Consider the following 72,089-nt stretch of genomic DNA (forward strand, 5'->3'; position numbering starts at 1 on the left):
CCTCGTTTCTCATCATTTTGGACCATGGGCTATAGCCCATATCGTACGGCATACTATAGCGCGCCGTTTTTCATCATTTTTGAGGATTTGAAAAAATGACGAAATGACAAAAACGATGGGTTATAGCCCATGTTTTTTGAAATTTTGAAAAAAAAAGTTAGCCTCGTTTCTCATCATTTTGGACCGTGGGCTATAGCCCATATCGTACGGCATACTATAGCGCGCCGTTTTTCATCATTTTTGAGGATTTGAAAAAATGACGAAATGACAAAAACGATGGGTTATAGCCCATGTTTTTTGAAATTTAGAAAAAAAAAGTTAGCCTCGTTTCTCATCATTTTGGACCGTGGGCTATAGCCCATATCGTACGGCATACTATAGCGCGCCGTTTTTCATCATTTTTGAGGATTTGGAAAAAATTATGAAATGACAAAAACGATGGGTTATAGCCCATGTTTTTTGAAATTTTGAAAAAAAAAGTTAGCCTCGTTTCTCATCATTTTGGACCGTGGGCTATAGCCCATATCGTACGGCATACTATAGCGCGCCGTTTTTCATCATTTTTGAGGATTTGAAAAAATGACGAAATGACAAAAACGATGGGTTATAGCCCATGTTTTTTGAAATTTTGAAAAAAAAAGTTAGACTCGTTTCTCATCATTTTGGACCGTGGGCTATAGCCCATATCGTACGGCATACTATAGCGCGCAGTTTTTCATCATTTTTGAAGATTTTAAAAAAATGACGAAATGACAAAAACGATGGGTTATAGCCCATGTTTTTTGAAATTTTGAAAAAAAAAGTTAGCCTCGTTTCTCATCATTTTGGACCATGGGCTATAGCCCATATCGTACGGCATACTATAGCGCGCCGTTTTTCATCATTTTTGAGGAAAAAAATGAAATTTTTTCGCAATTTCCATTTCCGCAATTTCCGCAATTCCGCAATTTAATTCCGCAAGGCGGATGTGTAAACGCACGTCACCCAGGCGAGGTCGTGTCTTACTGGTAAATCCTCTTAGCAGACTTTGTATTGAACTGTACTTTCCTGTGCTTTTTTTTGCAAACTGTTAATAAAGTATTCAATCAATTTCCAGTAAGCGGAGAAACATTTATTCATTATATATTATAGTCAGGCCAGTTCAGTTGTACTTCTCCACTGAAGGAGGATACCCCATACACTACAACTCGTATTTGTTTTGCTCACACAAAAAATTTACCGGCGGTATAGGCTTATGTGACTTCCATTTGTTGAGCTCTTTGTAGACTTAGACATTTCTTCAGCACCTTCTGTGAAACATGGTATTCCAGAATTGACCACAAGTTTAAAATCATTTAGGAAAAACATGTCTCTTGTCATCTCATTTTGAATAAACTTTATTTGAAAAATAACTTTGAATATTAATGCAATATGCATACTGAAATATACAACCGATAACGGTGTTTTAAGTCACATAGCAAACTCCCATCTTGAAAAGCAACTGTATCTTGCATACAAACAGTTCTTATTGCCTATACAAATAAAACATATATTCTTTCAACTTTTAATTGAATATTCAGAGGTAAAAAATTAAGTATATTACAATGAAAGAACATTGTTATTTATACTTTAGGGATACAATATAATAACATGCTATGAAATACCCCTTGGTATTGTACTGTATGTATACTTTTCATACTAACAATGTAATTTAGCTAAAGTATGACCAGTTCAAACTGGTTTCAGTATTGCCAATACAAATATATTTTTTTACACTGGTTTGGAATTAGTGTCTTGTAAACAAAGAGCTTCTTGTCTTATAAATATACTGTAGCACAGCTGCTGTTCATATGTTGCCATAATATGTCTTGCACCTTCCTATCTCTACGATTGTTTGCCTAGATATGTCCCTAACTGCCCCCTCAGGTCCTCCACTGCTGGCCTGCTCGGGGGAAAAAAATGGCGAGGCAGCCATTTATGGGCCAACGGCCTGGAATAAACTGCCACTACAGCTCAGACAGTCACCCTCTATAGACATTTTTAAGACAGCTTAAAACTCATCTCTTCACTCTTGCTTTTAGTCGAGTTTAAAATCTCTGTTCTTATTTTTGTACTGATCTGCCACTGTTTTATGCTCTTCGCTATTGTCCTATTGTTTTAACTGCCTGCCTGTTTTAATGTTGTTCTTGTTTATGTTTTTATTATTTTTATTCTGCTCTGTAAAGCACTTTGGGCTGCATTTATGTATGAAAGGTGCTATATAAATAAAGTTTATTATAATAGTCGCTGTTACTGAAACCTTGTCTGCATGGAACGATTAATCTTCTAATTATTGGATCTCAGTGGAGAAAAGATCCTCTAATTTCAATGGAGTTCATCATTTGCTATTCATTCCATCCTCATCTCTCTTAGACACTGTAACTCATTCTGCATCTCGTCAGCAATCCGATAAGGGAATCTCAATGACGTAACATTGGCGTACAAAATGCTAAATCACAGTACTTAAGGTGTCACTGAAAAAGTTGGTCATGACATATACCTTGTATCATGGGGTCAGTGTTTCTGAGCAGCCACTTATCATCAGCGTTTATGGGGAGATTATTTGACAGTTGAGGCTACGGCAGCCGACTGATCAATGGAAGATTATTCTTCATCTGGAAAACCAAAACCAAAAGTATCTTATGTTATGTAAGATTAGATTTTAGCTATCAAAGTTTCTCTCACAGTATATGTCTTTAACTTATATAGTTGCTGTCAGGCAGATAATCTTGTCCAAAACCGTTACTTTTCAGGAAATGGGGAAAAAAGAGCCTGTGTTCCATTAGATCCAATGTAGATATTATTTAGTCACAAGCTCTTGATAATACTTTTTAGGTTAAATATAAACCCCACAGACAGACTCAACCATTTTCAACCTGAGCTCCCCTATTTGGTCATGTCAGAAGTCATGTCATATACGACGTTGATCTTGTTACGTAAGATCAGATGCTAGCCATCATAGAGAAGTGTTTTTTTAAATGATCTTACATGATCTTTAACACATAATATGCTTTCTTTATAGACATAGGAATGTACATAGCACATAACCCACACAGAGCACTGGTTCTCAACATGGAGTCCAGGGACCTCCATGGGTCCTTAACAGGGTTTGATGGGGGCCTCCAGTTAAATGGTTTATAGTTAGGAACCAAATGGACAGTTATGGTTCTGTAACTTGAGGTAAGGTGTATTCACACCTAAAGATATTTGACTTTGCTCGAACAAAATAAATATCTCTAGGTCTCGAAACTTTTACTTTCATTCCCTTTCCTTGCTCTTAAGCTATTACTGTACAAGGCTACACACTAAGACACACCGCCGTCTATCATTTGTGTATTATACAGTATATACACATGATACTGTATGACCACGTACGGTGAGACAAAATTATATGACATGTATTGTGTTTCACATTACATTTTTGTCTACACTTGCAGCATTCTTATTGTATTGTAGTGTATGCGCATGTGCTAAGTAAAGTGACAATGAATTGCCTTGTTCTGAATTTGAAACAGAATTCTTACAAGGCCTGATTACTTTTTACAGGTGAATGAATGTTAACACAGCTTAAAGCACAATTAGAGTTGCCAATAACTATCTCACAATGACTGAGATGTTTGTACTATACCATCCAGTAGCAAACAGCTGTTTGTTACTCTTTTGACAAAGAATGGATAAAGAAAATGCATCACTTCCAAAAGTTGATTATGAACATCACTGAAAAAAACTGTATGAACTTGTATGAACACAGCAATATACCTTTACATGCAAGACCATCAATCCATCATTCTAGAACCATAACATTAACCCTTATCTTGTCTTTTCTTGGTGCTCTCCTTTTCTTGTCTATGATCCATCATAGTTCATCCTTTCAGCCCTCCCTCCATTCCTGCCTCTCTTTTCCAATCTTGAATCTCTGTCCAACATCATGGAGTCCTTCTGCTCTTCAGGGAAGCCTCTTCTTACCCAGCCCCATCTGGATCGTATATCTGTGTAGAAGACAGAGGTGCTCATTGTGGGCAGTGTGTAGAAGAGTGTTTGAATAAATCCAGCAGATACAGTATATGTGGACACTGAATGTTATTGTTTCAGTGAGGCGCTCCCCAGTCCCCACCATAGGAGGATATGCCCATAGAAAGAATAAAGATTTGTATATGTGCATGCACGCGCACGTGCACGTGCACACAATAACGAAAATAGACTATCTACAAATTCGATATATATCTACAATGATTTGTTTTGATTTAGTAGATATAAGCCAAGGCAGACAAAATATATAAGGGTTTAAGTGGTTAAACCGTGCACGTGTGAATAGACGCCTTAACATTCCATGACCGGGCTTTTGCCGCTCGGTTGTTTTGTTTTTTTAACTATTTAATAGCCATTTGTACATACATTCTTGTTATTGTTTTGTGTGCCATTTTCATTTTGTTATTGTGTGTCGTTTCTTGCCGTTTTTAATCTTGCTCTGTGCGGCACTTTGGAACTATGTTTTGAAAAGCGCTATACAAATAAAGTTCATATCATATCATATCATAACAGACAACGTCACACTGATAAGCAACAGCATGCGCGCGCATAGTGGCAGCACAAGAACCCTTCCTCTCATAAGATGCAATGGAAAAGTTCTAACTGCACTCAATATAAAAAAATGCACCATCAAACTTTCAGATGCTGTTTTTCTCCCAGTGTGGAGGAAGAATGATTAGGATTTTTATTGTGATCTCTCGCCCTTGAAATATATAATCCTTGGTTTCTGTTGTGTTTGAACAATAATATCAATTCAAATCAGTTGTCCTCAAAACCATACCTCCAGTCGCTGTCATAAGAACGGGAGGTGTGCTCATGAAGAGCCTGTTTGTCCATGGCTGCACGCGCACCTGCAACCCATCAAGTATAATTTATGCTTCGTCCCGCGATGGTGTCGCGCATGCAGACCTCTAAGCTCACAACAGTCGCATCCGCGATGCGATGAGAGCTTGTATCAGATCAGCTGTTCTCTGTGCGCAATACTGTTGTGCTTTGAAGTATAAATGTCTCCTAGGTTGCATCTCTCACTAGCCAACACACAAGGAGGTTGAATGAACTTAAACCAGTGCTCCCCAAAACAACAGGTTTGGAGATCTGTTGGGAATTGATTACATGAAACAGTCACCCGTGCGCCCAGTCCCAATGTTGGTAAACAAATAATTGGTCTATAAAGACTATTGTGATTAGAATCAAAATGATTTTGATTAACTTTTGGACAGTTTTGGTCCATGTCAGCTTAATATTCACTTTGACGTAGTCCTATCCCCACCTTCAATCTAAATTGAAAGTATCTCTTTTGAGTATTTAAAAAAATACATTATAATATTTAAAGTAAACTATACAGTGTTGACGTGTGCCTCAGTTTTGTATGCCGTCCAACAGTATATGATACAAGGTCAGCACCATAGTGTGAAAAGAGCACTTGTGCACTGTACCTGCATGGTTACTGGAGCCAGGGGAAATCGAGTTTGTGCTGATGGCCCAAGGCAATCATGGAGTTCCGGTTTCTTCCAGGGAGCTCGACTGTTCCCAAATCAGGTCTGTGGGGGAAAAGACACAGGCTTTGATCACTGAGAGACACTGGCATTCTACAGTGTCTCTGATAGACATTTGGGCCACTTCAGTTCACAATGAAGCAGAACGACCTTTAGAGAAGACAATTTGAGAGAAATTTGTTGCCATTTCCACTCAACCTGACATACAGTATATACAGCAACAATGGTGTCGTTCTAAATTCACTGCTATTAGATGGCACTAAACAAAGAGAGCTCTGGGAATATTGAAGTATTCATTCATTGACATAATATAAGGACTATAAAATAAGCCGTGATTTGGAGACAGTCCCAGGTGCAGTTCTGTCGGAGAGTGGCGTCTTTTAATGAATGCTGGATGAGAGCCATATCTTGAGACCACTGTTAAAATCCATGGGGGAATTCTCCTACTCCTCCAGGCATACCTCACGGCTGACACTCCAACCCCCAGCTCTATTAGTCTGGGTCACGGCCAAGCTCTTGGAGACAAGTGCCCTGCTCAGGCTCGGGGAATAGGTTGAAAGGCCAGAGAAAGAACTGTTCTTTCCTGCAGCCCTCCGACTCCCACCAGATTCCAATGTTCTAGAACAACTCAAACAAAGGAATACCACACAACCGCTCTACTGACGATGCACCCATCTTACATATGAAAATGTCAAGAACAATGCAGTTAACTTCTCAGACTCAAGGCCATTTTATGCCTTAAATAACCCATTAGTCATTTTTCTCCCTTTTTGCTATGATTTCTCTGGTTGGGTTTTTGAGAGTCAATCTGTTAAAGTGAGGGAGGTGAGTAGAGTGGTTCAGTGGTTTTGGGCTGTTATCATTTCAGAACCAAAAAAGCAATTAAGAAGTCCTTCCTTCTGGTAGTTGAAAAAGATAATGGCATGTATTGTTTTTTAATTTTTAAATTAGTGTTCATATGTTGGCTACTGTATATAGATTTATTATTCCCTCATAATTTATGTTCACGGTGTAACTAAATTAGTGTCTACTTGTTTTTCTTCACAATGGCCTATTTATATTCTGCATGATGACAACCTGTAATGTCATTTAACCCTTAATCCACCGGGATTAATTCATAACATACCAGGATATCGCCCCGTTCAACCCTTATTTTGAAGATCTAAAACACTGCGACCGGATGTTGTGTCATCTTAATGGTGTGTGTCGGATCGATTGTTATTGTTTCACAAGCCGAGGAGAAGCATTATGCCGGCAGCATTACTGCGACCGCCAGGCTCGGTGCAATAAGTGTTATTTTGACCAGAAATGCCGCCTGGGAGGGGGATTTGGAGACTAAAGCGATGCGTGCACGTGCACAATCAAGATGGCGCAGTCCAGTGTCTAAGCTAACAACAGATAGCCATCCATTGCTGTGAGTAGCCTTTCCACTAGATCGGATGAAACACATTTATACTACTGAATAAACGTAGGCTACGTATTTTGGCAGCGTCGCTTCCCGACAAATAACGCAGGCTACGTTTTTTGGCGGGGAAACTTGATACAGATATACAGTGCCCCACACACACACACACACACACACACACACACACAATCTGTGAGGAATCTCTTTTACATAATGAAGAAATTGGATATTTGGAAACAAAACATGGAGACATGGCAAACTGCCACAGGCATCACACTAATCTTTCTGTGAAAAGCCACTGTGGTTCTCTGGCAGGGTTTCACAATGTGAAATGTGAGGTAAAGATGTATGCTGCAAAAAGTATTTATTTAACTCTCAGAATTAAATTAAAGGGGGTTCCCCAGATAAAGGATTTACAGTTAAGACCCGTATGTGCCTGTAACATTGAGCGTGTACAAGTTGGTTCCATTTGTACACTCTAAGAGTTAAATAAACACTCACAATCTTACAGTTCAGTAAAAGCCAGGCATGCCAAAGGTGATGAAATAATTGATAGTTCTGTGGTTGTGCAGTGGATCTGTGAAATACCCTTTGAAAGCCCATACATTGAAACTATTGATATTGTAAATTACTACCAAAACCAGAACAACGTACAGAGAAGTGACAAAAGGAACAGATTGGAAACTACAGATTCACAATACATGAGCTCTCTCTTAGTCAAAGACTAAACATCCACCTGTGTCGTGTACTGTACTTTCACTCTATTGTATTGTACATCTTTTTTGTATACCCGTTTAATTATATGACGTCACAGACATTCCGTGCTTGGACAGACAGACAGATAGACATACACACAAAGCTGTGCATTTGAGCAGCTGCACTGCTCAAAAAAAAAGAAATAAACAGAATAAATATACACGGGGCGATGTATCCTCACCTGTAAAGCTGTGGACAGGACATCTTCAGAGATGGTGAAGTAAGTCCTAGCCTGCTTTGGTTCCTCAGCTTTGTCCTCTTCACCAGGTCTTTAACTCTGCCCCATGTGTAGTTCTCACTCAGCTGCGCACAAAGATGGGGTCGCCAAAATCAGTAAGGTTCATCCTCCAGGGAGCATGAATGCACTCAAGATATCTCCAAATATAATTGGTTGCCTAGGAATTTGTTGAGTGCAATTATACATTTTTAATTCATGATGGAGCTAGAGGGAAATGGCCATGGGGTCACCAAAACCGCTATTGGCCATCCTATGCGGAGCGTGAAGGTGAAAATCAGATCGACAATCTAGCCTGTAGCTTTTTAGATATCTTGTCTGGGAGAAACAGACTGACACACTGACATAGTCATAGAGCCCTGCCCTAGTGGGGCTAAAAAATATCTAATAGCACTTGCTACAATCATACCATCTCACCAAAGTAGACAAACCCTGACCTCCAAGTGACACACAAATGAGAAACAGGGAAAACAAACAACCTCTATATCTGATGTAACTGTGTAAAGCTGCTGAAAATGTTCTTATTCTGCTGAAAACTGTTCTTTTGAAATTGAAAGGCGTTTGTAAAGCTTGCAATTTTCTTCTTGTAGACAAGCGACATCGTTGTTCTACAGAATAGGATTTATTCCGAGGAATGTCAGATAGATGAAGGAACATCCCACGACCAAACGCAGAAAAGCTACCAGCGATACGCACATTCCTTTATAGATGTAATGTACAGCTTTTATCATCCAACAACCTAAATATTGAATTACAGTACATCAACTATCACTTCCTGCCATTCCCAGAGGTTGAGACTCTCACAGAGGGAGGCTCTCTAGAGTTAAGAAAGGTTTAGGAAAGAAAGTTTATCTATGAAAGTTTATCATTCCACGTGTCAACACTCTGGGCACACTCTGCTGAGAATAGCAGATCTACAAGCTCACACCGCGTCATACCATCTGCTATTTTTGCCTTTTGACTCAGTCATGCGGTGTGAGTCAGAGGGGTGGGTGTTCAGTGTGACTCACTCTTCGGTGGGGGATGGAGAGACCCTCTGTGCTGTCAGAGAGGAAGTGTGTCTCTCCCTCCGTGTAGCTCCTTCGGTTCTGACCCCTCCTCCACAGCGGTGCAGCTCCCAAAAGCTGGCATGAACCGTCACTGGCCAGTTCTGCACCAACGACATGGAGAGCAGATACGATGTCTTGTTTATTTTACATTCTCAGGGAAGGTGAAAGCTCTTTTTTATTCTTTTGAACAGGACACTGACCCGGGTTGAGCTGCTGATAAAGTGAGAGGGTATTTGTGTGTGTGTGTGTGTGTGTGTGTGTGTGTGTGTGTGTGTGTGTGTGTGTGTGTGTGTGTGTGTGTGTGTGTGTGTGTGTGTGTACAGTTTTCATGCACACAAAGAAGGGAGTGAGGTCTATTATGACAAATGGTGATGGGAATCAGAGGTCCCAGAGGAGTTCTGCCTGTCTGTCCGTCCGTCCGCCCCCCCCGCCACACACACACACACACACACGCACACACACACACACACACACACACACACACACACACACGGGATTTGACTGTGTATGGAAAGACAATCCACTCCCCCTCGCTGCCTCTCAACCGGAGGGCCCCCATCAGCTGGGGCCCCCCCATCACCCGTTGCACCCATCAGCCGGGGCCCCCCATCTCTCCTGACTCTTCAACCTCTTCTCCAGATCCAATTTCCCACCCATCAGAGGAAGGAGCACAGAATTCCTGAGTCTGCGGGATATTATATGTTCCGTTCGTAAGCAGAATGCCTGGAATTCTGCCTGTGTTCCATACAAGTCGTAATTTCACCTTTCTCGTGGGACCACCGAACTGTCAGCCACCACCACCTCCTCAGGCAAAGTGGACCGCTCAAACACAACAGTAATAACATTTAAGGGGGCCAACCCTGCCGATCAAATGACCTCCATTGGCTAGAATGGTGTAGTGATGATGACGTGGTAAAGGTCATCACTGAAAAACACAACTGGGGTCGCTTTACGGTCGAGTTGTGAAATGTAAGGCCCTGCAAAAGCTGTTTTAATAAACAAACCCAGCCAGATTCATTTCAGTTTAACGCTGGGCAAACACTGTCCCTAAAAACGTTAGTGGTTGTGTGTGTGTGTGTGTGTGTGTGTGTGTGTGTGTGTGTGTGTGTGTGTGTGTGTGTGTGTGTGTGTGTGTGTGTGTGGAGGGGGTGCATGCATGTTCCACTGGAGCAGGTTATGAGGTGCTAATGAAATTGTAATGTTGTAATGGGATCGACCGTGGGTGGCATGATGTCATAGTGGTTCTATGACCTCATACCATACTCGCTTGCTCGCAGGACAATTCCTTCTGATACAGTAGATACAATAGAGGCCACAGGATTTATATTATATAATAATAATGTCTGCCGGCAGACAATGAGTCCAACGTACTATCCATTGTGCTACAAGGACACATGATGAGGAAGAGAGACTGCCTGGTAAACCCGGAAAAGAAAGATTATATTTTTAAGTATAAACCAGGATTCAACCTACCGAACCTTGCTGGCAACAATGCTGAATATGAGAGCACACTTATGCAACCCTAAATCAGCCAAAATTGCTTGCTGGCGGAAATTATGATTAAATATGTAGACTTCAAGGAACACTTTTGAAACTTTACACTGTTATTATGAACACCTTTCTTCTACCACACCCATCACCTCAAATGGAAAGCAGACACTGTGCATATTTAACTGTATAGAGATATATGCTTGATGCAATGGCATCAGCGGCTTACACTACTAACTAACTAATAATAAGTGGTACTAACACTGCTATTACGACCCCCCCAGATATAATGTCCCACCAGTTACAACACACCTCTTGTCCTTGACATAAGTGGATGTCGTGTGACCTCAGGAATGGTGGACAGGTCAGAGAGGGTACCGCTGGGTGAGAGACATTCACTCCTGGATTGTCTTTTGTGAACGTCCTGGAAGGCCAGGCAGGCTGCGCCACAGCTACAGTGCTGCTGGAAGAAGTCCTGTACAGAATGACAAAGCAAACAGATCAGTACTGTGTGAAAGGCATTCTGGGCCTGCATGAGAGGCTCACCTCGGTTGACCGTGCAGTCTTCTTTTGGGACACAGGTCTGTTGATATAAATTCTTAAGGCCTCTAAAAGAGATCTGCATGAGAAACAGATGTTGAATTCGGTCAAGATACAGCTATTCACAAAAATCGGCAGTTGGTGAGTTGAATATTGGCTGAAGCACCGTCTCACTCTGGGTGTTTTCACACTGTCGAAATTGAAATTCTGTCCAAGTTAGCAATTCATTGCCCTTACAGGTCAATTTTTACACTCAACTTAAAACCGTATGGCTGCAGCTCAACCTTGTTAAATGAAAATGCCCTGCAGTAAGTTTTCACTTTGTTTTGTTTCTTGCTCACGGGTCAAAAAGGATCCTCCGATGTTACATACTTGGCCGAGGAAGCAAGCATCTGGTAAAAATTCAGAAGCAATGTATTATGGGCCGCCATGCACTTGCATTTCTAGCATACAATTACAATTTACAATTTAGGCATTTAGCAGACGCTCTTAATCCAGAGCGACTTACATTAAGCAAGAACAAAAAGGCATGGGAATACATCACATATATAAAATGCATTTATCAAGAAACATGTGTATTTGTGTAAGCTAAGAACGTAACTAGAACATACAGTATCTATATAATGACACTATACATATAAACTATACATATATACTATACTATGCTATGTACTATGACGTGCTATGACTACATACAATGCAATTATTGTGCTGTCTACATGACATGCTATAAGTCTGTTTCAAATGCTATCTAAGTCTAAAAAGTGGTATCTAAGGGGGTATAGGGTAAGTGCTATTGGCCATGATGGAGTCTGAATAGGTGGGTTTTCAGACTACGGCATAAGAGCGCCGGTTTAGTTTTTTAAAGACCCTGTGATATTTGAGCTTTGCTTTACCGTTTTAAACTTAATTTTGTTTATTATTTTCTTACATGTTTTGTTATTGCAAGTGCTGGGCTTGTGTTGTGTTGTAACATACTGTATTGTAATTATAAACTGGTATAAAATACAGTAATTGTGAGTTTATGTGTGTGTGTGTGTGTGTGTGTGTGTGTGTGTGTGTGTGTGTGTGTGTGTGTGTGTGTGTGTGTGTGTGTGTGCGTGTGCGTACATGCGTCTGACTATTTTCCTACTCTTCTCTTAAGATTAGAGTAGGCCTACTCTTAGAATACTCTTTGAAGTAAAAACCAAAATAACAATAGGATTAACTGAGTCACTTTAGTGCAAAGATGGGTGTGATTAAAGTTCACATCTGTGAATTCTGACTCAAAGGGAACTAAGCATGTCATTTCCACATAGAACCCCAGAATAGTTCAAACCACACAAGCGGCAATGCAGATGAAAGACAGTGAGCAAGATGCTTTTTCCTACTCCATTGTGCAGAATCATATTTACAATGTCACCCAGGGGGATTATTGGCCGTCTCTACTTACTTGGACCCGCGCGGACACACACGTGACCAACATCTCCAGTACAGTACTACATGCACTGCACGTACAGTACACAAACCACCTGCACAGCTTCTGATTAGGTGAAGTAACCTCTCTGTACCAGAATTACCTCTCACCTACATAGACACAAGGTCAAAACTAGATTCCAAAACAATGCATCATTTGGTCATCAGCGCACGCACACACACACACACACACACACACACCCTAACCCTAACCCTTTGGCTGTGGCGGGCTGCTATTTGAAAAGGTTACGTGCCAGGAACCCCTGAGCCCCATACAACATTTGTGTTGTTAAAATGTTTAAAAAATATTCTAAAGTAGCAGCCGCGAGCTTGTAGATCGACTTTTGTCAAAAAGCTGATGTACAGCATATAGAGTAGGGTTAAAGTGGTTAAACTGATTTTAACTTATTATGCTGGAGACCACTCGAGGACCCCTGGGGGTCCCCGGACCCCACTTCGAGAACCACTCCTTTAGACATGCCTGTGCCTGTAAGGCAAGCCCAGGCACTGCCAGGAACGCTGGTCCAGCATAGTGATCAACACGACTCCCTCTATGGACTGGATGGACCACCCCATCGGTGTGCTTATCCCCTCAGAAGAAAGCCCCGGACAACCTTTTGGGGCTCAGAGGGGGCGGGGCACCCACACTAGGCCAATGACCCCTGACCTCCCTGCGGAGGATTATGCTGTTAGAAGTATTATCTGTATAGTCAAGGGGCAACAAACATTCTGGGATTCTGGAATGTTCCACCACATACTTCCTGTCCCTCAATGACTGAAGAGACTGCTTTATGAAGCACATAGAAGATCCATGTGAGTGGGGTGCAAGAATTTTCTAAGGATGAACAGATATTTGTTATTTTGGGCGTTATGTGATAGCAACGAGACAGGAAACTGAGGGAAGAGGGAGAGAAGGAGAGAACTGTCTGTTGGCCAGAATCAATCCGGGGATGTTGCAATAATGTAAATGGTAAATGGTGCATTTATATAGCACCTTTATCCAAGGCGCTTTAAAGAGATTGTGCATTACATTCACCCATTCACGTACACATTCATACACTGATGGCGGCAGAAACCATGCAAGGCACCAACCAGCACATCAGGAGCAATTAGGGGTTCAGTGTCTTGCTCAATGACACTTCGACACGAACTCTGGGGGAGCCCGGGTTCGAAGTGGCAACCTTGCGGTTACCATCTGGCCACTCTACCCCTGAGCCACCACCGCTGTGATCAGACGAACACCAGCACACAACCAGATATCAATTACTGACTTTGTAAACTTGTATCTGTATCAATGCACCGGTCATCGTTACAATGTACAGTATTTACTTCATTTTGAACATTGGGCTTCAATGTTTATTATTATGCTGACCTCGTAAGTGTACTCAAAATCGATGAGGATATTTATCTATGCATGAGTTTGTGTGTCAGTTTATACAGTTCACCGCCATGTGAAGTCCTGGTGGTCTACCAGTTTAGAGGGCAGCAGGGTTGTTTAGTCTGAAGGTGGTAAACTGCCTATTGTCTGTCCTCTCTGCCTGGTGATTATGTGTCCAACTGTGCTTCTGGGGCTGGTGTGAAAGGTGGATGAAGTTTGGCGGACACACAGGGGAGCTCTGGCTGTCACTATGGCCTATTCACAGACCTTTAGACACGTCCAAGCTGAGCCGCTGTCCCCCTTTTGATGTGCCATGAACGTGTCTCGGCTCGTGGCTTTGCCATTGAGAATGTCACAGCGGGAGAAAGGGGAGAAGCAGCCGGTGTGGTCTGGTGGAAGAGCAGCTAGTGCGTGCACGCACGCGCACACACACACACACACACACACACACACACACACACACACACACACACACACACACACACACACACACACACACGATCTCATCCTATAAGACTGCAAAAACATCACTGAAAATGGACCTTTTATGAATCAAATAAAGGTTTGTCCAATCGATATGGTAGAATATGTTAATACATAAATACAGTATAACTGTGGTAGGATTTTGTTTCCCTGCTCTTCTATTGAGACATTTAGATCGTAGATAGATTAGCAATTTTCGGGGGGGGGAAAACTGTTCCCCTATAATGACATGCTCAAAATAGGGATGCCATGTTGAAACTTGAAAGCGGTTAAAAGCAGTTGTAGAAATAAAATGAAACTGAGCCTTCTTTTCCTCTCTCTCCCCTTCTCTGTCTCTTGCTCTCCGCCTGTCTTTGAATGCTTTGAAGTCGGGGAGCTCACGCTGGGTTCACCCACTGCTCCACTGGAAAGCTTTTCCGGCCTCCGGGCCCAAACTGCCAAGGCTAGTTTCAGAACAGGCTATGTGAAACCCCCTGAATGGAGCTGCTCCTGTATTGTGCCAAGACCTTAAAGGAGCAAACAACATGCCTTCTTTACAGGTCCCTGTGTCCAATGTCAATGTCAGTGACAGATGACGCGAACACAATGCAGAGAAAGTCCAAGATGATGGTATCAGATTAAAACGCGACTACACTTATAACATTATTATATAACAATTTGCACAAAGAAAGATTCAATATTATCTTTTAATAGTATGGGAACAATGGATTCAACAAACACTATCTTCAATAGCCACATAGTCAAAAATGCTTCCCATGAGCTTGTATTATCACTACTCTGACATAGAAGACGATTCCAGCAAAACATTGTCAAACAACACAAATTAGTAGTGCTTTTATTTGCAGCATGAAGCTAGCAACCTGAGCAAAGCTATATATATATGTTTGTGAACAGAAAGTGAGAGGTACACAGTTGGACTATACATACAATGAATAGAATTGTATACAGTAGGTTACTCAGTGTTAACTGTGCAGAATTTGAAATATTTTAATTACACTACTACTGGAATTCTACTAATGTTATTTTCCAGAAAGATTCTTTTTTATTGGCCATTGTAAATCATCGTTTGACAGGGTCTGTACTTTCCTCCAAGTTCAACTAACATTTCAGTTGTGGAAATCTATGTTCTGATTGCAGTCTAAGAATCATAGGCATAAATGTTAAAATATATAAACATTCCTGCACTCCCTCATTTGCAGAGAAAATATGCACGCACACACAGTATATTAACTTAGTGCAGATATGCATCTCTATTTGGTTTGATACCAAATGTGTGGCCCATATGTGCCACCATTCCTCTATAGTGGGCTGACACAGCTGTTGTATTAATCAAATACACCTTTAATCCTGTATGACTAACAACCATTAGATTTCAGATTTTTATTGAAGGGACAGCCCCTTGAGATGCAGCATGCGTTACCGATACCGCATGCGTTTTGTTTTCAAAAGAAAGAAAAAAACATAGGTTGGTGAACCAAGTAACAGGCAGCCGGCGTCCATTTCCAGAGCTAGATTGATCTGCCCCTCTATGCCAAGAAAAGCTCAGATACGTTCAGGCTACTAGTGCAGTGACAAGTACATTCACTAGTTTCCCTCCCACAAACAAAGCCAATTATGTTTATCAGAGCACCTGGAGGACCACTGTGTGGTGGGTGAGTGTTTTAATTACCTCTATACCCCAGTCATCACATCCCCAGTTTGATGTTCATTTTAAAATATGGCGCACACACACACCTCTTTGGTCTTGGTCATCCTGCCATCCTTCTCCAGGCCACAGATCTGTCTCTGCAGTCGTAGGTTGGTCTCCTGGAGTTGACCAATCTTCTCAATGAGTTGGCAGATGTGCTCCAGGTAGCCCAGACCTGAGCCCAGAGGGTTGGAGCCAGTCTGATGTACCTGGAGGATCAACAAAAATAGTATTCATCAAAAACAACAGAAGTCTATACAGGCCATGACCCCCAGGCCCCCAAACATTTTGTTTAATTGGGGAAGATTTCGTTTGACTCGTTTCCACACAAATATAATAGCTGATTAATTTTTTCTTTTTATAATTGTTTGCCTCTTTCTAAAGTAATATTTAACAATTTGGTTAATGTTAAGTAAGTTTGGTACTTTGAATGCAGTAATGGTCTTTTTTCATTCATTTTTTTTATAAATTTAGTACATAATACGTCCTGAAACGTCATAAGGATTGGAACCGAGAGGTGCCTTCGACGTCTGTGGACGTCCTAGCGACGTCCAAACGACACGGGGCGAGATAAGAATATTCAGAATTATTCTTTTTTTTTTTTTTGGCATTTCGCTTTTCGCTTGCCGTATGCTAACGCTCTGTGCAACTATTAGCTTGTCATTGACTCCCATGTTAGCGTGGCGGAAATAATGACTCGTATCTCCTGATCCAGGGCGCTCTCCGTGGTGATGAATGGATCGATATGCTGGCGCTTCATTTCTGCTCCTCATCCGTCTCTCCCGCATGAACTCTTTTTGGAGCGTATATAAATATATTAAGATGATCGGAGATTGTGAGGTCACTTTGTCAGTCAACTTTTTTAAGAAAGTATTTCCGGTTCATGGCTTTCAAAATAAAAGCGATCACTACTCTGGCGATTACTCTGGCGCAAGCAACGCCTTTATTTTGATGCAGTTCCGGTACTAAATGTTTAAAAAGGTCTTAAAAGCCCTTAAATTGTCACTTAATTGTTAGCCTATGGGACCGCAGTCCACAAGCCTTGGCGAACGAGCCCGGAAAAGTGGCATAGGAGTGGGAGCAAACCTTCTATTTTGCTAACAGCTAACCCATAACAGTGCAGATTTGGTGACGTCAGTGTTCTCCGCTGTGTTATACAGGGGAGGAGGGGGTGGTGCACAGATCTGACAGATTTCTCACCAAAGACATTTGATATTTTCACAAAAGAAATTAGATTGAAGGATCACATTGATTGTCCTTGGTAGAAGTCTTGTCGTAAAGTTCAATAATGTAACATTGTATTATGTAAAATAGTGTGGCTTTAAAAACATTATTATCTGATTATCATAATGTTGACTGGTTCTAATGCTCTTGAATACCGTATTCATTGGATTGCCTGTAAGCAAAGAGGTCACTGGTGGGTAATGTAATCCTTTTCACAAGGAAACAGCTAGCTTGAGTAAGACTGGTGACAGGTTAATGGTACTGTAAATCCACTATGATGTGGGTATTATAGCAACGTCTCTCCCATAATCCCTAATCCTCAAACTGTCTGGTAAAAAAGGATATGTAATTTTCTGATGGACAAACAAACCAATTGGTACTCAGAATATTCAGAGTAGGCCCAGACCGCTAGCATAGCGGTCCGGGCACCTAGTCTACAATGTAGCCCAACGAATATTCCATTTTTCGTGAGAGATGGCCAAAGTATTTTGAGGGTCCCCTTCCCAAAAGGTTGAGAACCCCTGATTTACACGAATGGTACAGACCTGGTCCTAAATATCGACCCTTTAGCTGGGGAAACCCCTCCCTGGGGATCTGTACAATGGACTACAAATCTAAAAGCATGAGCTTTCAAATTTGTTTCCATAATTTTTTTTCTATACTTAGTAAAACGGATCTGAGTTGGCACTGTACTAGGTGTGCTCTTTTTTCCCTCTACACCAAATCTCTTCAGCGAAAATAGATGAACTTCAAGCTCACATTGTGAGCAACATCAAGCATTCATTTGTGAGCTTGTTCCCAGGGACGCTAGGGCTCAAGTGGTTAAAGTGCTTGAAGAAATGTCACCTATTTAGGATGGTATAGGATGAAAGTAGTTGTACTCTGCCATACGACAAAGTATAAATCAGGCTTTAGTCTGTTCTTACTGGGATGATGTATGGCTTTTAAAAACAGTTATACACAGTTATATGTGAAGCGCATATATGTTTAAGCCAGTTTTAGCAACCTGATGCATTCCAATGTCTCTCTTGTCTGTCTCTCTTCATGCTAACATTGACCAGAGGGTTGAAGAATGAAAGCAATTAACCTCATCCTGACTTCATTACATAATCGTGACATGTCAGCATCAATTATGTACAGTTTCACTTGTGGTCTTTCTGATTAATTGTCGGGGAGTATGTTTTCCATGTTCCCATGGTAGAAATTGAGATATTTTACACAAACAATGTCATAGGATCTATGGGTACCTTCACTTACAGGATAACATATGATATGTTGCCATTGAGAGGAATGTTATTGCAGTCAGGTTAGATTTAGAAAAGATAGTCTGCAATATCTTCTTGAAAAGACTTGGTTATGAGGTCCATGATAAATCATAACAAGGTAAAGGAAAAGTGTCTTTAGGGGTGGGCAGGCAGTGAAAGTTACTTCTGTTTAACGTCAAATGTGTTGCTGAGAATTAATTTCTCAGCAACTGAATTTTTCTTCATTAATGTATTTGCTCTGGGGTGTCGTGGCGTGCCATGGCTTGCCCGGAAGGTGCAGATGTTCACGTTTTTCACAAATACAAAAAAGGAAATTTTGAGAAAATATTTACACAATCATCAACATTCCAAAAAGTGTCCCAACAAAAGCAGGATGTGAGCTCAAGTCGGGGTCTCGCACCCTCCTTCCCCCCTTCCAGCAGCCCTTTCCCGTGCCACTGGCTGTGAAACTCCAGTGAGGGAGCTGGCACTCTGGTGGATAGGCTGGACAAACAATAGGACAGCAGCCACAACAGCATGGCGGTCTGACATCACTCATTTCCTCTGACGGAGAAAGAAGATACCACATCACACGCTTGACCGGGATCCATTTCCCACGTGACATTTTTATCGCCTCTTATCTTTCTTTCACGCAGCAGTTTCTGTATTTGATATTACACTGTACGTCTGAGAGAACTAATTTAACTAAGAGACGGTACAAAGTTAAGTTAAGTTACAAATTAATGGATAAATGAACACTGAGGTGTTTGTGTATTTTTTCAGTTTCATTGGAGCTTGAGACAAATGTTGCTCAAATTTGCATTGTCTCATGGACATACTGTACAGTAAATATAATCACTTAAAGCCTCTATACTATAAAATGGACCCGAGTTGCAACTGTACATGATACGCTCTCTTTTTTCCCACTCTAAGGCTAATAAGAAATGGGCATTTATGGCCTGGAATAATTATGTTAAAATTCGTAATTTAGGAATAAAAGAGTGCTCCTCAATTGACCATCTTCAACAGGTGGATTTGGTAACTGATCAAACGGGTGGACAGTCAAAGCACTGTAAACAGTAGGCTAATGTAGTTTATGGGCGGCATAATTGAGATAAACAGGGGTATTCCTCCTTCCAGGAGACGACACGCTGTTCTTCGGGGTAGTTAGTCACGAGAGGCCACTGGCCGTTAGTTATTAGTGGCCTTCCTGGCAGAGATGGTGATGGTGATTGGGTGGGGTGGGCCGATCTTATCAGTTCAGCCAAGGCAACTTAGAGACCCCTATGGGCACGATGACAGGGTGTTACGGACCACGGTCCTTTTGATTATTTGTTATTTGTTTAAGTATAATTATTATTTATGGTGGCTATTTAATGAGCATAATAATTATAAGTTGTTACTTGTTATTATGTGTATGGCAGGTAACAAACTGTATCTCTCCTACTGCAGTACTCAAGTGAATTGACAGACATGGCTCTGAGTGACAGGTCCCTGATTGGACCTGCCCCTCTGTTCCTTATTGGTTCTCCCTGGCAACACCAGCTTCCTGTTGGCTGGCCACTCTTCCTGTCTCTGTATAAAAGCTCAGTTGAACTTGGCCTTCAGGAGGGGACGACAGCATTCTGCAGCAGAGATTCGATCCCTCTAGTCCTCTCTCGTGCCTGCCTTATTATTATCCTTAGTATTGTTTGTTCTTGTTCATAATGCCGTAAGTTAATTTGCCTATTTGCCAACTGTATTCTTTATTTCGTTTTGAACCTGTAAACCTAATTATTTAAGTCTTGTTAAATAAGAAGCCCGGTCCCTACCAAACACCATGTAGGAGTGCCAGGTATATTTTCTTTTGTTTGTTTATTGTAATTTTGGTTAGTTAGGGTAGTTAGGGAATTAGAATTATTACTTTGTGTAAATCATTTGTTAGGGCCTTAGTTAGGGGTAAACCTTTGTTTTTTAGATAGATTCGTTTTGTTAGCATAGGACCTGCACTCCGAAGCCAAAGGTGTGAATTGTGAACAAGAAAATGTACAAAAATGTCTCTGTTGTGGACTAAAAAGAACGACGACCAATAAATTGAAGTTCTTTTCATCCTGTCTCCTCTCGCATTATGTTATTTGCCTTCACCCTAGACGAAGGTGCGTAACACAGGGCCAGTGTGGAAGAGAGTCTGGGGGTCCGGGAATGCCCCCTTTTCGCGTGCAAAAGCCCATTTTGAATGATGCACACGCCAAAAAAACACTAACAGCCACACGCCCCGTTCCCCTTCCTCTGAATTTCCGCTGTCACTGTGAGTGAAAGGACAACAATGTGTTAAACGTGGGAATGACCTGGGTGATGAGGAAGTGGGTGCCTCTGAGTCCCACTTAGTACTTACACAGTCTTCAAGCATTCTTCTTTGTCGCTGTTAGTATAACCACTTGGAATGCGATGTTGTAAAAGAAAGATGTTTTTCAATGAGCGAGCTATAAAGATTTATTTCGTGAGAATGTTTTTTCTTTCTTCTTCCAGCAACTGGGGATAAATCAAAAACAGTTGCGAATTCCTTCGCTGTGTCGCCATGGTTTTCTCTTTTAATTTATTCTCCATCATATCAAATAAATATAAGAATGATAAGGCGAATGATAGCCAAAATCACTATGGAAAACTACGGCCTCCTTTGGCCATTGCTTCGAGATGTTTCCAGCAGCTTCTGCATCCAAAATACTTTCCTAAACATGACAGTGTTGGAAAGGAATGAAGCACCAGATGTGGGGTGCGCACACAGATAGAGAGAAAGGTACGTGCAGTACTCGTACACACGTTCTCCTAGCCAGGCTCTGTTTTTATTTATTTTCTCTATGCACAATCTGGCGAGTGAAGATAGTGCGCTTGCACTCGCTTTCTCTACAGTCGATCTTTGAAAGCAACCAATGGGGAGCACACTACATGCACGGGTGTGCTTTTTTGTGATGATTTGTTTTCTTTCTGCTTTGACGGAAAGAGACTTATCTACCGATTCTTTTGAGGGAAGCGTGAAACAACGTAGAAGCACATTCAGTGACCCATTTCAGTTGCTCACATCTGCCACCTCACGTGATATCTGCTCATAACACATTGACGCAGTGTAATAATAGTATTTGAATATTAGACCACATGGATGCCTACTATGAAGGTCAAATTACAGTATGCACTACTACGAGCGTAAGGAGTGAACCCCATCATGAGGCTTGGCACACCAGCGCTGTGCATGTTCATACGTTACTGCTGAGGAATGCAAAACAAGTCACAATCACAATTTCAAAAGAATATCCAGGCTTTGTTTTTTAATTGGACCATATTTCACACTGCACTGATGAGGGAAATATGCTTTGAATACCCGATGGTTTCCCAAATGCGGATACAGACGCTGCAGATCACATGGAGGGCTAAACAAGTCCATATGATCCGAGGCTATTTTCCTGACGTTAGAAATACATCTGCTATGTGCCATACAGCTCCATCTCTGAGCCATCATCATATTTTATGCGGTCAGGCTGTGTTTTGTTGTTAAGGCAACATATTTTGTTTGACAGGCAACTAAGTAACTGCCAAAGCAAGGTCACTACTGTGTGTTCATCTTGCACATAAAAACTGCAGAGAAATATGGAAAGAAAAAATTGATGGAATGAAGTGAAGGGGAAAAGCCCTTGATGTTCGCTTAAAAAAGGTTCCTTCTTCCTTGGACCACTGAGATTCATTTTAGCAGGCAAAGGAATTACATTATTAGCTGTGGTGACAAGTGACTATAACAGACGGCTACCTGCCTGTCAGCAATGTACCCCTAAAGAAGGCTGAGGTGGGCCCCCTAAAAAACGCCACTGCTCGCAGTTCCCTCACAGAGGCCCCAGACATCTATAAAAGGGCCTTTATCTGGGTAAATATGTGAGTAATTTGAGCTATTTGACACCTGTTTGATGCGTCTAGGTAGGCCGCCAAGATTTGGGCTTGGAGAGCAGGCAGGGCGCAGATGAGAGAGGGGCCGCTGGTCGGCGACAATATCGCCACAGCAATCTTCACAGTCACTCAGCACAGATGAACAGGTGCTGCATGACATGTGGGTGCAGGGAAAAGCGACCTCGCACTGTAACGCATGCCCTCTCCACCTTTCCTCCTCTGCCCACATGTAGCAGATTCTCGTGTTTTGGTTCACCCGATCCGTCGGCAAGGATGAAAGCTATGTCTTCGGTGGGGTCTCTTTGAACGCAACGTTGTTGTGAAAGGTCTTCAAGGGGAGAGATGGAGAGGATGTGTTGAGATATCTAGATATCTGCTTTGAAGTACAGTAGGGCTAGGTTAGGGAATTTAACCCCCTCCTTATTCAATGACATGGTACTGAAGGGAAGTGTACGTTAGGGTAAAACTATCAAGCTCTCTCTTTGTCAAACTTTTTAAAATATTTTTAGGATATGATCATCCTCATGTAATGTCATTATCGGTGCTCTGAGAAATCGCTGAAAGGTCATCAAGGTCATCACAAGAAGAACACCACTTTCCACTCAACAATGAAAAGGTTCATTTTGGGTTAAAAGGAAATTAATCATCGACAATCTGGGGGTGTGGAGGCGCAGCCAGGTAGTGCGCCACCAACCATGTGTTGTTTTTTAGTCTCTCTAGTCTACACTCTCCTATCTTAAATACTATAAAGCATACATACATTATGCCAAAATAAATTCTACTTTGTTCCAGTTCCAAATAATGTAGTTATATTTTTATAATGAGATTGATGCATTAAAGGAGGACAAGCCTTTTGTTAGCATGATTTTCATCATAAAAAGCTGATTAATCCCACCACAGTCTAAAACAACAGCAGGTATTCATATGGTGAAAAACAAAAAAGTCTGTATCAAATTCATATGCTAACAGTTCTCTGTAGCAAAAGACTTAAGTGAGGCGTGAGGGTGATGCTTTCAGGACATCAAACAGGTGATTATGACAACCCATACAGCTGTCAGGTGCGCCTCTCTTAGAACCCACTGTTTCTTTTTCCAGTTCAGACATGAAGAAGCCAGATGTCTATATTTTCACCCCATGAGATGAATGAAAATCACGGGTCTTTTACTATCAAGCTTTGATTAGGGAGCATGCTGCTACTGCCGGCATGAATGAGTACAGTCGCTTTATTGTCATGCCCTTTGGGAACAAGCAGCAGGTCTGAGACTGATAATATAACTCGCCTCAAATTAAGCCACATTTTATACAATGTTATATTATACATCGTTCGACAGTGTCCCGCAAAAATAACGAGAAATTTGGAAAATCCAGGAAAATCATTTTGAATTTTTAACATTTCCCGCTTATAATATAAATTTTATAAAGTCCAAAATAGGGACGCCTGGTTTGCAGTGGTTTAAAGCATTTTGTTCTGAGGTGGCAATACTGAAGAAAATATCCAATGACTTCAGGCTCTTTGCTTGTAATCATACCCTGAAATAAACTGCGGGAAATACATCAACTCCCATAATCATATTTTGCTAGCAATGAGATAATTAGCTGGTGACATAAGCTGGGAAGAGTTGGTAATTAGAGATAATGACAGAGGTCCTAAAATATCTTTGCTGTTCACCCAAAAGGGCTTTCCTCAAGTCAAGTCCCTGCCACTTTGTAGGAAATCCGAATAGCCCTATCCAATTGCCCTTGGGCAACAACATCGTAAGTAAGCACTGTGATACAATAACACTGTGACGTCCTATGTGACGACGTGGAGCAATTAGTAATAGTTTATAAGCGGTTTAAATGTCTTTGTATCCACTTGAAGGTCTGCATCATGATCTGGGCAAATCCCATTTTTTTAATTATCACTTTGAAGTATCTGATTTATCTTACCATTTATGGTAAGTGAGATCAAATAAAATAAACAAATTAAAAACTATTCACAGTACAAAAGAACCACATCAGTGATTTAAGCAGACTGAAAGTTTTAGAAGTCCCTCCAAACGGGCCCTAATTTTTTTATGGGCTGTTACATAAGTGTGTAAATAAGACATGGGAAGCATCTGCATATTTGCAAGCAAGCATTTTGAGTAAACATGTTAAGACAAACAGTTCTCACCTCACTGATTCTGCAGCATTCCTCCATGTATTCCTCCAGGCTGTCACTGGTGGTGCTTTTTCTCAGGGGCTGCTCCTCAAAGCCAGCTCCCGTCGAGTCATCAGAGGCCCCCACTGAGCATCGGCTGCTAGGCCTGCTGTGCTCCGAGCAAGCCCTTTCAGTCACATTATTATTTTCCTCAACCTGTTCCGAGTTCTCTATAATTGTTTCAGTGGTGTCTCCCAAAGCTCTGTACTGGGCTTCACCCTCGGTTATGTGCAGTTCTACCCTCTCAGGGGAGCAGGGTTCCACTGACTTGACAAGCGCACCGTCCTGAGCGTCAAACGTCGTACATGGAGGATTATCATTCGAGTTCCCCGTCTCTGCAGTGTCAGAGTCCTGTTGTTGTGTGTGTAGTGTGTCAGGTATCATGTCACTAGTGTTCAAGTGGCAGGAGTCGCAGGAGGACTCTCGACTGTGAACCACGAAGCTCTGCTCAGAGCCTGTTGGCGTTGAGGGAGAGTTAGCTCCACTGGGTAGTTCCACCCCAGAGTCCTCCGACTCAAACTTGTACAGCCGAGGCAGCTGGGAGTCCGAGAACATGGCTGCCAGGTAGTCCCTGCTGGTTTCCATCAAAGGCTGTCCAGGAATGTTGTCAAGGTGGGAATTCACCTCTGAGGCTTTGGTGGGTTCTGAGATGTCCTGCTCACAGGCCGACACGGTGGAGATCGTGGACACAGAGTCATCCAACATCAGGAGCTTCTCATGAACGTTGTTGAAGAGTTTCATTTTGGTAAGCACGACCTCACTGTCCAGCACCATGTCCCCTTTCCCTGTGAAGAGCAGAGAAAGAAAACAGAAATGTACTTACATGTACACCCTATTGCATACATTACATGGGCTGTCAGTTTTCACAGTTTCGACTTAAGTATCCTTGAATTATCCACAATGAAATGAAAGACCTCGAAATACCTGTGTTTGAGCCAAAATGTATGTGTTGCAAATAAGGCACGACGTGGTAATTTTGCCATGTCACAGAATCTTCCCATGGCATTCAGTATCATGATCACTGTCATTAAGCATGTTAGCCTGTAAAAGATATGTTGAGAACAAAAACATGAACTGTAACAGTTCAGGGACATTAAACATGCCCTGGCCTGTTTTATGAGGGGGCTGATTGTGTGCCTCTTCCAACGGATTCACGGTTGCATGTATGTCCAATTCCTTTGACCATACTGGTGTACTAGAAAAATATACAGAGTCCAGAGTCAGCCAAGTATCCACTGCTGAAACCTGAGGATTTACACTTAAGGCTATACAATCCTGCATTCTTTGCCTCGGGGGCACAAATATACGGCAGGACACACACTAACTGTCAGTGTCCCCAATACCTGACTGTCTGGCTTTGATCTAGAGCTCCAGTTAATACCATTAGAGGGAGCAGTCATATGTGTCCTCTCCTCTTACTCGCTGCAGGCAATCTGATAGGCTCCCTGTCAATCAAATATTCATTCTTTCCTTTTCCAAACTTTTGGAAGTTCAAGAAAATAAATTTTCCCTGGGAAAATCCTGGGGTTCTGATTAAACAACGACGTATTATTTATTTAAGTCTAATGGGGCATACTAAACATAGCTCTTCTGGAATAAGGTAACCCCAGTCCTTTTGATCACACCTCAACAATAGAGGAGGTTTGGCGACTTCCTGCTGGTTGAATCGGAGATCGCGCCAAGCCAAATTTGAGATTAAAAAATGTCTTTGAAGTTATAAGTCCTGCACTTTCATCCTCTGTTGAGGGAAACTTTAGAAAAGGGAGTTTATTTTGCAGGGAATGTTCTGGAAATCATGTTGAGGGAATTTGAATGGGATGAGAGTATTTGGATTATTGCTAGTTGGGCCCTGGAAAGCAACAGCAGAAGAAGGAGTTGTGGTTGGGGGATTTGTGTATGTGTAAACACTCTGGGTGGAATATATTCCTTGTAGTTTAAATGAGGCACTGAGGCAGGCGGATGTTGTGATTATGAGGGGAGTTGGCACACAGTGAATGATGAATGATTTGTTGGAGAAGTTAATTAACAGAAACTCTCAGGATAATACGATAGCCCCACTGTCCTCTGATTGGCAGGAAATGACCTCACCGGGTTCAATAAACTACACAGCTTTGAATGGATGGGCGGTTTTGATTCAGTGAAAATATCCTGTGGCGAAATACCTGAAGCAAATAATATTACATTACATTTCAAAGCAGCAAACTGTAGCGACGGAAATCTTTAGGATATAGGATTACATACTGTTTTAGTTCTCATCAATCAGAATCTCTTGATATGATTTCAAAGTCAATAACTAAACAGAGGTGCGGCCATGTTTTCCCACTGGGTCGGACACAAAAACAATCCCTGTTGTGATAACAGTGTTGTTGGATAGGCCTTAAAACCTCTGCCAAAATAATGATTGTGGGGTCTTGTTGGGAAATAACGGGTTGGGGTCTGGATCGAGTCTTATCCCATTCTAAGCACGGACAGTGTTTTCCCAGAGTGGTTCAAGGTAGCACTGTGGCCACAACACACTTCAAAGGAGTTTCGACACAAACTGCACTTTTCCAACTATGCTAGGAAAATTACATACTGGTGTAGAACTCATGTCGCAGGATAATCTACAAATAGATCTGTTCAGGTGAAATGATAGCTGTAATGTCCGTTTAATATCCATTTAACCACAACAGACTTTTTGGAGACAATTTACTGTAACAGGTGTGTATATTTTCATATGGTTGTAGTTTGAGTTACATCCCTGTTGCTTTATTTCCATATAGAGATGATGCTGCGCACATATTTCTTTTCAAATGAAGTCTGGCCACTGTGAGGCTAAATGAATGGAGCCTTAATTTAAATAAATATGCAGATGAATCTCTGTGTTGATTTTATTATACAACACCACTAATTGGTTTTAATTTAAACTAATTGCATGTGGTGAGGTACCACACACTGTGTGAGTAGAGTGTGTCTCACTGTATTGCTGTGTGACATACATTTGTCTCATCATCATCATCAATTCATCATCATTATCATCATCAGTCCTATGCGTCTGATGCTGCAGTACTGTACATGTGGAATACATCACAACGGATTAACTCGATTTAATGCAAACAGCAAAGATATTTTTCAGCAAAGGCTAGAGAACCCATTTCCTGTTTGCACTGAATGCAGAAATCTATTGCTTTCAGCTATGTATGCTTTAGTTTATGGAGAGCATTGGGGTGGACGAAAAAACACACCACCGCCAAATCAACCATTGTTTACAGCGATTACCTCACAGCAGGCAGTGAATGAGCAAGCTCATTGTGTGTTTATTCTTGAGGTAACCCAAGTCATTCTTCACTGCCTCTTGAGAAATACCTCTAACAGCACTAAAAGCCAAAGAATGATGTAACTAACTTCTCTGAATAGTCTGCCCCCATCCAAACAATAGTAGTGAAATGTAAAATACACAGATAAATATATAGGTCTAGCTATATAGCCCAAGTTTAAGTACACTGTCCATTGCCATTTGCCACTCTTCATTATTCCACTCTCAAAACATGAACAACTTCAGAAAGTACTTTCCAACGATGAGGTACCAAGCGATAGAGCACGTAGAACAAAATGCCAAACATAAGCCAGGCTACAAGGATACTGTGCTGTGAATGTGAAGAACTCATTTAAACATATTTGTAACAGAAAAGCACCCTGATAAGACTGTAAGCCCAAAGGAGAGGTGTGAAACCTTAAAACCCATGTCCACCCTCTTCAACTGTATGGCACACATAATTGTCTGCATCAAGTCCGTCTGCGGTTAGTCATGTGTTATCAGTGCTGGGCTAATGAGAAGTGTTGTGTATCACCCAGTGACTGGTGATAAAATAAGGAGGGTTCAAGAGCAGGACTGATAGCCCACTGTACAATGTCTGCCACATATATACAGTAGTTAGCGGAGGAATTTAAACATAATGCTATACAAATAAATGCTATCAAGGATGTGAAGGATGGCAGTATTATAGTAGACAAATACAATATACAATGTGTTCCTTTGAACCTAAATGAAATTGTAAATTTAAAGTTTGAAGACACCTGCAGTGTGAATGACATTAGTAAGCATTATCAGATTTTATTACACGGCTTGGTTGAATGCTTGATTTTGATTGGTCAATCGCTGAATTCAGTGGTGTGTTATTTATTTCTGGATAACACACCGCTCTGCTCTGCAATGGCACCCTTTTCACATTGGCCTATTATAGCACCACCAGGAGGCCACAACCTGACCTGTCCTGGTGGAGACCTGTGCCACTTTATTAATCAATTTATGTATTAAGTAGCCGTGTAATAAGCGGGATAATGCATGGCTAGGTGGCCATTGTCTATATATCAACCATGACCACCAAGCCATGCATTATCCCATATACGTTTGCCAATTTGCAGTGAACGCATAGTTGTTTCCCCACAATACCAGTAATTGAGAACGCTGCCAGCCAGTGTGCTTGAAGGTAGTGGTGAAAAGTAACTCAAGTACTGAACATACGTAAGTACAATTTGGAGGTACTTTTACTTTACATGAGCATTTTTAACGTAGGCCTTTTACTTGTAACAGAGTATTTCTACATTGTGGTATTGTTGCTACTTCTACTTAAGTACTTCTTCTACCGATGCTTGTAGGATCAGTCAATTAAAGTCAGCAAGTAGACTTTTGCAGCAAAGTGAGACGCATTGTCAAAGTGCCAAGGCCCCAAACACAGGACAAAGAGTACGTTTGATGGTTGTTGGTGGCATGCTTTCATCAGGTCATTGTTCACGAACAAAAGTCAATCTGCATTCTAAATCCCCATGGATTTTTCATTTAACAACCTGTAGACCTGGCTGCCCTCACGGGAGAGATCAAACAGGAACTCGCCAAGCACCACGCAGCCTGGAATCTCAATAATGTAATATATTGTAAAGTACCTTGCCAGGAGTATGATGGGATATACAAACAACAGAATGTAGGTCACGGCTATCTTAAACGGATATGAAGTGGATGGGGAGTTTGTTTGTTTATTTCTTTCTTTCTTTCTCTATAAATCATAAATCATTCCTTACCACACTCTAAACTCAACTATTTTTCACCCAGCAGTTACAGTGATGTACAGTACTGTAGGTGTATTCGTTTAATTTAGTTTGCCTCATTCCAGACAGTACACATATAACTTCCATAGTTCTATTATTCATAATGAATCAATCAATCATTATGGTGGTTGGGAAAATCTTCCATCATTGGATTGATTAGTCTTCTTCTCCTGATTAAGATAATAATTATTGTTAACCCATTATAGGCGGGAAACCCTTTTTGTAACCCTACCCTTCTGGACGGGAACCCCTTTTGGGGTTCAAAATCTGTACAGTATGTACAGTAATCAAAATTTAACGTTTTTCAGAAACCTTAGGTCAGGATTTAGAAGGTGTTTTTTAGAATCAGCCTCAGACCAAAATGGCTTTTAAGAGCAAACTGATCTATTTTCAGTGACAACACACCCAAAGAATTTCTGTTCAACACCAAGAATGTGTGGAAGAGGGGAAAAAAAGATAGAATAGAATCTGAACACCCTGTAATTAATTAAGGGCAAAATGACAGCAGAATGTTCCTTCGAGGAATAAACTCAAGTTGAGCTCTTCATTCCATTGCTACCTCCTCAATTCTTCCCAGTGTCTTTTACTTACAGTAAGTGGTTAATGTATGGTTTGTTTTAATAATGTAAGCAACTTGTAACTAAAGCTGTCAAATAATTGTAAAAAGTACAATACATGCCTCTTATGTACCTGTACACAAGATGGAACAATAAAGTACAACATTGAACCTTGAACCTTTGAGATGTAGTGGAGTAGTTCAAAGTATGAAAAAATAATATCTAAATAATCAAGTACTGTAAAACACTCAAAATTGTACTCAAGTACAGAACTTGAGTTACTTTCCAAAACTGCTTCCACAAATGTATTCTGTGACAGTCTTTTCCTGTGCATCACAGGTAGACAATAAGGAGACCGGGTTGACTTTAATTACACACTGCAATCACCTTGTCAACCCAGCTGTGTAATCTGACATTCTGCCATTGTGATACAATCCCTTAATTCCCTGCAGTCACTTCCACGCAATCGGCAACAACTGCACAGGTGTCGTCAGACTCGTCACTGTCATCATCCGCACCAAACAACACAAACAGATATCCTGTCCTGTGTAATTGTCTGCGCTGGCTGAGTCAGCCTATTTCCAGTCTCTGTCTGACTAAAACCCACAACATATAATTACCAATGGTCCACCCCCAACCCACCCAACCCCCCGCCACCCCCCAAAGACTCATCCTAAGCTTCAGGTCTGTCTGTAAAAAAAAAAAAAAAAAAAGACGCTCAGCCATTTCCCATAATATTAATTTCACATTCCAGACACTGCTAATGTCACCATTCAAGTGAGCCAAATACTTTTCCCCCTGGAAAGCGGGCTGCTCAGTGATTTCAAGAATGGGGAGTTTTAGTAAAGTCGGTGGATTGCCCTGTTGCCCTCCCAGATGCCTTGAGCCCTGGTCCACTGAAAGAACAAAGGCCTAAACTGCCTGGAAGGCTGTCACTCCCTCACAGAGGGAAAACAGCACCTGTGCCAGGGGACTGCCAGAGGCGGTCGGGTAGGGTATGCATATCCCCTCCTCTCATGTGCGCACATGCGTGCGTGCATGCATGCAGGTGCGTGTGTGTGCGCACTGAACAGCAAATGTCTGAGTGCTAATTTAACCCTTAAAGTGTAAAGATTATTGCCCCCAGGCAATTGACATGAACATTGTCCATTACTACACTTTCAGAGTTTGCACAGCAGATAAGATAATTATGATCTCTGCTCTGCTCCTTTGACTCAAACTTCACATTCTAACCTAAATCATTCTCCTGAACAGGCCAAGGTGTTGTACGTGACAATAAGTAGGTTGTACTGTACTCCTGAATGTCTTCATAGAGTTTATGAATATAGGTTTTAACTCCTGCAGCAGGTGTGTACTGCTGCCTACCCATCTCTAAAGCAAAAGGCAGGTTTTGGGACGTCCACAAGGCCTGGAGCCAAGGCAAGCATAAGCCCTGGGGCTAAACTGTTAGCTTAGTTGCCCCCTTGGTTCCTGAGTGGAAAGGTCAAAAACAGGCCACAACATGTTGGCTATTTTTACGGCCAAAGGGGATTATTGGTATGTCAGCTCCCTGTTCGAAGTTTTGGGTTTTCGCTGGTGAAGACTACTGACCACTGGTCCTACTGTACTGTACTATGGTATGCTAGTGCAAGGCTGCAAGCTGGCCACCAGAAAAAGTGGAACTCTTGTGGTAGAGGAAATACTAAGGGATTAACCACCATTTGTCTGTTAACCACTTAAAACCCTTCGATTATTAGTTTGCCTGAGTACCCCAGGTTGAAACCTTCTTATTTCAACACCAAATCTCTCCACCCCAAAATAGGGAGGATAGAGTTCATGTGGTTTAACTTTAACTTCTATGATAAAATAAGAAGCATTTTCATGACAAGTTTCACAAGTGATATAATACAATGATAACCCCCAAACTGAGATTGTAGATGTAGACCATTCATACACATTGAGTCTTAGAACCAGCAATCAACAGGGCTTCCAAAACAAAGTAGCATCATTTTCTTGTGCCCTGAGGTGCCAGAGCATCTCGGGTGACACAAACCAGATGTCCAGTCTGATGAGGTGTAACATACCACCACACACCTTCTCCCTGTCCCCCCGTCCTCCATCTCTCACTCATCCCTGAAAACGCCTGGAGAAGCAGCATACCTCACAAGTCCCATACATTGCTCAGCTGAGATTGTCTGTTTCCATCTCTTCCCTGACCATGGCGTTGTCAGACCCATGGACGCTTCCCAGACTCCCCGTCTATCAATGCAAGCTAACGGGGCCTGCGACCCCGGCCTCTCCTATCAGACAACATTGCGATAAGGCAAGAATGTGCAGGAGCGCTGTAACTCAAGTCAAGAAGGCTCCTTCGGGCTAATTTCCCCCGACAGCTTGTAGTTTACTCTACCCCAAAATATATTAAAAACAGACTTTTTCCTAGAACTGTTTTCAACTTGACACTGTGCAAGCCCTGAAGCTAATATTTGCCTTTAGACTGGTAGCATTACAAGCTTCATTAAATTAAAACCCTTGACCATTAATATAACCAACAACTTCATTAGATAAAGGGGCCCTGTGGTCTGTCTGGTTAGGTCAGATGACCAGGGAGAAGATAATGTGCCCCATGACATATGTTACTACTTTCTTTACTTCAATATCAAAATGCCTGAGTTCTGATTCACTTCTCCACAAGGTGAGTCTGTATATCACAAAATTCCAGCACATCTATGTCAGTATTTGACATATTTCAGGGTATTAGTCAGTCACACAGTGATGATTTAGTAATGTAAAAAAGGGCGTCATCCGGAATGGTCCAATGGTGCAGAGTAATTTCCTCCTTCCAGGAAATTATGAATATCAAATTAACACTTTTTTGTTTTTCATTGTTCGTCTCTCTCACCAGGAGAGCATTATGCGGTGTAGTTTCATCCAAGCTCAGTTCCTTAAGACGACTCCCCACCCTGAAACCTAAACAGTGATCGAGTGACAACAGTGATTCGCAAGAATATGCAAATAAAAATTGTGCCTCGATGTACTGTACACAATGTAAGTGTTGTCTTTACAATGGCCCTTTTCTTTCTCCTCCAAGTACCATGGCAAACAACGTCATGACTGTCAGGGAGGGCTGGGAGTCACTTTAACAACGGCAACAATGAGTAGAACTCTCTGTTTTTCTCTCTTTCTCTCCCTCTCCCTCCCATAACAATACAGCCGGAGGAGCTGAGGCAACAACGCTGCAGCTCAGCAGGTGTCGAGGCTGCACTGTACATATAATAAACTGAGATTGTTATCTGATCAATGTTCAATGGAATGCAGAGGAACCTGAAGGCAGCATTATATAAAGGGATGATAATGAGAACTCCTGGTGGATCACAGATATTTCCTTGACTTTGTCTAAGAGCATCACTCATACAATTAATTTAAGTGTACTTAAAAGCATACTTCTGCTTGCTACATTAGCTATTCAAGGCTTAACCTATATGCCCACTATTGATCTGAACATCTTTTTTTATCAAGAAACACAAAGTGTAGCATTATGTAAATCATTATGTGTTTGTTTTGTATACGGGCTGTCCAACGTGCTCATGTTACAGTAGGCATGCGAAGCAGGGAGTGCACCAATTATATTCCACCTCTGCTCAGAATGAACCACCACACATAAAGACACTTCATATGACTTACTTTTTAACAACTCTCCAGAAAGGGACTTTTACAACTCATTAAATTCATTAAACAAGCCTTCTTTATGCCATTTGTACCAGACCAGACAATCCCTTTAAAAACATTGTAATGAACAATCAGGGGCAGATGTAGAATGGGAATGTGTCGTAAAAGCTCATTTTCACTCTTCCAAATGTTAAAGCAATTGGCTTTACCACTCTTTAGAAACAAAAGCAATTCTGTAGTCTGCAGAAGTAATTACAGCCTTATGTGAAGAGCTGACTATGTCAGCTCTTCACATAAGGCTAATTATGGGCCACAATGTGATGAAATTGGTGCCACTACAAGAAAAGCAGTCTATAGTACATTTGATTCATATTAAACACACCTGTTGACTGAGTCACAACTAAATAACTCCCCATTCTGTCCCACACAGAATCTTTACTCAATCTATCCATCACAGCTATGCATCACCCAGTATCCCCCAGTAGCTGGCACCCAGCATCTCCAGTAAATCAGCCCTCTGTTTGCTGAAACAAATGCCCTGCACATGCCAAGCAAAACAAATGGCTGTTTGTAGACGGGGGAGCCAGTCGTCTATGTGATGAGGGGATTTGTCTGAGGATGAAAGCCTGGCACTTAAAGCAGCAACGCTTGTGTTTGAAAGAAAAAGAAAAAACACCTTGAGGCTGAAATTATAGCTTCTTCCCCGACCACAGCTACTCATCCTGCAGACGCTCAAATTACAATCTGTGATGGGAAACCCGGTTGGCACAGATTAGACTGGCAAGACAGCAAACACAAACAGGTTGTTCTGGAATGGGACAGTACTGTACCTTTCCTCCAAGGAGACAGGATGGAGAAAGACTTCTGCCAGCTGAACACTAGACCAGCCTTTTTCTTCTTCACGCTCATGGTGTATAAAAAAAATAATCCCAATTCTTCAAAGACTTAAATCGGTCCCTTCTGTGAAAATTAAAAACAAAACAAGCAAAAGAAAAATAAAGCACTTCCTCAAAGCTTCCACATGATCTATTGGTTGTTGTGAATCATTTCACTGGTAGAGGAACAACTCGAAAGCTTCACTTGTGGTGGAGGCATCTGTTGTCAGAGGTTACAGCTAGGATGGTGTCCCTAAATAGGGTCATAGTGCCAGCCTGTTTCCTTGCCTGCCTGCTGGTCTCTCTAGAAAGGCGTATTGCTCCCTACATCTAGAGTGTGTGCATGCGTGTGTGTGGGACAGAGTGTGTGTGAGATTCCTCCAGCTGAGGAGAGTAAAAGGGGGCCGGGCTCCACTGGCAACACTCACACCGTCACAGGGCTGCTAGAGAGGTGTGGCACACAGCCAGAGAGAAGGGCGGGAGACAGAGGCACAGAGGGAGTAAAGGGAGAGTCTTGGAAAGGAGGCTAGCTAGCTGAGATTTAAAATCAACCAGTGGGCGAACATGAGAATAACAGGGAGGGACACAAGAGCTGCAGAGGGCTAGAAAGGGAGGATATAGAGAGAGCAATAGAGAAACAAGGATGTGTTTATGTACAAAAATGAAATGGAAGGTGGAGGAGGATAGGGTTGATGGTCAGATAAAGCAGATATTATCACTTTTTTCCTGCCCTCCTTCCAGCACTATAGAATGTGAGAGTATGAAAAGAAACCTCCACTTCGGGAGGCTATTATACTGCACTACCGTAGAACATTAATGAACAAGGAAGTGGGAAAAATACCACCAGGAAACACATCCATGGGAAAGAAGCATAGGTCAGATCATCAGGCCTGCCTGATAAAAGATTTATATCAGTACAGTACATTTTCATTGCTGTGCTTTGTCATTGGTAATATTATACTATATTGTGTTATCCTTTTAGCCCAAATGTACGTATGGCTGCCGCTGTACCCATGCTATACAGTGCTATTTGTATGACTCAATGTTTATTCCTTTTTTCAAATTGTACACAGAAAAATAGGAGATGCATGAACATTTTTAATTGGATTTCTGTCTAATAAAGTATTTAATCAATCAATACGGTTTTAAGAACTTGTTAAAAACGTATTTATTTCGTCAGCACTTTACTTTAGGATGTATTTTTACTTGAATTATTTGCATCTCAATGTTTTACCTTCTATTGTTTTTTTTCTGTCGTTTGTTTCATGCCCTTGTTTTAACATGATTGTTTTACCTTGTTGTACAGCCCTTTGTAACATTGTTTCGAAAGGTGCTCTATAAATAGAATGTACTTACTTACTTACTTACTTACTTACTTACTACTGGAATTTGGAAAATAGAATAAAATGCAATGATGGTTTCACTTTTGCAGATTAAAAAGATATACAGTACAAACACCCTGAGACACCCTTGTTCATTTGTTGACGTTTGCTTTAGTTGATAATAATTAGTTCCATATCATTATGTATCATTATATATATATCAGTGATCACGTGATACAAAAACATTAAAAGCATTCCAGGAATAGCAGACACCAATTTCTTTCTGTTGTTGATGTTATTTAATGATCATATTAATTCAAAATATTGACTCAAGACTGGATATCATCCAGTCTGTCTTCCCCTCCTTCTTTTAAACAAGTCTTGCCTCTGTTTTTCCTTCACTGACTAGAAAAACAAAGCAAGGTAATGGAATTCATACACACCCACATACATATAGTGCAGCTGTATTACAATGGATGCAACATCTTAACTCTCTTTGTCTGCCTTTCTTTTATTTATTTTTCTCCTGTGGTTCTCTCTCCCCCTCTCTCTAATTGTAATGGTCCATTTCAACCCAGAGGGTCCATGGACCCCACTTTGGGAATCACTGCTAGAGCTACAGTAACGCTACAGTAAAGTTGAGTAACTCTGAGACTGTACTGATTTTTACGGTTTAGCATGTGTGTCTGTTGAGAAAACAACAATGCTGAGTTCTATGAAGCTAGACATTGTTCAAATAAGTTACAAGAGTTGGCGATTTCTTCAGGGATAGTGGAGCTCATCAAGCATGTATTTGACAGCGGCCGCTAGGTCTATGAACTTTTTACTATGATGTAGCGAGTGCCCCCCATGATGTCATGTTGCAGCCAAGTCTATATGGACTTTTATGTCGTAGTGGGTGCCTCCCAAAGTGTGATTTTTCAGGGGCAGCTAGCCCCTCCAACGTCTGGCTTTCTGAAAAGATGTCATGTTGCAGCCAAGTCTATGGACATTTAGTTTTAATGTTTGCTTTAAGCAGTGACATCATGCAACAGCCACAGTGGGCACCCCTCACTTCACACAAGTGTGATTTTTTTATTTCTACTCTTTTTTGAGGGACGCTTGCCCCTCTTTGCGGCAGCTTTGTGTGTCTGTGTGTACTCCATAGCGATGATTTGATTGGCAGAGAGTTTAAAAAGTGAAGATAAAAAGCCCCCAGAAAGCACGCTGGCTGGCAGGCTACACCAATGCTAAACACGGGTATATTTTACCCAATGTAAAATATTCTATAAAATACTTCATCAAAATACTGAATATTGCAGTATAGCCTGGGGTACTCTTCTTTAATATTTAAAATATATATCACGGGGGGCCCTGACATAATAAAAACATGGGAATTATTTAAAAAATCACAGCAATGACCTTTTCTGATCATGCAAGAAAAGGCTTGATCCAGTTGGAGATTACAAAGCAAATCAGTCTTATTTTAATATAATAACAATAACAATATAACTAAGTGGTTGGAGCTGGTCTCCAATGTCCATACTAAAAATATAGAGCCTGCTGTCGGGAAGAACACCTACTGGATTACAAATAAATAACCCTGCCTGAAGCTTATCATGCCAATTTATCCTTTGGTCAATGTAGGATTATCTCTTGATGTTTGATTTCCCATGTGGGAGACAAGGTTCGAATCTTGGATGTTAGGACACCGGGAGAGGACATAAAGCGTAACTTTATCGAATTTATGTTTGGCAATGTGTATCATACACATGTACAGAAATAAATTATCCCAGCTTGCTCAAGAATACAGTTTCTCAACGTACAATAAGCCTGTTGTTGTTTTACCTTTTTGAAGTTACTTCATAAAATAACCCCGATGAGAAACCAGGGCTACTCATCTTTCCCATGTCCCTGACATCTATTGTGTGTGATATTCCAAACACGTGGAAAAACAAGAAACTCTCTGGTCACGGCTGGGGATATTGTCACAGGTCAGATCATAGGATGTGTGAAGCATTGTTGGTGCCAACGCAAACAGGATTGTATTCATGGCAACCACATGAGAATGTTATTTGTGAATGCTGATGGAGGGGGGGGGGAAGTGATTTTAGTTTTTCAACCGAACATTTGCAAACAGTTCTGTTGCCTTTGGATGTGAATGAGAACAGTCTCCACAGGTATCAATACTTTGTGTAACCTAATGCCTGATTTATATTTGATTGTGCACCGTGCAGTGCACTGAAAATAGCAAGTATAAATCAAGAGTGTTATATAATATTGACAATTTGCACAGGCTCAACTCATGTTGTTCTTTATCTTTTCTTTCATTTTTATTCCACAATTTTCTAACCCATTTTCACCCGGTGCCATTTGCCTCAACTGTAATCCTGGAAGCTACTCTCCCTCTGCCAACCTGAGGAGACCCCCGAACTGACCTCATGCTTACTTCAATGCATGCGGCTTGCTCACTGCAAGCCGCTTCATCACCTGATAGGGGGGGGAGTTTCCCCTGTAGGACGTAGTGTGTGGAAGGAACACGGTATTCCAACCAGCTCCTTTCCCCTCCATCAGGCACCCCAGCTGACCATAAGACACGGGGAGAACATGCAAACTCCACACAGAAAGGCCCTTTCACCGACCCCACCTAGGGTATGGGCTCTGAAGACGCAGAGATGAGAACAAACCCCCAGCGGGAATCTTCTAGCTGTGAGCGCTACCAAGAATTTGGGTTTGATTTTCACAAGGAGCAGGGTGGGGCTAAAGCACTAATCTTTAGAGCAAAAAACGAAAATCTTATTGATTCGTTTTCAGGATAAGGGAACATTTCTGACCTGAGATATGTTGACCTACTGTAGCTATGAGTACAGAACTTTGTGGCAGGTATCGATTGATTTTACAGTCAAGTCAGAAGCTTTGTGACAAACTTCGAACCATATGCAGGTATGTTTACATATAGATGGGTGACAGTAGCTTTGGTTATGCTGCTGTAACATTCCATTGAAAGCTTCACATTAGGAATCTTAGGAATGCCAATAGTACCAAAATGAAGAATAATTCCCAGTAAAAAAAGTTCAAAGAATTTCCGTTTTTATATCAGAAAGCATGTGTATGTAATACTTGTTTTTGGTTAATAATGGAAAATATAATATTACTGAATAATATTATCATTATATATGTTTCTTTTTTTAACAGGACAGGAACATACGGACGCTACTGAATCAATGCAGTGACGTTTTGTGTTATTGTGTTTGGAGTCATTGAGTGTTCACTCTATGGACATGCCTTATCTGAGCGGCTTGTCAGAGCTACAATGTGAGCCACTGATAAACTAAACTGGACAGTGAGCAGGGGCTGGGGTAAGTGAGGGTATAAGGAGAGGTTTATCACAGAGGAAGTCCTCTTGTTTTTAAGAGTTTGGAACATGCTCTGCTGCAGTATTTACTGTTTCTTAAATCTGCAATACACAACTTGGTTTTAGTGAATAGTTGAATACAATGTCATTTTAACCAATCTGTGAGACAAGTATGTTAATACTATAACTAACACAACTGCAGTGGTTGGAGGAGGTCTCCCTGATCTTCTATTGAGACATTTAGTTAAGTCTTGTTCACGAGTGAGGAGGGAGGACGGAGAAGGAGATCAGCTGGAGAATCGGAGCGGCAGGGGCGGTATTGCAGTCGCTGTACCACACTGTTGTGACGAAAAGAGAGTTGAGCCAGAAGGCAAAGCTCTCTGTCTACTGAGCAATCTTCGTTCCTACTCTCACCTATGGTCATGAAGTGTGGGTCTTGACCAAAAGAATAAGGTCGCGAATACAAGTGGCCGAAATGAGTTTTCTCAGACGGGTGGCTGGAATCTCCCTTAGAGATGGGTGAGAAGTTCAGTCACGCGGGAGAGACTCGGAGTAGAGCCGCTGCTCCTTCGCCGGGAAAGGAGCCAGCTTAGGTGGTTCGGGCATCTGGTTAGGATGCCTCTCGGGTGTCTCCCTAAGGAGGTCCTCGATGCACGTCCCACTGGGAGGAGACCCCGGGGCAAACCAAGGCACAGATGGAGGGATTACATTGACTCACTGGCCTTGGAACGTCTCAGGATCCCTCAGGAGGAGAAGTCACTAATGTTGCTCTGGAGAGGGAAGACTGGAGCTCTCTGGTGGAGCTGTTGACCCCGTGACCCGACTACGGATAAGCGGTTGAAGATGGATGGATGAAGATTATTTTACAAATATGTTGAGACTTTTATCATCGTGAGAACGATGCCTTCCATTTTCGCTTTGCAACTTTTCAGGACTAGAAAGCCTGCCGTTTCTATTAGCTTGGATTCCCCATCGATGATGTCACTGGTGGACGGGTTCCTGAACTGCCCACAGCCCTCCTATGAAACACAGACTGAGTAGAAAAACAAATGTGCCATTTTATCATGATTATTAGTGAGGACCTAATATATGAAGAATCAAGATAGGTTGAAAAGTGGTGATGTGGTCCTTTAAGTATATCACAAACAGCCACAATACGACGTGTTGTTGTGAGCTTGTATTGTATTGTTGTTGTGAGCTGATTTATTATATTTACATTTCTTGAAAATGTTAAAATGTTTTGACACTGTTTACTATACCTACTACAGTGACATGCCAAAAATATGGACACCTGGTTGAAAGTGGTTAAGACTGCTGTCCTACGTGCGCTCAGATTGCAAAGGTTTTCAGCAGAAATAAATAAATTATGTTCTCCTCAGTGTACGTAATCCATATTCCACGTAACAAGATTTGTACAGGCCTGACATTCTCATGTCTGTCTTAATGTTATGTATAGACAAAGATAAACCAAATCATATGTGGATTTTTCTGCCATTCCAGTGTGAAGACTGGATCAGTCATAATCACTGGCTCAGAGGAAAAACAAATCATCACACACACACACACACACACACACACACACACACACACACACACACACACACACACACACACACACACACACACACACACACACACACACACACACACACACACACACACACACACACACACACACACACACACACACACACACACACACACACACACACACACACACACACACACACACACACACCTGAGCTAATGGGGTAAAAATATGGCCTAGAATATACATAGGCTAAAAATAATGACTACAGTATGTCACTGCACGGAAGCCATGTCCTGCTTTTAACAGGTATGAGCTTGTTTGGTCTGCCTGCTGGTACCCTGTCATTAGCCTAAATGTTGAATAGCAGGAGGTGTCTGAGGTAGCTTGTTTTTCCAGCAGTGAGAGCTCTGGCAGAACCATAGATTCCAAGATGAACACAAATGAAAGACAAGCAAGCTAGGATAGCCTCATTGTCCTTTTTTATAAATCCTTTAAGCCTCTTTATTTATGCTAGCCATTCATCCCAGTACAGTCAATAGCAGTAGAAGTAAGCAAACGACCAAACGTAAATATTTGTTTTATTGGCCCTGTTTTATTTGTCTTTTTCTTTCTTTTTAAATAAAGTTTTTAAGTCTCATTATTTATGGAAGACATTTATCTAGTACAGTCAATAGCGTCAGATGTAAGTAACTAAGGCAACATTCATATTTGTTTTATTGTTTGTTTTGTGTTTATTAAAAAAAGGAGTGGGGGTTTGAATGATGTGTGACTTTCTTTTGACATTAACTGTAAAATATCCTAAACTATCTACTTTCTCTACCAACCCCTCTGCTTGTATCCTTGTCCTGGGGTAAAACAGGGGTGCTGAAAATGTTTTGCGTGAGAGACCCAGAAGGGCATAGATTCCACAGCAGTCAGAGTTCATCATGTTCATGTGAAAGTTGACTTCAGACATCTTAACCCATCTTGTTTGGAAACGACTTTGAGCTGTATGTCTTGGCCCATCAGTGAAATTATTACAGTCAGAGAGAAAATTTGGGCATAAGGAAAACCATGTGTCTCTCCAAATGGGCTCTGCTCTCTTGAATTAATACCTCTGGAGCTGATATGATAATAAAAGCACATCTGTGTTGGATTGGGAAGTGATTTACTCCATTGGACTTGTCTCCACCTTTTCCACCGCAAGAGAAAGGCCTTATATCCCTGAGTCAGATTTTTAGGGCCTGTGTCTGCCTGTGATGCATCAAGAATCACAAACCTGTTCACAGATCAGGTCACATTAACCCCACTTAATCATGAGTTAAAGGGGTATTTCAACTCAGGCTTTTGCATGCACCACAGATAATTTGTAAGTTGCTTGATTCAATTATTTTGAAAATGAAAAATCACACCTGTGTGAAGTGAGGGGCACTCTTATCATCGTACATCATCATGAATCATCTCATACTGGCCAATCAGAATGCCTGTTGCCTGTGATATGCTCGACTACATATGAAGTACATTTTTCCTTCATTGTCATTGGTGTTTAAGGTTTTGATGTTAAATTTATGTCATATTTAGCGGAATTTTACCTAATTTCTCATTTCATTGTCAATGGCAAATCTTGAGACGTGTGGGGACAACATTTAGCGGACATTTGACCTGAATTCCCCTTTCATTGTCAATGGAAAATCTTGAGACTTGTGAGGACAAAAGCTGTATATAGGAGGGGCTCCTCAAAAATAAAAATAAAAATAATTTAAGTAAATATATGCAACCAGAACTGAGAAGCAGGGATGTGTTTTCTCAAAGAGTATAACATTGTTTAAATGAAGTTCAATAAACGTATAGGAGGAGGGGGGGTGTCTGATCTAATGAATATCAAATATCTACATATGGAATCAAGCAACTAACAATTTACTCTCTGGGGTGCACACAAAAGCAAGCCTGAGTAGACGTGAAAATGATCCCCCTTGAAGAGTTGAGTTTAATAAGACAAGGGATCTAAAACGCCATGACCCTACAGTGGAAATCCTTACACGAAACCAAACCAGAGTTTGTGCTTTGTTTTTGTATGAAGTGCAACAACCTTGAATCTTATTTTGCTTTTGTTTTCCTTTTTATGTAACAATTCAGTTAATTGTCCTTTTCGGTCAATTGTAAAACATAAACCTTTCTATATTGTATGTACAACTGATGTGATAAATGACAGAGACAAATAAACTAACTAACTAACTAACTAACAAAAAATGTGGCAAATCAACCAACGTTGCAATTAATATTTTGTCCTAAGGCTGTGTTAGACTTCATTGCCTTCCCTCTAACCATGGCAGACCATGGGTTCACCATAAGCACACTGCTTCATCCTCCACGGAGTGTGACCTCCCATGGAAACACAGCACGTAGTTTTCAAGATATCTTGTTTGGGACCAAAGTGTTAGAAGGATGGCGGAAGGAACAGACAAACAAACCGACATCCTCTTTTTCCTTTCCCATATAATATAATTGCATTGCTCCATGGTGAGCTCATGGGCCTCAGGAGTAACAAACCAGAAATGTATGGCAAATGGCACTTACTGTATGCTGCTCCAGCTCCACGCCCCCTCCATGCTGCTCTAGAGATTGCTCTTTCTGTCACAAACACAGAGGTGGCCTGGCCTCCCACTCTCCACTATTGTGTCTGGATTTCCTTGAATTGAGAAGAGCAGAACAAAGAACAATGACATCATTGATAGAGCAGTTATAACACAACGGGCCAAACACATACATCTTACAGTGAGCCAATGGGCTCAGCACAGTGTTCGCTCATATGAACACATACGTATACTGTACATACATACATACTGTACCGTACATACATACACATACACATGCGCATGCATGATGTTTATACAACACTACCACACACAAACTCAAAGAATCCAGTATCCAAAACATCCACTCTACTCTCTATCACACTCCTTCCACAAAATACTCTCTCTAATGCGTGAAAATCCATGCAGACATCTGTGGGCTTCACTGTGGCTAGCATGTTGTTTTGTTAGTGCTTTTCCTATTCATGTTTGGAGGGCAAAGGGAGAAAAGCAACATCCCTGATCCTATCAGCCAACTAGAGTTGAAGTGATTTCCTTGGAAGTGCTCTAGGACAATTACTGGATGAACATAAAAGGACTCCAGCGCTGACTACTCTAAGAATAAACCGATTTACGGTAATTTACTACTGGAAGGAGGAGGATCAGACACAAAGGTTGTTCAAATGTTTTGATTTGTTCTCATGAACTCCCTGGTCGTGAACAGTTATCATTCTCACTTTGAGGCTTATTTGTATTTATCTTCCAACCCCAGTTAGATGACTTCTTTTGGGCACCGTTTCTGGGGTGTTGACGTGATTGTGGCTTGCTTGCACAGAACCTATTGTCACGTGTCATTATCTATTTTCATCCAATTGAGCTTTTGTATTTTCTCTCTAACCCTGATAGCACCATGCTTGCTCTTTGCACTATATTTTAAAGGCGTTGGCGTGACTTCACCCTGTTCGCATGGAACTCACAGGAAGTAAGTCACAGAGGGGGTTCGGAGGGGAGGTGCCTATATATTTCCAATCATGCTCCCCCATGGAGGGCAGCGACCTCAGTAACTTGATTACTGTCTGTGTTATCATAAGGCATTCCGGCTGCTTTTAATAAACTAAGCTTTGCAGCACCTTTCACAATGAGGTCGGGGCTCAGCAAACATACAGTATCAGGTGTGCCTGAACTCTTGCTCGATGTGATGACTAAAGCCCTCTGTTATTCCATTGTTTTCTCCTGATATATTCTATTCTAATCCAGTGCTGGATGCAGTTTGTCAACCTCCCCTCACCTCACCATTGTTTACCCTTGTACTTTAGAAGACTTTTGGTGATTATGAGACATATAAACCCTAACCATTTTTAAACATACAAATAAATGACTCTCTCTCTTAAGGTTAACGAAGTCCACACACCAGAGGGAGTGCAACAAACCATGTGCAACCCAGATTCGGCACAAACAAGGGACTAAATTATTTTCGCTCCAATGCCACCAAAATGTGGAACGCCCTACCAGTCATTAAGACATGCTAATCCCTTGACTCCTTCAAATCTGCTCTCAAAGGGCACCTATGGACGGCTGCCCCGTCTCTCTCTCTCTCTCTCTCTCTCTCTCTCTCTCTCTCTCTCTCTCTCTCTCTCTCTCTCTCTCTCTCTCTCTCTCTCTCCTCTCTCCTCTCTCCTCTCTCTCTCTCTCTCTCTCTCTCTCTCCAAAGTTATTATCATACAGCCTCTATACTCTAGACTAAGGGTCGTAACAGCCTAATTTGCATATTGGACATGGATATAACTAAGCTATTGTTACCATTATAAAGGCTGATGATATTCATGAACAGTAAAGACTTCAAGATCATATTCTAAGGATCACCCAGCCCAGGCTGGTGTAATTTTGTGTATTTGTTTAGTATAACTCCCGGCTTCTTAAGCTCTGGTGATAAGATATGTGTTGATTTGGGATTCTGTATGGAAACTATTCTTGAAACAGGTTCAAGTTTTGATGCAGGCCTGCTCCCTCCATGAACTCCCTGGGCCTAATGATGTCCACGTTTGAACATTAGTTTGACTGCACAGCCAACGATAAGAATTCATTTATGGTCTGCGAAATAATTTTCTCTGTAAAATTCCCCACATACTCACAATTAATTTTGTCCGATGATCCCATTTATAATAACGCCAGTTAGGATTTGTAAGAATTTAACATTGATAAGCATGTTCCTTGCCAGTCAAAACATTTTATCCTGATTCTTATAGTGTAGATAGAGAGGTGGTTCTCAAAGTGGGGTCCTTTGGGCGTTTCAAGGGGTTACACAGCAAAACGTGTTAATACATTTTAAACCCTTTATCGATATTCTATACGTTGGCTATTAAAAAATATCAGATATACAAGCTCACAGAGCATTACCTCAAGTCGCACTGCATGCTTGTACATCTATTATTTATGAGCATTATCCCCGCAGGGAAATTGATAAGCATGTTCCTTCAGAGATCTTCCTGATCTCTGAAGTCAGTTCATTGACCTGAACACCTGTTAACACTTGCTGATAACACCAGCTGGAAACATCTGCCATCTATGTTCCTTGAAAACATCACAATCCATTGTATCCTACGAATGAGTTCATCGCCAAAACACCACAACTTTTTCCAATTTCTACAACATATTTTCAAAACTACCAGATCTATAAGTTTACAACGTGTCACGTTAGCCAGAGCTAATAGCATAGGCTATTTTCTCTATTGGCATACAAACATATATAGGGTTTAATTGGTTAAATATTTCAGTCTATTCCCCAGGTGTAAATCTGTTACTGTGTCTGTTGCGTGTGTCTGATTTTAGTTTAATCTTACTAAGTTATTTTGAGAACCACTGTTCTAAAGGTTTTTTTAACAATAATAAATCAAACGTACCGGTATATAAGATGAATATTATAAGCAGCCTTGAATGAAACTCTTCACTTTGTTCATGTAGCTACAAACTGAATCTATTGGACCTCACACCTATGTTACCTCACCCCAAACACATGAACACTCTGCTCTGTCATTGGAGCTTGTTTGAGTCTGGGACACGGTGTAAGGCTATACTTAACACAGGCTGAGTGTATGGCAGGCAGGAGCTTCTCCCAGCCTGTGGATTTATGATGAGAGCGTTGCATTGATGTGTCCACAACAAAGAGACAGACAAGCCATTTCTTGTATGTTGTACGCACGCACGTGCGCACACACACACACACACACACACACACACACACACACACACACACACACACACACACACACACACACACACACACACACCCTTCTACTGAGAATAACTGACAAGAAATGAAGAATGTTGTTTTGAAGGAAAAGCGGTCTCTGGAGATCCATGGGGAACATTGCACACATTATTATTGTTTTTCAACAATAGAGTGAAGGGATATAGTATCCAGCGATAAACAGTTTGGTCCTGTTACCTCAATGCACTGTAACTCTGTAAGTGTACGTGGTTCTAAAATGTGTTAATATCAAGAAACCCCAAATTAATATGGATGTAACTGCACATCCCCATCTAAAGCTATTTGGTGCTAGGGACACCTATACATAACCTGACTCTGCCAGATTGCGGCAGTATTAAGTTCCCTCCTCCTGCCTGGATCTGGGCTCTCTCAAGCATAAACGATAAACCGGAAGCGGCGGGACAAAAATGATGATATCTCCATAATAATTTCGTGCTGTAGTCTTGTTAGGTTTTGTTCACATTTGCAATGTGGCAGCGCTTCAATACGTCATCAGTATCTCGTTGATCCCGCCTCTAGCGATTGCATACGGCCGCATATCTCTCCGGTCAGAAATGGTCCGGAGTACATCGTCTCTGCCCGAGAGGGACCAGATGGGAGCAGGAGGAGGAACTCATTTCTGCCACCAGCTGGAGTCAGGTTAACCCATACAAGATTTTCGTTTCAAATATATTACCATTTTTCTTTTAAAATTCAAGATATTTCGAAAATAGCTACAATATTTACAAGATCACAGTCACAACCCCTCGTGCTATTTTCAAATAGCCCAAGTTTGTAGCCTAGACTAGAGTTAAAATGGTTAAAAAGACATTTTAATTAACTCATTTTGCTGGGGACCCCCTGGAACCCCCTCAAGGACCCCTGGCCTGGGGGGGTCACCAGACCTCACTTTGAGAACCACTGCTGTAACTAATGGAGTATAGGAAGGCTGGAAGTAGAGTGCCCAGAAAACAGAAGTCACTGTAATCTGCAAAGAAAACATCAATGGGGAAGCTCTCTGCTGAACCAACAGACTGAGGGCTACGGTGGAGGAAATGGGTCATTTCCATATGTTTACATCCAGCAGTCTCAGTGATAACCTTGTTGATAACCTGGGCATACTGGTCTCTCCACCCTCCACAGAGCACAGGCCACAGCCCTGCACGTGCATGCCCAAACAAAGACCTTATTTATCAGTTTCACTGTAGTATAGCTTCTAGGACTGACAAGCAGTAAAGCTGCCATGTCATCAAAAGCGTTAGATGTAACTGCATTGTTCCTCATAGTGTGTGAGGATATCCTTATCGCACACTGGTGTGACTCGATGACGTGCTATAGGATTATATACACCGAAGGATCGTGAGTGTTGATTTAACTCAGGGAGTGGCTTACAGATGCTCCTGAGAGTGCAATTATACAGTAGATCCATATAAAACCATTTTTGCGTTCTAAGAGGTAAACACTCTTAGAACGATATTTCTGTGTACAGCAGGTGGGATTATCTGCGTGCTATTTGGTTGTATAAATATTAAATAATATATGAAATCATTTAAATTGGAATCTGTATTGGCCAGCACAGCACCCACATAATTGGTATAAAATGTATATAAGTACTGTATATTACAAACATAAAAGTAGGAATAACTAGAACTGCACTCTGTCGAGTGCCTACTTGCTTGTTGCACACTAGTAGGCCATTTAAATGGCCTACTAGTGCGCAAGCAGAGCGCGCAAGCAAGTACTGTCGACCGCTACAAACTGTCAAATCTCAGCTTCTGTGAAGGAACGTTTGAAATGTTGAATTATTAGGTTTAGCTATTTGCTACCTACCTACTTTATGCATGTAAAAAAGTAGTATTATGAAGTATGGTACAAGTTTCTATCTATAAAAGAAATACAGTTTTATCCCTTTTTAGTTTCTCAAAGAAAAATAAATCGATATCCGATGATTTAAAAATATATATATAAACTGAAATTAAATATGTTATCACGTATACAGTATAATTATTTAATTATTTATTTTAAATTGTCAATTGCCACTTTTGATGCGTATGCACCGTCCCAGCATATGACGTCAGGGTATAACTGGTATAACTTTAGCTCTCAAAGATGACGTAATAAAGATGTGGATTAAAAGACCCAATGCCAAAGTGTAATTGGTTTTCGATGGTGCCGTAATGACGATATGTTTTAGTGTCGGGAGTTTTAAAGGTAATGCTCCTATGTATACATGTATGTAATCTGGCACCACTGCCGTATCAGGCACAAGTAGTCATTACGTAATTTGCTGGGACGGTGCATACATTACCCATCGAATATCGTCCTGGGCGAAACTAGTACTTGCACGCTCTGCTTGCGCAAGTAACTAGAACTGCACTCTGTCGAGTGCCTACTAGTGCGCAAGCAGAGTGTGCAAGTACTGGTATAACTGGCTCGCAATGGTGACGTAATAAAGATATGTTTCAGTGTCGGGTGGATTAAAGGAAATGCCTCTATATATAAATATATATGTACAGTATATGTAATTTTCAGTGTTTCAGTATGTACTGTATATGTAATTTGTAAGTTGATTAGCGGTATACTGTGGTTACTTGGGTCGTTTGATGCATATGTCCCGTAGCAGCATATGACGTAATGAAGATATGTACCAATGCCAGGGTGTAACTGCTATAACTGGCTCTCAATGGTGACGTAATAAGGATTTGTTTCAGTGGTGGGTGGATTAAAGGAAATGCCTCTATGTACTGTATATATGATTTGTAAGTAGATTAGCGGTATACTGTGGTTACTTGGGCCGTTTGATGTGTATGTCCCGTAGCAGCATATAACGTGATGAAGATATGTACCAATGCCAGGGTATAACTGGCTCCCAATGGTGACGTAATAAAGATATGTTTCAGTGTCGGTATATATATGTAATTTGTAAGTTGATTAGTGGTATACTCATGGTTACTCGGGTCGTTTCATGCGTATGTCCCATGGCAGCGTATTACATAATCATTACTTATGCTTGATATGGCAGTGGTGTCATATTACATTCATGTATACATAGGGGCATTACCTTTAATCCACCCGACACTGAAACATATCATCATTACATCACCATCGAAAACCAATTATACCCTGGCATTGGTACATATCTTCATCACGTCACATTCATATGCTGCTACGAGACATACGCATCGTAGCACCTGACGAAGAACATTACTTGCAGGCTTGCGCAAGTAATTAATTACAATGAATACTGTGTCAGCAGTGTCTGTATTATGGTAAAGTTTACATCATTTATATTGGTCAATGGACATATTAGATTATCTACTCTATAAATTCAAGTTGTATATTATGTGTACAATCGGCATATGATATGCCCATATATGGACTGGACATGCCTGACGTCAGCACAAATCGGCGTCTCAGATCACTGCTGATTAGCTACACCTGTCATACAGGGCACTGCTCCATGGATTCATGCCCTGGAGGTCAGTTGTAGCTAATGGTACACCTCAGTAATGGTCGTGCCCAGGGCACCTCTATGTGGATTTGTCTATATGCAACGGTTTCTGTTGTGTGTGATGACAGACCAGAGCTCGATCAGTGAGAGAGGGATAAAGAGACAGAGAGAGGGAGGGAGAAGGGGAGTCAGGGAGAAGGGGAGCAAAGGATGGAGCGAGAGGGAAGGAGAGAGGGAGACCTCAATCAGTGCGAGAGAGGGAGAGGGATAGAGCCCATTTCACCCATACAATAGCTCAGTCAATGTCCTGAACATGGTGATCGACACGTCACCACATGCAACACGCCACGTTATCAGCTTGTGCTACAGAAGCGCTACAGAAGGTACATGCGTATAAATCTAGTCTATGCATTTCTAATACTAGCAATTATAGTAAGCAAAAGCAATACAATTAGGAAACTGACAAATGGCACCATCTTTATGTTCATCAAATTCACTTTAAAATGGCATTCAAAGCTGCAATGAAAGGATAAGAATTGGTATCTATCATTGGTACCAATTTCATGCTCAGCTGCAGAGCTGTTTTTCTTCTTTTTTCCCCATGTCCCTCCCTTTTATAAAAGACTGGCATAAACACTTAATCCAAAAGCAAACAAAAACATGCGGGTGTGCTGTGTTCCAGATCACAGACTTTCACAACATGGACGAGAATGCACTGATACCAAGAATGCAGGATGTGAAGAGACAACCATTAGGCCTGTTTCATTTCACACACACATGCTGTATATGACCCTGTGAAGTGTAACCACTTTCACCAAGGGTCACTGTGTTGGGAATGTCTTTATAGGTGAAAATGTTAAGAAATAGTCAACCTTCAAGTTCAAGGCAAGCTCACCATGCATCGCGTGTGAATAGCCTGGCTAAAAAGCCAGACGTGAATCAGCCGTTTTTGTAGTGTGATATGAGTCTGACTAATTAGCCAGGCTAGCGCATGATGATCTTATAATCAGCTATTTTTTTTAAGGGGCTTAAGGGATATTAAATATCCCTTTAAGTATTACACTTTAAGTGTTAAATGTCCCTTTAAGAAGTGGTTAATTCAAGTTTCGTTATATATTATTATTATACAACCGTGTCGCTCACTGAAAATAACAGATTTTCAACGTAACGCATTTCAAAATATATACATTATAGATGTGACAACATTGACCATAGCTTTTGAAAACTGATGAGACTTGAACTGTGTGCCATATCGTCACTACTTAAGAAAGTTATAGTACTGTATAACGTGACCTCTTTATTTCATACCTGTGTATATGAATTAGGTACCACATACCTGTAAAACAAACAAGCCCACTCCTATTTATGTAAGTAATACATCAACCATTCAATCAGCTGCCTTGGCCAATCATTGTTCTTGCTTTTTACATGAGTTTCAGCTACAGTGATAAAAGTGTGAAGAATGTGAAATGGATGAACATATACAGTCCTGACGTCACTTTCAGTAGAGGGCGTCAGTCCACAGGTTCGTGTACTTTTTATTTGCATTGTAATCTCCATAGGGGGATTTTAGATCGCCTCATATAAGAACTGTGTTTGAAAAATAAACCAATCACCCCGGCATTTTCACCCATATGTACAAATATACCCAAAGATAACAGAATAAGCATTATAAACGAGTCAAACAACCCAGAGACTACATTTCCAGGTAGGCGGGGTTGCTGCATCTGCCCGTCACACAACAGAAACTGAATGTTAATTACGTTTATTTTTATTTTATTGATATTTAATGTTTCGTGGTTAGTACGAGTCGAGTCACCACCAGCTGAGCTTACGTCAACAAGGAATCTCAGGAACGCAATGTGTTGACAGCTGGGCGTGACGTATATTAGCAGCGACATTGCCTTCATATGTAGTTTTAAGGCTTTTGCGGCCACATTAATTCAATTTTCTCCAGAAACTGGCTGTATCAAATATGAATGGACATCATTAACGACGCACAGCCACTCCCCTGACAGAAAGGCCGGGGTGGTCGGTTTATTTTTCAAACACAGTTCTTATATGAAGCGACCTAAAATCGCCCTATGGGGATTACAATGCAAATAAAAAAATACATGAACCCGTGTATTGGCGCCCTCTACTGAAAGTGCCGTCAGACTTCGGTGCTCTATAGTGAGTTGAAAGAAGCTAACTAGATACCCTTGCTTTGCCCAGGGTCAAGATGACATCTCTACGACGAATAGCGAAAATAGCCAATCTACTCACAAGATGTTGCGATGCGAGCTTGTAGATCTGTTATTGAATTGAAGCTTCTGGTCCTATAAAGTGCATTTACCTACATTTTGTTCCAGAAAAAGTGATTTGAGATCTTACAGTTTGCCTCCAAAATAGCCCGACCATCATGTTAAATACAGTAGTTATTTGGGAGGAAACTTTTAAGTAAGCAAATCTTTCTCAGTGTTTGTGGGCATTTTGGATTGCGATATAAAGGGCATATGTTTAGTGTGTTGTGGTTTTTTGCAGGAAAGCTAATTCAATTTTCACTGGGGATATTGTGTTTGTACAGGAAATGTAATATTCTCTTGTTTTAAAAGTTGCTCCGGGCAACTCAGGCTGGTTTGGTTGTGCTCAATTGATCCCACATGTAGCCAAGATTAGTTTAGAATTACTAGGCTACTTGGATGAAATGTTTTACGATTGATACTTGACATGCATTGATTGATACACATTTCTGATGCTTTTGCACTCATTGTTAATCTATTAATTTGCTTTTTCATTTAGCTTAAAAGCAGCAAACCGAAACTACATATTCATTATATATTAGTAAGACACCCTGAGGGCGCTGAAACAACAGGTCTGGGAATGCCCATATATGGACCTTTATTTTTTATTTGTTTGCGTTTTCGGGCCAGGTAGGGTGTAAAATGTATGCTAATTAGTCAGGCCAGCCCAGTTAGGGCCCAGTTACGGCCCAGGTAGGGCCGGGCCTGTTAAGAACTGTGGTTTTCGCCGGCTGCCGGGCGTGGCTGTGCGAATAACTTTGGGGCGGGCCTGTCTAGAGTTTGAATGGACGGGTATCAGTCAAAGGGGAGTCATCGAAGAGGAAGGACGGGTGCAACAAACATGATACTGTTTGTTGCACAGTAAAGTGCTCATTGTTAATTTATCCAATTGTAACTCAAAGTAAGTGTAAGAGTAGACTCTTTTTTTATTTTTTTATCCCACGATTTTGTAACCTATTTTTCACCCCTGTGTCAATCATCTAATGTGATCCTGGGCTCTACACACCCTCCACCAACCTAGTCCCCATATATGGGGGACAAGGGGCGAGCAACGGACTTGAACTCATGCTTCCTTCATGCCTGAGTGTCCAAGTTGCTCCTTTACACCTGACGGGGGAGTTTCCCTGGTTGGACGTAGCGCGTGGAAGGAACATGTTATTCAAACCAGTTCCTTTCCCCTCCATCAGGCGCCCCGGCTGGCCAGGGGGAGGCAGTTTTTAGTGACCAGGAGTAGACTCTTGAGTGTACAAATGTAACCAAATGGACTTTGGACATTTGTTCACTCTGATACTCATACATACTGTCAGTATACTTCATTAAAATAACATAACATTCACGTTCATGTTGTAACACGATTTGGTGTAAAGGAGGGGAAAAGACTATGACGTAAAATCTGTGAACATACACTAAAGGGCTGAAACAAAGGATTGTACAGTGTGGTTCTTGATCTGCAGAATCATTCATAACTTTGCTAGTAGTATGAAACTACAGTAACTTCATCATGTTTCTACAAATTGTCTGAGATTCCGTACAAATCAAAGAATCAAATAGATTTATGCATTCACCTACTTGGGTGAATGCAGCAATCTAATTGATTAAGCCATATAAATGTACATTTATTTTTATGTATATATTGGCTCAGTGAGCCCATATAAACAAATGAGCTATGAGCTCACTCATCTTATTTTTACTTTCTCCTCAACTCCATCATATAGCTGTTGTGGGACAAAAATAGATGATCTACAAGCTCACAACACGTTGCATTAAGCTTGTAGATCTGCTATGCATCCATTATGTTAGTCAAGAGCCGGGTCAAGGCTAGACAATGGCCTTTAAAAAATAACATATTGTGGAGATCTTTTGTGAGATTGACTTACTTAACTTGCAGTCACTCAAGAGTTCATGTTTCACTTTTACCCATGACTGATCTCAGTCAATGCCCACAGCTCCATCTAGTGTAGCAACCATGAACTACAACCAGTATTATGAGACTAGCCTAGTTTTTACTGTTGGAAATTAAGGCAGATTCTGACTGTGTGCATACATAGTTGAAAAATAAAAACTACTTGAGTTTACAGGAATATTTTAGTTCAACTTCAATAATATCACTGTACGATCTCGGTGCATCATTGAATAAAACTCAACATGTTTGTACTCTAGTTGAGTTTGCATTCTAGGACTTTTTAGACTATTCATAAAAATGCACAAAACTCATTATCTTATAAATGGATTATGAATGAATGTCAGAAACTAATTAAATAAACTTATCCGACAAGGAGATAATGTAGGATGGGAAGTGTATGCTGATAATCTAAAGCCATGTTGACGTGATTCACATCATGTTGTGTATAATGCAAGTCTGTAATACATGTCATCCCTGTTGTTATGCAATAACCAAATTTTGGTGGTCAAATGCGGAAGTGCAACCGAGCGCTCAATGTTAAAGCCCGGCTGCACAGGGTTTCCTTGTCATGAATCCATGGGTCCACCTGCAGTTCACGCTCCAACTACTAGGGCCGAGTGCTTCAACACTGGAGAGCCTCACTGGGGGCTTGCTCATCCCTCTACAATGCCACGAAGGACGGAACCCAACGAGCCCTTGGCCATCTGGAGAGGAGTCCTCTCCTCTTTGTTTTCAATATAGATACTGGCTCCATGCTCAACCAGCAACTTGGCTGCCTCCACACGTTCCTCATCGCATGCCAGGTGGAGCGGCGTATTCCCTTGTGTGTCCTGGATGTTGGTGCCGGCGCTGTGTTTGAGAAGCAGCTGAATGAGCTGGTAGTTGCCTTTGGCTGAGGCTCTGTGTAAGGGAGTAGACTGCAACTTGTCTATGACATTAGGGTCTGCTCCATTCTCAAGCAGCAGCAGAGCTATCTCATATCTGTCTTTAGAAGCTGCATAATGCAGAGGGGTGCAGCCATTCTGATTTACAGAGTTCAACAGAGCTCCTTTTGCTATTAGAGATCCCACTATGTCCTCTCTGCCTGCAGATGCTGCAATGTGAAGAGGCGTCCAAGAGGCATCATCTTGCAGATTCACTTCACCGCCCACTTCCAGGAGAAACTGGACTATGTCGGTGTGTCCGGCCGAACAGGCCCAATGGAGGGCGGTTCTGTGGTCCTGGTCTGTTTTGAAGGCAAGTGTTTCATCTATTAATATGCATTGCTTTACTTGGTCAAACTGTCCCTTGTAGGCAAAATCACAGATCTCCACATTAGAAATAGAACCCTCCATTAGAGACGTTTATCCTTGATGTTATAAGAGATTTCAAGTGAAGACAGGAACAAATAAATGAAGACAACAAACCATGAGAGGAGGTTGAGGGCTCCCATCTCTTATGGCCTCCAGGCCACAACCTGTACTGACGTCATAGTAATGTCATGTGATGTCACATAATGTCATACCTGCTTTGCGTGTTTTCACCTGAGCCCTTTGTTGTGTGATGTCAAAGCTGAGCAACTGAAGTGATGACATATCTGAGTCTTGTGATGCTATAGGTACTTTATCATTTTCAAACGGCTGAGTCTAGTGGTCTGTGCACTGTGTGGTCCATTTCTATGTCCTTACATAACCCCGTGGTTTGGTACATTTCTTAGAAATTTGCATTGAGTATAATAAGCAGCTATTCAACTGTTATGGCATCCAGTGCGGCCACCGGAACAGCAGCAGGTGCTGCTAAAGTGGTTAAATCATTTATTTCCAGGGACCTGGATGAAGCGAAACGCAGAGTTCGGGAACTGTATCGGGCTTGGTACCGTGAAGTGCCAAATACAGTGGCATTGTTCCAGTTGGATATATCTGCACGTCAGGGAAGAGACAAAGTAAGAGAGATGTTCAACAAAAACAAGCATGTCACCGACCCACGTGTGATAGACCTGCTCGTCATCAAGGGCAAGATGGAACTCCAGGAGACCATCAATGTTTGGAAGCAGAAGACTCATATTATGCGGTATTTCCATGAGTCCGAGGCACCTCGCCCTACAGACTTCCTGTCTAAATTCTATCATGGTCACGACCCATGAGCTCTTGATACTCTGGCTCCTCTGGAGAAACTGGACTGGTAAAAAGTGCAACCGATCCCTCAGTGTGCAAAATGGCAGCTGGGCGACAAGTCCGTCCAGAGAAGGCTAGACAGCCACATACATGATGGAACCAAAAGAGAACTACAGCATCAGATGAGATTTGCTTTATCAATTCCCCGTTGCCACCAGAGGCTGAGGGCTCTGGTGGTCCTAGCCGTCAGGTGTTAAGTTAGCAGGGTCCCAAGGTACTGGGTCCTAGTCGTCGGATGTTAAGACGACATGGTTCAGAGTATGGAACCCCCGTTGCCACCAGTCTGGGGGTTCTGGTGGTCCTAGCCATCGGGTGTTAAGACTGTGTCTGGTGTGTCTGGTTAAGTTCTTACCACTGCAGCAGGTTTTAAACTCGGACAACCAGTCCCCTCTGAGTAGTATTTTATAAATACATACAGTATAAGCTTAGTAGGCTAGCAGACAAAATTATGAATTTCTATCGAATATCCTATAGTTACAATGAAATTGAGTTGACTGTTGGGTAACTGTTGCGTTGTGACAGTCCCGCAAACTCCCTCAGGCACAATTTAAAGACCCCTGTCCCCAGCCGAGGCGCCTTCTCCCCGGGCAGAATTCCAGGTTTACTCCCCCGGACCACCAGGGCCATAGTGAGCGACTAGTGATTCTCATAATTTCAATAAATAAGCATAAACAATTTCACGTGAACTTTGTTGGTAAAAGCTCCAGCTTGTCACTCTCCAGGCTGCATGAACAGCGCTCGAGCACTCAGTTGTCTGCACCCCTCAATGTCGTAACTCTGTCTTACTCTATGGCTCTGATTAGATAGCGGCAGCACAATTACCTTCATTTTTGGATATCACAGGCACTTAAAAAAATCACAGGGAACCTTTACCCTCCAGCTAACAACAAATCTCAGTCAGTCCCCATTTAATATAATTTTACTTGACCTTTAGAAATTTCTTTGTTTTGAGTCGTCCAAAAAATCTATTTCCACAATGGCCATCTGTTAATTATGAACACTTGCATAACCTATTCTGAGCATTTAATGATAGGTGACCATTCAGTGAAATGCTACATGTTGTGCGCATGTAGATCCGAGAAGCAATATATAATAAGCAATCGACTGGGATCCCAGTATATAAGGTTGATGTAGTTAAAATGAATGAACCTCACCCATGCCCACTTTGACAGGCTGGAATGGCTTAGGGTTGACGACAGAGTACACCGAGTACAGCATCTAGCAATAGGTCTGGTCCACAAGATTCGCTACACCACCAAGATACCCATGTACCTGTCTAAATACTTCCTTACTGTCAACAAAGTCCACACCCACAACACCAGAGGTAGTTCAACAAACCATGTGCAACCCAGATTAGGCACTAACAAGGGACTAAATTAATTTCGCTCCAATGCCACCAAAATGTGGAACGCCCTACCAACAGTCATTAAGACAAGCATCCCTTGACTCCTTCAAAACCGCTCTCAAAGGGCACCTACTGACGGCTGCAATTCAAAACTGGCCCACGTAAAATCTGATTCCCCCACCGACCCCCTTTTTCCCTCACTGTATATGTTTTTTTCCCTTTTTACCTCCACTATGATTTCCTGATTTTGACTACATAGAAGTGTATACGTCTCTAAATGTTTTGATGAAATGAAAATGGCGGGCCCTATTGTAAACAAGTAGAAATGCTTTTATGCGGCCGAAACGTTGTGTCTTATTTATGGTGTATTGAATAAAAAGCAAACACCTTGGAGCAAACCTGTGTGCGGACTCTCCTCTCTTTCACTTTAAGCGGTCGTCCTCATAACTCACAGTTAACAGTTTTATATTGAGTTGTGCTTGAATGTACTGTAATTCTGCAAACTGTTAATAAATATTTCAATCAATCAATCAATGCTTGAAATGTAGGCCTACTGTAATTCTGCAAACTGTTAATAAATACTTCAATCAATGAATCTTTGAATCTGAGTACAATTATTATAATGCCTTGCTCATAATCTTAGCCTCCCATGAATCATTACAAGACTCTCCTCCTTCATCAAAATAGATGCCAACAACAATGACCATAGATGCTAACGATACTGACCTGGAAAATAGAGAAGCTCTTTTCTCTGGTCTCTCAAACGAGTGACCAAAACAGGCAGGTCCATTTTGAAGATGGGTCCAGGACTCCAATCTTGAATGCAACCACATCCACCTAAAACATAAGAAAACACTGCTAATCGATCATCTACAATCAAAATGCTTATGCGTATCAGATAATACAGGGTACAGTGGCTCTATTTTATTTGGTCAAATATTAGATCATAAAGCCTAATACACAATTTTTTGGGTATATGAAATAGGATCATGTGCTATCATTGTTCCATAAATTATATTTTTCATTAGCCTGTTGCTTGATGTGCATAACACCTTTCTCCCCAGAATTTACCATACCTTCATTATTAATTAAATTATTGACTCATTGTTATGGGTTTTATTATTAAATCATCCTAGATAATAAGCAATAGTGACTATCAATGACTGGTAGAACTTAGAAGACGGTTAAACCGGCCCAGACAGCTAGTGGTCCGGGCACCTTGGCTGCTGATGCAGCCTGTCGCAGGTTCGAATCCCGATCCCCGGCGACCTTGCTGCGTGTCACCCCCATCTCTCTCTCCCATTTAGGCCTACTGTCCTATCAATAAAGGCATGAAAGCCCAAAAATAAATCTGTAAAAAAGAAAACAGATACCCACCCCTGGGGCTAAAAACATCTTGTGTCACTGTCTATGTGTCCATCTGACCTCCCTGACTCCTCATCCATCTTCAATTGACATCAGCATCAGCAATGATTGACATCTGTCTGCCTTTTGCTCAGCTCTCCCAGACGAAAAATCTGATGCCTGATTACATTACCTCTGAGCCGAACTCTCTACACCAGTAAGACGCGCAAACGCAGGAAGCGAACGCAGCTGAGACCCTGCAGATCATGTCTGTCTGTCTGTCTGTCTGTCTGTCTGTCCCGCTGTTACTGTATATGTGGACCTGGCCCCTTTTTCTCGCCGGTTTTCCGACTCGCAGCGGTTTAGCGCATTTTAGTCTTACTTCACCTTTATTTAAATTGCATTGAATTGAGAGAAGATAGTTGTTATTATCTAGCTGACTAATTGCACAAAATAATTTGATCACTTTGGAAATGATCTATAACATCTGTGGGTTTGACATAGGCCTACTAGCCTATACTGATGAAGACAGCATGTTAGCATAACGATGAAGACATTGAAACAATTGTTTCACTCCACTTTACTGTTGGTAAACCGGCGAGTTCTCTGGTATTCCTACTAGTGTAGGCCTAGGCTATACTGTGCTGCGTTACTACTTGCCTATCAGGACATGGCTCTTTTGTCGACTGGTTACTGGTAACGTAGGCTACTGTGCCTGTGGAATGGAATGGGTTCGCCTCCCGGCCGAGGCTACACTAGTAGGTATAGGTGAGGGAGGAGAGTCCGTCGTGGGGTGGGTGACGGGTCCTCTCTGGAGTTTGTAGTGAATACAGGTCCAAATAATCAGTTTGCTTTGCTTCAATCATTGGCCACTAGATGGAGCTAGTACACTGCTATACACTCAAACTTTGTTTGAGAACTTGTGCTTATTATTTCGCAGGATTTTAGTTCGGGAAGAAGAACAAAACAGAACATTTACATATAGGCTATAGGCTGCGGCATAATACTATGCATTTGGCATGCGCGGCAGATTAGACAACATGTAGGCCTGCTATCAATACAATGTGAACTGAAAACCTTAATAGGAATGATCGTGATCATCTCAGACTGACTCCGCAGTCCCCCATCGATGCTTAAAATAGCTCAAATAATACATTTTATCTTGCAGCCTTTATAGCGACAAAATTGGTCACAACAATTTGAATTCGTTATAGGGGTCATTAAACATAAAATAGCTTACCATCAATGACTTTACAGCTTCAAAAAATAAATGTCCATATCGCAAACCAAGTGTTATAATATTTAAACCATCATGTCTGATGCCTATAGGCTATAATTACTTGATCCGTCACACAGGATCAAATAAAACAGGCGCAATATTTGGTTCATATATTAATTTATTAATATGCTAGCCATAAGTCTTGCTAACTTCCAGTAAATTAACCATTTCTTATTTTATCGTTATCGGAATGCATCTAGCTTTTTTAGCATATCCATACATTATCCACACTATAGGGGTTGGAATTTAAATCCCCCAAATGAACCACGTAGGCTACATAACCTAATTCTTAAACAATATTTAGGCCTGCAGATTTTGAAAACAAAAGACCGATGTCTGTCTGATTGCTTTCTTATCGTTTTCATTTAGGCTATTATTAATTATTCCCATGGCGTGTTGCCAGATGTTATTTGGCATGAAAGGCCGGCTATAGCCATAAACAATAAAACATAATAGTTCCATTTCCACTTCAAAAGTAACGAAAACACCAGAACAAATTTGGTTACCATCGTCTATATGCTTTCTTTTACACAACAATCATCTGAACTGAAGGCACCTTTTTTTCACTCGTTCAGGTCTCAGGGTTTCTTCACACGAAGGCGCCCCATATCTTCACAAAGCCATGGCCTAATTGATTTTTTTTTTCATTGAATTTTCCCCTTGGAGCTTGCTTTCTTGTCAGCCCCTGGAACAAAACTTCTAAAAGGGCAGGCAAAAAGGGGGGGAAAAGTCGTCTCCTCTCTCAGCGGGGAAGCACAACAGTCTGCCGAGGAGTACGAAAAGAGGCTCCGCTTTGAGGCTACCGAAAGGTCAAAATAATAAATGTAGACCCAATTGAGGCTCTCCACACACACACACAAAAGGGGCAAAACGTTACATTTTGGCAGCGCGGACCCTCATAGCGTGATAAACTTATTTAAAGAAGGCGAACTAAAGAGGAAACAGCGTGAGTCTCGAGAGGCAGAAAGGGGGCTTTCAAACCGACAGACAGGCTTGGCTCATGGGGCCTTTTCTTCATCTCTTCACTCTCACGCTCCTCTTCCATCTTCCAACCACGCAGCTCCACACGCCGTCACACAATAAAGCGCATCATTTTCCTACAAATTAAACTAATAAGTTGATCGAAAAGAAAAACACATGGAACTGAAGCTATTTGCCCTTCATTTAGCAGCATGCATTCATGTTATAGCCTATAATGGAGAGGGGGGAAAGTCCAGGCAGATAGAGCTTTATGCCTAATCCGATTTTAGGCTATTGTGTTTTTTCAAGATAATCATTTTGCCATCCAGTTGAAAGTCGCTCTTGCTGAATTTCAATTCAATTCAAATGAGCTTTCATAGGCCCATCTCACATTCTTGTCACTGCGGTGCCTGTGTCTGAACATTCATTGCTTTCTCCTTTGAGTTATGCCCATGCAGTTGCCCACCAAGCATGTTAAGAAATAACATCCCAATATAGTATAGCCTATCTGCAAGGGTTATTTTTATTTCTTTTCCCTATAGGCTGATGGTCAGGTTAGTTTACAATGGCATAATTTTATTATTTATTTTGAGATGATGATATTGATGATTTATTGAATATGATCAGGCTATTATTCATTGCACAATGCATTGGTTGATTTGGAAGAAAAGAGAATCTGCACTACAACACACATACAAATACACTGTATTTTTTGATGGGGCAAATATAGGCATATATCTATAAGTAGCCTACCACGAAACTGATTGACTGAGAGTGTGTGTGTGTGTGTGTGTGTGTGTGTGTGTGTGTTAGATCAGACTATATAACACAACATTTGATGGTCAAAGATCAAAGTCATCAAAGTTCCTTTATTCGTTAAATAGCCTAACTTTATTTGTCTAAAAGATAAAATAAAACCATGTTTTTTTGTTGGCCTACTACTTTATTAGTCAAAATTATAAACAGAAAAAGTCCTGGGGATTTTCACGACAGTTTCAGTTTGTAACCTAATACCGGTAGTTTAACTTTAGTTTGATAATATTACACAGTAGCCTACTGTGCTCAGTGTCCTGTACTAGCCTACTTGTCTTGATTCATGTTCATGGCGATTCCGAATGCATTCATTGTAGTGCTGCTGCCGAGTGCAAGAGAAGGCAGTCCCTTTGACAGCTGAGCTGACCAATCAAATTAAGCACGTACGACGTGCTCGTGTTGTTTGTTGTTCACGCACGCACCGCTTCCGTATCCGCTCTAAGTTTTTGTCACGTTTGTCGTTTCGTCACTCGATCATAACGCATTTCCTTATAAAACCTCAACAAAGAATGTATTTAGGTCACTGCCTACACTGAGTGTATACTGACAGTCTTTTGCAACAACTGAACTCTGCTGCTCCAGCTGCTATATGGTACTGAAAGGAATTCCCTCTGTTCTGTCCCCAGAACTGCTGTATGTCCTTGCTCAAATGGGCCATGGAGATGAGTTGGGTATATGCTATATTTCTCTTTAATGACGTTTGGAGATAGTTAAATTGTTTACAGGTGCTGAGCCTGAGCCTAAAATACTTACTATTGTCTTCTTGCTGTAGTTCTGGGTGATGCCAATTTCCCATCATCTTCCGTTGCTGGTTGCGGGCCGAAGGAGATAAGAGCTGATGGTATGTAGGCTTACTAGGCTGCGGCATTTGGACCAGTGTTGCCAGATTTTGAGAAACAAGCAACCTACGAAAACCAGGCCAAAATAAACAGTTATAGGGCAGGTATTTCAAACTGTACTAGTACTAGTAGTGGTTCTCAAACATTTTCACGTCAAGGTCAAGAACCCCACAAATAAAATTAATGTATTTGCCCTTTCGAAAAAAGCAGATCTACAAGCTCACAACACATCAAGTCGTGACGTGTTGTGAGCTTGTGGATTGGCTATTTTCAAGTAGCCTTTAAACTGAAGCAAGCCCAAAGCAACTACACTTTAGAAACCCCAAAGACCCCCAAAAAACTTCCAATATTTACAGGAAAACAAGCCAAAAGTTGCTTATAACAAGCAGACTTGGCAACACTGATTGGGCTCTGCAATCATGTGTGATCAACTCTGCAGAGGCGGAAAGTAAAAGTAACTAAGTACTTGATGCATTGTACTACTTGAACAATGAAATGATGCTGTCTTTTTTTTACTTTACTGAAGTATTTCCAGCACATATATATATATATATATATATATATATATATATATATATATATATATATATATATACATATACATATACATATTGATTAATTGAACAATGTGGACCCTGTTGTAAACAATTGTAATGCTTAATTGGGTCGTCCACTCACAGTTAACAGTCTTTGTATTGAGTTTGTGCTTGAAATGTACTGTAATTCTACAAACTGTTAATAAATATTTCAATCAATCAATCAAAACAGTCACACACACATGCATACATACTTTTGCCATTTGAAAATAGCCGATCTACAAGCTCACAACAGCGCATTGCGTTGTGAGCTTGTAGATCTGCTATTTCCAAAGGATTTTATAACTTGTAAAATGGGACATTGTGCATATTATGAGTAATTTTACTTGTATTACTTATATGTTGATGCCAACACATTTGTAGGCTACTATTACTCAATTACATTTAGAATACTGGTACTTTTACTTGAAACAGTATTTCTACATTGTGGTAATTTGTCCACCACTGCCTCTTTGATCCTCATAGGTATTGGAATACCAAAGCTCCTGGAGGCCATTTTGAAGCTCCTTCCCCTGGATATGTATGCTCCTTCACCAGTAAGTTTATACTACACAGTACACACATTACATAAAAGAAACCCTCTGAGTGTCATGTCGTCTTGCTGATTACTTTGATGCCTACAGTGAAATATCAGGAAAATATACTGGATCAGCTATCGATGTATTGATGTACTGTATGTAATCTATTGATCTGTTGCACCAGGCTGCAGTCATGGAGCCGGTGGAGTCTGGTTTGGAGGTTCCTGTGTGGGAAACTTACAAACACCTATTGGACCAGGCTGGAGTTCAGGTGAACCCTCCCCCCCCCCCCCCCCACAGACACACACACACACACACACACACACACACACACACACACACACACACACACACACACACACACACACACACACACACACACACACACACACACACACACACACACACACACCCTACGTAGGCTACTATGGTCTGTTGTATGACAACTTATATGTGTTGCTTTACATTTCTATGCAGGCACCTCTTGAGAAAGTGGAAAGGTTTGCTTTCTATGAGCGAGCCAAGAAAGCCTTTGCCGTGGTGGCAACAGGGTGAGAATGTGCACACTCATATAACAGCTATTATCGTCATGCTTGGGCAAACATTCACTGCTTGTAGCTTTGTAGACTGGCAATTTGGTGTAGATGGGGAAAAAGTGGTTAAAAGGCAAGAAATATGGACATACTGTAACATGGAGATTATATTTACGTTTTCAGAAACTATTTGTAAACTAGAACTGCACTCTGCCGAGTGCATACTTGCTTGTTGCACACTAGTAGGCCATAAATGGCCTACTAGTGCGCAAGCAGAGCGCGCAAGTACTTTCGACCGCTACAAACCGCTACAAACTGTCAAATCTCATTTTCTGCCTCTATGTATATGTCATGTATTTGTAAGTTGATTAGCGGTATACTGTGGTTACTTTGCGTCCTATGCACCGTCCCAGCCTTTTCGATGCGTATGCACCGTCCCAGCAATGACTAATGACTAGACATACGTATACATATACATTATACTATATAGAGTATGTAGTTGTAATTTGATTAGCAGTATACTGTGGTTACTTGGTGCCAAAAAGTGACAGCCGTCTTTTTCAACCGTTTTTATGTGTATGCAAATCTGTGCCTGGTTTGCTGGGACCAGATTACACATTACGTCATCGTTGAGAGCTGGGACCAGAGTACATGTTGTGTATATGTATGACTAGCTCTCAGTGATGACGTAAGAGATATGGTCATCTGTGTAGTCTGGTCCCAGCAGACCAGGCACAGATTTACAAATTACAAATCACATTACAACTACATACAGAGTATGTAGTTGTAATTTGATTAGCAGTATACTGTGGTTACTTGGTTCCAAAAAGTGACAGCCAGTTTTTTTCAACCGTTTTTATGTGTATGCAAGTCTGTGCCTGGTTTGCTGGGACCAGATACCACATTACGTCATCGTTGAGAGCTGGGACCAGAGTACATGGTGTGTATATGTATGACTAGCTCTCAGTGATGACGTAAGAGAAATGGTCATCTGTGTAATCTGGTCCCAGCAGACCAGGCACAGATTTACAAATTACAAATCACATTACAACTACATACAGAGTATGTAGTTGTAATTTGATTAGCAGTATACTGTGGTTACTTGGTTCCAAAAAGTGACAGCCAGTTTTTTTCAACCGTTTTTATGTGTATGCAAGTCTGTGCCTGGTTTGCTGGGACCAGATACCACATTACGTCATCGTTGAGAGCTGGGACCAGAGTACATGGTGTGTATATGTATGACTAGCTCTCAGTGATGACGTAATGTGGTATCTGGTCCCAGCAAAACAGGCACAGATTTGCATACACATAAAAACGGTTGAAAAAGACGGCTGTCACTTTGAAGAGACCAAGCGAAATTATTACTTGCGCGCTCTGCTTGCGCAAGTAATAATAATGTTTCTCCTATTGTATTGCACCAACCTCACAGAGACATAATGTATCATGTGCAAATGTATACTACCTTGTTCTACTCAAGACCTTTATTTGCTGTTAGTTCTTACACTGTGACAATACAGAATGTCTCTGTGGGGTCTGTCTTTCACAGGTGTACCAATTACCAATAGGAGTAATTCTATTTTGTTTATTTGACCGTGCAAAAATGTAGCTGATTAATTCATATAGAACATATCATTGTAAGTGACACTGTTTCCTGTGTACACAGGGAGACTGCTATCTATGGGAATCTGATATTGAAGAAGGGGGTCATTCCAGCTGAACTACTACTGTGACAATATTGCTATGAGATAATTATGATCATAGGAAACAGTTTTGAACTTATGAAGATCCATTTGAGAACAAAACGTTGATCCTTGCAATAAACAATGGGAGCAAACAACAGGGTGCAAGCGTGCAGCCTTAATCATTACCATCATGCTGGTCCTCTGTTTATCCTGCTATAGGCCTACTGATTACAATAATTCATGTGCATCCTGACCTCTACGTTTCATATTCATTGTGTTATAAACATAAGTCACTACTGTGCAGGTTTAGTTTATTATTGTTCTGTATAACATCTGAGTTTTCACATTATTAGTGTGTTGTCTGAAAAAGGAAACGTTTAGTCATTATTATTAGTGATTTATTATTAAGATGGGAGACAACAGCTATTAGCAGTGGCATGTTGACATTTCATTGGATATGGCAAACAGAAGCACTTAGGTCAGGTAACATCATCTAGGTTTCCCAGGGCCGGATCTATGGGAACTTTGGGCACATGACCAGGGGCCCTTAGGCACCAGGGAGCCCTAAAAAAATCCAGCATTGCTGTGTTTTCATTCTGCATGCATAGTGCGTGAGGTGGCTCCACAAAAAAGGTAAAAACACTGAAATACACTGACACTGGCCCATTTGCTTACTACAGGGTTCCCCAATTAGCGGCCTGTAGCGCCCCCTTGTGGCCCACAGAATCATTAAATGGGGGTCAGTATAGCCTCTGCATGTCAAACTGGGGGTCCTTTTAAAATGGGGTCTTGCCCTGATCATTAATTTCAGGGCAAGACCTTGCGCGTGCCGACTCGGCCTCCAGCCTGGTACCGTAGTCAAAATATGGCCCTTGAGGAAAATTAATTGAGGAACCCTGGCTTACTATGTGGGTCGAATAAAAGTAATGTGCTTGTTACTGCCTGACTGTCACTCTGGAACGGGGTAGGTGGCCGGGAATAGGCCAATATAACGGCATATAACTTCCCCAAAACGGCCCAAAATGATGTCCATGTGCAGGGGGACTCTTCAAGCTTCCGTGCCATGGGGCCCTCAGTGGTGTTAATCGAGCCCTGAGGTTTCCTCTGTACAATGAGGTTGACTAGGCTGCCGCTCCAGCGGTACGATCCTCTAGTCATCACCTTGCAGTAGTACTCCCCAGAGTCTGGATCCTCTAGTCTTCACCTTGCAGTAGTACTCCCCAGAGTCTGGATCCTCTAGTCTTCACCTTGCAGTAGTACTCCCCAGAGTCTGGATCCTCTAGTCATCATCTTGCAGTAGTACTCCCCAGAGTCTGGATCCTCTAGTCATCATCTTGCAGTAGTACTCCCCAGAGTCTGGATCCTCTAGTCATCATCTTGCAGTAGTACTCCCCAGAGTCTGGATCCTCTAGTCTTCATCTTGCAGTAGTACTCCCCAGAGTCGATCCTCTAGTCTTCATCTTGCAGTAGTACTCCCCAGAGTCTGGATCCTCTAGTCTTCATCTTGCAGTAGTACTCCCCAGAGTCTGGATCCTCTAGTCTTCATCTTGCAGAAGTACTCCCCAGAGTCGATCCTCTAGTCTTCATCTTGCAGTAGTACTCCCCAGAGTCGATCCTCTAGTCTTCATCTTGCAGTAGTACTCCCCAGAGTCGATCCTCTAGTCATCATCTTGCAGTAGTACTCCCCAGAGTCTGGATCCTCTAGTCATCACCTTGCAGTAGTACTCCCCAGAGTCGATCCTCTAGTCTTCATCTTGCAGAAGTACTCCCCAGAGTCGATCCTCTAGTCATCATCTTGCAGTAGTACTCCCCAGAGTCGATCCTCTAGTCTTCATCTTGCAGAAGTACTCCCCAGTCGATCCTCTAGTCTTCATCTTGCAGAAGTACTCCCCAGAGTCGATCCTCTAGTCTTCATCTTGCAGAAGTACTCCCCAGAGTTGGTGAGCAGCAGGTCACTGATCATCAGGGAGGCGTCGCCATTCAGGTACTCCCCGGCAAACGACAGGCGGCTGTCGATGCCGATGTGCACCTGACCATTGATGAAGATGATGATCAGTCTCTTTTTGGAGTTGGGCTTCAGCAGTAGCCACTCAATGTTGATGGACTGGGAGTTTGACTCCCGGAACCGATGACGGCACGGCAACGTAGCGTTGTCACAAACCGCTTCATTTCTGTCTGGGCACCATCTGACAGCAGGCTGAGCATCACCAGAAGCAAAGAGCAAAATATTGCAGACATCACGGCAGCCGACTCAATCAGACTATACCTTCACATTCATTCGGGTGACCCACATACAGTCACAATGAACACCAGCAATTGGGGAGAGACACGAGAGATAATTCTTCATTGATCAGAGTCCAAGGTCTGATGTCTGGCTTTCCCTTATAGTCATTTTCAAAGTTCCTTTGCTTGTCTGGCGTGAGACGTGTGCTACTATGTGTGTGTGTGTGTGTGTGTGTACACGCAGAATAACTTACAAAATAGTGTCCTGGAATTCTGCATCGTCAATTTTATTCTAATAATAGAAGATTTGTTTTACTGAGATGTCAGTGACCATGCAGATATGCATATTTCGTCATCTTATCAACTTGATCAATATAATTGCTGACAGGCAGGTGTGATGATGAATACATACTCATTTTTGTACGGCTTTGCTGTGCTGCTGATAAACAACAGAGACACACAGGAAAAGTGAAAATGCTACTAGTCTGATATCCAGCCACATGAGTGTCCAGTGTCAACAAATGTGACAAAGGAATTGTCACACATCCAAATCATCACAATAGATCAGCCACGGTGGGGGCAGTGACAGGAGTCTCACATGGCCACAGGAGGAGGTGGGGTTATGTTGGGTGTGTGTAGAAGGCCATGGTCTGGGCAGGAACCATGATGCTGGGGGGGGGCATGTTCCTGGAGTTGAATTTGAGGGTGATGGGGGGCTCGGGGGTGTCACCGTGGAGTAGGCTGGTGGGGACTGATGGGGGGGAGCCCCAGGAGGCTGTCCGTTGTCCGGCGGCATTGCAGGGTGCTGTTGTGCTCCATGGACTGGGTGGAGGAGGCGGCATAGCAGGAGCTGCCAGAGTGGGAGGACGATAGGGAGTTGGACTTCACCAGCTTGGCTTTTGGGGCCTCAGCGTCATCCCCGATTTCATACTTCTTTTCATTCTTTCTGAACACCAGCAGATGATTATTATGACAGTGAGGACACCCAGAGATATTCCCCACCTCCACACCTGCTACCTTGCCCACATATTTCACATGTTGCACGGCGACCTTGATGAGGCAGTTCTCCTCTCCGACATCATTGCTGGCTGTGCACTTGTAAACACCTGTGCTGTCCATGGTGAGATTCCTCAGGGTCACAAGCTCGGGTTTCTTCTTCTTCAGATCTATGAGTGCAAGGTTTGGCAGTTTGCCCAGACTCCTGCCCTTATCCAGTACTCGCTCACACATGTAGGTAATGGGGTCTGGGGTAATGGGGTCACTTGTAGGTAATGGGGTCTGGGTAATGGGGTCACTTGTAGGTAATGGGGGGTAGGTAATGGGGTCTGACCCGTAACTGGACTTGCAGCCCAGCTTGACGTCACTGCCCTCCAGGATCTTTCCGTCTATCCAGCACTTTGGCTTTGAGGGCTTTACCCGTCCAATGAGGTTGACTTTGCTCCAGTGGTACTTCCCTCCAGTCTTTACCCGTCCAATGAGGTTGACGTGGCTCCAGTGGTACTTCCCTCCAGCCTTTACCCGTCCAATGAGGTTGACTTTGCTCCAGTGGTACTTCCCTCCAGCCTTTACCCGTCCAATGAGGTTGACTTTGCTCCAGTAGTACTTCCCTCCAGTCTTTACCCGTCCAATGAGGTTGACGTGGCTCCAGTAGTACTTCCCTCCAGCCTTTACCCGTCCAATGAGGTTGACTTGGCTCCAGCGGTACTTCCCTCCAGTCTTCATCTTGCAGTAGTACTCCCCAGAGTCGGTGAGCAGCAGGTCACTGATCATCAGGGAGGCGTCGCCTTTCAGGTACTCCCCAGAAAACGACAGGCGGCTGGCCTCCATGCCAGTCGCCGCGTTGGTGTACACACCTGACCCTCAAAGAAGGTAATGATCACTCTTTGTTTGGAGTTGGGCTTCTGCAGTAGCCACTCAATGTCGATGGACTGGTAGTTTGACTCCCAGAACCAATGATGGCACGGCAACATAGCCCACAACCCGCTTCATCTCTGTCTGGGTATCACCAGAAACAAAGAGCAAAATATTGCAGACATCACAGCAGCCTGGACTGGAAATCCCATGCAACGAAGCTTGGAAACAATGTCCGGTGTGGGGTGTGTGCCTCAGGTTCCCTGTGTGTGATACTATAGCCAGTATCTTTCAAAAAATAATTTAAGATTTATTTTATGGAAAGTGGAAAAGAATAATCTTTTAATACTGTACCTGAACATGGTGCTCTGAATGCTGTTAGTCTTTGCAGTTTTAGTAGATCTGAAACACTTCCCTTCAATACTACTGCTATTAAAAACAAAGAACCAAGGGTCCATCATTTACTTACAATGTATATTATAGCAAGTATTTTTAGGTTATACAGGAACCCTCTCAGACCCAGACAGTCTCCCTCATATGTGGCTTTTAGGCCAGGACGTCACCCAATTTAGAGTGACTAATTACCTTTCACATACAGTATGAGTATAGTATAGAGGGGATAGATTGGAGACAGATGATAAGTCTGTGATTCTAGCCACAACACAATAAAGCAGCTTTGTGTGCGTGTGTGTGTGTATGTGTGTGTGTGTGTGTGTGTACAGTATGTGAGAGGGTCACGGAGAAGGGTTCTCTATATGTTTATTTTTTCTGTTTTTGTTTTCCTTATTTCCCCAATGCTGGATAAATATGATACTAATAATGATGATAATCCTGACACCAATGCATTGTGTGTTCTGTATGTAAATGTGATGATGATAATGCCCGCCTTCTCCCTGTTGGTTAACGAGCGCCACTCAGGGGCGGGCCTATAGGTGCCTCAGCTAAATTTGTTCCCCAGCTGGCCTGCCACCAGGGTTACAAACGGATCATTCCCTCGGTGAGTTCGTTATGTCTCTTGTGAGTGGCATCCTCCATGTATGTATCCGTGGCCCCCTCTCCCTTTTTATTGTCTCCACCAGCCGAAGGCATGGGGTGAGTATGTTTTGCACTGTTTGGCACCGTTAACCTGATCGTCGATGCCAAACATTGCACACACACTCCATGGATGCCAACGATGAACCTCTGCCCCGAACTTTCCAGAACGGCCTGTTATAGCGCCACAATGAGGCAGCTTTTAACCTTTTTTTTACCTATAACTGCACCGATCTGTGTAAAATGTTGCACTCACACTCCATAGAGGGCAAGGACAAACCTTTGACCTGCATTTTTCACATCTGCCACCAGGAGGCCAACTTTTGTAAAAGACATTTTTATATTACTCCAGATTCTGTCCAAAAAATAGTTGCAGTATCTCTATAGTCATGTGCTCAAGACGGATCTGTCCGATATTTCAGTTGGCTTTGAACTACTGTTCATGAGAATTCTGCATTCTGTTTTGCTGTGTGTTATATATTCTGATTTGTTTAGTGAAAAATTGTTGTGTTTTGCACTTCCGTACAACTGTAGTGGACTGTGGAAGTATCCTGTT

The 72,089-nt window shown here is 41.8% G+C and overlaps 4 protein-coding genes and 1 pseudogene across 7 annotated transcripts in view; 2 read left to right on the plus strand and 3 right to left on the minus strand.

Annotated features, from left to right (window-relative positions):
* Positions 1 to 1,360: 1,360 nt before the first annotated feature.
* On the minus strand, positions 1,361 to 43,596 carry LOC308328659 (uncharacterized protein). Of its 2 annotated transcripts, XM_080782666.1 has the most exons (9): positions 43,487 to 43,559; positions 34,699 to 34,828; positions 24,555 to 25,366; positions 16,067 to 16,228; positions 10,789 to 10,951; positions 8,950 to 9,089; positions 7,886 to 8,007; positions 5,484 to 5,588; positions 1,361 to 4,007 (listed from the first exon to the last, which is right to left on the minus strand). In XM_080782666.1, the coding sequence occupies exons 2-8, from the start codon at positions 34,775 to 34,777 to the stop codon at positions 5,492 to 5,494; spliced, it is 1,575 nt and encodes a 524-aa protein (XP_080638792.1). In that variant the 5' UTR covers positions 34,778 to 34,828; positions 43,487 to 43,559; the 3' UTR covers positions 1,361 to 4,007; positions 5,484 to 5,491. The 2 variants fall into 2 exon arrangements, with proteins under 2 accessions (XP_080638792.1, XP_080638793.1); XM_080782667.1 differs by lacking the exon at positions 34,699 to 34,828 and having other exon boundaries at positions 43,487 to 43,596.
* Positions 43,597 to 55,018: 11,422 nt separating this feature from the next.
* LOC308327792 (uncharacterized protein) lies at positions 55,019 to 55,699 on the minus strand (the record flags this gene model as incomplete). Its single annotated transcript, XM_080781342.1, has 1 exon — positions 55,019 to 55,699. The coding sequence occupies one exon, from the start codon at positions 55,697 to 55,699 to the stop codon at positions 55,019 to 55,021; it is 681 nt and encodes a 226-aa protein (XP_080637468.1).
* Positions 55,700 to 56,100: 401 nt separating this feature from the next.
* On the plus strand, positions 56,101 to 56,487 carry LOC308328173 (NADH dehydrogenase [ubiquinone] 1 alpha subcomplex subunit 6-like; the record flags this gene model as incomplete). The annotated part of the gene is made up of 1 exon (XM_080781904.1): positions 56,101 to 56,487. The coding sequence occupies one exon, from the start codon at positions 56,101 to 56,103 to the stop codon at positions 56,485 to 56,487; it is 387 nt and encodes a 128-aa protein (XP_080638030.1).
* Positions 56,488 to 62,724: 6,237 nt separating this feature from the next.
* fuom (fucose mutarotase) lies at positions 62,725 to 66,726 on the plus strand. Of its 2 annotated transcripts, none has more exons than XM_080782670.1 (6): positions 62,725 to 62,930; positions 63,032 to 63,100; positions 64,160 to 64,230; positions 64,397 to 64,483; positions 64,690 to 64,763; positions 66,409 to 66,726. In XM_080782670.1, the coding sequence occupies exons 1-6, from the start codon at positions 62,849 to 62,851 to the stop codon at positions 66,473 to 66,475; spliced, it is 450 nt and encodes a 149-aa protein (XP_080638796.1). In that variant the 5' UTR covers positions 62,725 to 62,848; the 3' UTR covers positions 66,476 to 66,726. The 2 variants fall into 2 exon arrangements, with proteins under 2 accessions (XP_080638796.1, XP_080638797.1); XM_080782671.1 differs by having other exon boundaries at positions 62,797 to 62,925.
* Positions 66,727 to 68,297: 1,571 nt separating this feature from the next.
* The window catches only part of LOC308328810 (CXADR-like membrane protein), a 4,248-nt pseudogene continuing 456 nt past the window's right edge, over positions 68,298 to 72,089 (minus strand). Inside the window, exons 2-4 of the transcript in view lie at positions 70,322 to 70,645; positions 69,313 to 70,060; positions 68,298 to 68,624 (exon numbers count right to left, since the gene is read on the minus strand). The product of the transcript in view is annotated as a CXADR-like membrane protein (transcript). The remainder of the gene's footprint in view (positions 68,625 to 69,312; positions 70,061 to 70,321; positions 70,646 to 72,089) is intronic.

This window comes from Protomyctophum bolini (assembly GCF_963924005.1).
Source record: "Protomyctophum bolini genome assembly, chromosome: 14".
Lineage (NCBI taxonomy): Eukaryota > Metazoa > Chordata > Actinopteri > Myctophiformes > Myctophidae > Protomyctophum > Protomyctophum bolini.

Excerpts from the sequence above, each read along its gene's own strand:
- fuom (XM_080782670.1), top strand. The coding sequence starts at position 62,849 with ATGGTACTGAAAGGAATTCCCTCTGTTCTGTCCCCAGAACTGCTGTAT. Across the intron at positions 62,931-63,031 it reads GGGCCATGGAGATGAGTTGG|TTCTGGGTGATGCCAATTTC; the intron begins GTATATGCTATA and ends TTCTTGCTGTAG. Across the intron at positions 63,101-64,159 it reads GAAGGAGATAAGAGCTGATG|GTATTGGAATACCAAAGCTC; the intron begins GTATGTAGGCTT and ends TGATCCTCATAG.
- LOC308328659 (XM_080782666.1), bottom strand. The coding sequence starts at position 34,777 with ATGAGCGTGAAGAAGAAAAAGGCTGGTCTAGTGTTCAGCTGGCAGAAG. Across the intron at positions 16,229-24,554 it reads AATGCTGCAGAATCAGTGAG|GTACATCAGACTGGCTCCAA; the intron begins GTGAGAACTGTT and ends TTGATCCTCCAG. Across the intron at positions 9,090-10,788 it reads ACTTATGTCAAGGACAAGAG|AACTGGCCAGTGACGGTTCA; the intron begins GTGTGTTGTAAC and ends TCGTTGGTGCAG.